A 69,993-nucleotide genomic window follows, 5' to 3' on the forward strand; every position below is an offset into this window, starting at 1 on the left:
TCTGTAGATATAAAGAACGCCGAAATCCGACTTATAACAAAGAAGTTGTCACCTGTCGAAGTTTCGCGACAAAACTGGCACGACGCTGTGTGACGTAAAAAGTGAGTTTACGATAAATTATTTTTTAGACTTAGCGATCTAAACGAAAGTCGTAGTATACATTAAATCGAGAGTGTGCATAAAAAGAACGTCCAAATCGGACTTCGTATAAGGAAGTTATGATTTTTCTAAGATTTAGCCTAGCAGTGCACAGCCCGGAAATCGAATTTTAGATCGATTGATTTTTAGCCGACACAAACTAAACGAGAATCGAATATCTCATTAATAGGTGCTCAACGATCAAAAGACAGACGGAAACGGACGTCGAATGACAATGTTATGAATTTTTAACGGACTTTACATGTCCAGACCTGTTAAAATATAACTTTAAAAAATATAGTCAAAATTAGCCGACAGAGTCTAAACAAAAGTTGTAGAGTACGTCTCCACCTACGCATGGATATAAAGAACGTCAAAAATGGAGCTCGTATGCGAAAGTTACGGAATTTAGAAGTCGGGATGGTCTGTTGCGAGGATGGGTGACGTGGCCAAATCTCGGCCTTTGCTTGCTCCCCACAGCCTCGCTTCGGATCAGTGACACATTTCCCCCCTAGTACGCGTTGCGTACCCTAGTACGTGCAACGTACCTCGTACGCGCAACGTACCACCGAAGGAACGCCCTGCGTAACCGAGGACTTGGTGCCTATATAAAGGATGTGAGGGTTGCCTTCATTCTTCACACCATCATCCTTCTCTCTCTCTATCTCTAACCTCTCTAAACCTCCCCACCTCTAGTAACATCTAAGTGCTAGAGGAAAGCCCCCGTAGTGCCAGAAGGCTCCGAGAAAAAGAGTTTTTCGGCTCGGAAAGTTCTGCCCCCGCAGAGCCCGGTTTCTAGCCAAACCTCCCGGTAAGTGAGTTATGATTACCCTACTTTAAGTATAGCTTAGGTTTAAATTTATTATCGTTATTATGAACTTATAAGCAATATATATATATATATATATATATATATATATAAAGTATTATTATAATATCTTTTAACTACTCGCGGTACGGGGAATCTGGTTTGAAGGGCCACATAGGGTTACTGGATTTCAGAAGTGCTATAATGCCAAATGGTCCTGCCCTCCGGTGTTTCATGTGTGACATCCCCAATTTCACGGCCAGAAAAGACCGATTTCGTTTATGCTTTTTAAAATAAAATCAGAGTAATCCTTTTTAAAAGATGTTACAGAATTTGTTCCCAGAAAAACATGATAAATATGTTATCAAATCATTTCCGAAGAAATGTATTTTATTCATTTACACCATTGGGATGTCATTGTCAATACAAAAACATAAGCATAAACAAAACTTACATTCATTTACACTAGTGATCTACTTCTCTTTTAATCTCTCAGTGTAAAGCAACTTCGTATCGATACCTGTGATACAATTAAACTGAGTGGGTCAGGCTTGCGAGCCTGGTGAGCATATAGGGTTTTCAACCCACAATAAATAATAAACTTATTAAGTTCTCAATCAACAATAAATTTATTAATTTCATCAATCAAAATAACCCTAATTACCCATTCCCATTATCCTCACTTTACGCCCCTAAAACAACTATCACAAGGGACCTAGCCTAAGGATTTTCACAAGGGGTGACAACATTGCTATCCTCAACAATTTATGTCAAACAAGACATCCTAACATAAAACAACCTATAAAGTGACAACATTGCTTCCCTCTGCAATATATGTCAAATAAGACAAACATCGGGGTGACAATATTGCTTTCCTTCAGCAATTTATGTCAAATAGGCACGAAGTCACATCGTCGCCATGTGTTAAGTCCATAGCTCTTATTTATCGACAGTATTTTCCATGGGAGTCCCCACCCCCCCCCCCCCGCAATACATGTCAGTGGGTTTTTCCATATGCTAAGTCCATAGCTCTTATTCATCGACGGTATTTCCCACGGGAGTTCCCCCCCCCCCCCCCCCCCCCCGCAATACATGTCAATGGTTTTTCCATATGCTAAGTCCATAGCTCTTATTTATCGACGGTATTTCCCACGGGAGTTCCCACCCCCCCCCCCCCCCCCCCCGCAATACATGTCAATGGGTTTTTAGAGTACAGCTGATGAACATATAGTTCATCCACTTACAGGTTGCAAGCCTGCTAGTGTTCCACAGACCGTCTAGAATAGTCCATGGTTGTCATCCATACTCTGTTGAATGACGGGGGCCAACGTTTGGGTAAGGGCTTTTCTCATATTGCACCACTCACGCCAACGTTTGGGTATGGCTTTTCTCATATTTTACCACTCACTCTCAACTCATGATCTATATCACTGATCATCTCATCAATCCAATTCACCTTTCATCACACACCCACTATTTGACTCATGATCTATATCACTGACTCATGAAGCTCGTCCGATCACTTCATAAAAGAAACAAAGACTCCAAAGCTGTTCAAAATAAAAGTATAGGGAAAATACTAATAAAGTACTCCCGTACGCTCCCGTACCCCGACACGTAATAGTGTCAAAAGAAGAACTAACGGATGAACACATAGTTCAAAAACACCTAATGAACATATAGTTCGAGAACACCTTATGAACATATAGTTCAAACATACCTACCGATTACAAGTCTGCTAACGTTCCACTGGACTATCTAAAATAGTCTGTGGCCGTTGTCTATACTCTGCTAGATGACTAGATCATCTTAAACATCGATATCTCTCATCACTTTTATTTCATCACACATCATCTAATTTATCTACCCATGTTTTACCCAACATATTTGTAGATAAAAATACATACACAGTTTAAAACTTGTATAAAACATCTATTCAACAGTCACTTTAATTAAACAATTAATATAATTACACATAGCATGTATTTTAAAGAAAATACTTCATATACACTCACTTGATTTAACGATAATCGGGCAGCACTTCGTTCCCTAAAACGATCGTTTCTAATAAAACCGGGAGTTTTATTGAGAAACCGGGCTCTGCGAGGGTCGGGCTTCGAAACCGAAAAAATAAATTTCCCGGACTTCTCGGGCACTCCGGGACGTGTTCCGGGCGTTGGAATCGATCTCGGGGCATCGGGGGATGTGAAAATAGCCAAAATATTGAAAAAGGGGTGAAAAATGCCCATTTTCCAAAAGTAGCTGGAAGATCTCGCAAGTCTTCTATTTATAGGAGGGGAGATCCGGAGTCGGCCGAGAAGAGGCGGTGCCAGCAGGGGTTCGGACGCGACACGCGTCGCACATGCGAAGGCAGCAGGTGGCAGGCTGCGAGGGTCTGCAGGTGTCTCGCATGCGAGGGGCCAGCGAGGCTCGGATGGACACGCGGCTCGTGCGAGAGCTCGCCACCGAAGCTTATACGTGTAGTCAGCGGATTGGACCGCAGCTCGGACTTGGAAGGATTGCGACACGTCTTCGGATGACGCAGCAGATTTCGGACACGTGGCATGATTTAAGCGAGGGTGACGTGCCCGAAGCCACCTATGCGAAATTTCTCGATTTTTGTGCAAAAACTTCAAAAATCCATAACTTCCGCATACGAGCTCCGTTTTTGACATTCTTTATATGCACGCGTAGGTAAAATTACGCTCTACAACTTTCGTTTAGACTTTGTCGGCTAATTTTGACTTTAATTTTTATATTATTATTTTTAACGGACCGGGACAGGAAATCCGTTAAAAATTCATAACTTCTTCATCCGACGTCCGTTTTTGTCTGTCTTTTTACCGTTGTGCTACTATTGACGAGACCTTTGATTCTCGTTTAGGTTGTGTCGGCTAAAAATCACTCGATCCAAAATTCGAGTTTTTAGCTGTCTACTGCTAAGCCGAAACTTAGAAAAATCATAACTTACTCATACGAAGTCAGATTTAGGCGTTCTTTTTATACATACTCTCGGTTATAACTTCTTCGTTATAACTCGGATTTCGGTATTCTTTATATATTCGTAATCCTTGTCACGCCCACTACAAGTTTCTTAATAGATATCGACTTTATCTAATATTTATTTTTGACGCTAATTTTTATTCTTAATTAATTAAACCCTAAGCATAAAACACATAATTTTTCACATAAAATTCACATAATTCCTTTTCATTTCTTCAAAATGAGTTACAAAGGTTAACCTAGACTATAACGTCAATGTTAATGCCTAGCCTAGAAACACGGGCGTTACATCATGCCTGGCCCCTTTCTGTACATAGTGATTGAAAAGTATTGTTTAACAATTATAAAACAAAAAATCGCTCGTAATTAGTCGCGATAAATATTAGACTAAAATCTAGTGGTAATAATAGTAGGTTTCGTCGAAGGAAATTATATTGTTAGAAGCGAAGCGTTGTCCAAGTTGGAATCACCACTTTTTAACAAGTGAGTGCATAGTTACTTTCATCTTACACATAGATATGAAGTATTTAATATAAATTACGTACTATGTGTGCATATTATCTGTGTTCTTGATATCTATGTTGGATGAACGATTTATACATGGTTTAAATGATTTAAACTGTATATGTATTTTATATCTACGAAAATGTTGGGTAAAACATGGGTAGATGAAATAGTTGATGTGTGATAAAATGATGAGAGACCTCGATGTCTACGATGATCCAGTCATCTAGCGAAGTATAGATGATGACCACGGACTATTCTAGGCACTCTAGAGGAACGCTGGCAGGCTTGCAACCTGTAGGTGTTTATTTGAACTATGTGTTCACCAGATGTACTCCATCCCCCTCACGGTTTCCTTATTTGACATAAATTGTTGAAGAATCCCTGAGCAATGTTGTCCACCCCGATGAAAATCCTTAGGCTAGGTCCCTTATAATAGATGCTTTAGGGACGTAAAGTGAGGATAACGGGAACGGGTAATCGGGTTGATTGTTTTGATGAAATTAATAAACTATTTATTGTGGGTTGAAAACCCTATGTGCTCACCAGACTCCCAAGTCTGACCCACTCAGTTTATTGCATTACAGGTGTAACGACATAAATTTTCAAACAAATTTTTCATTTTAAAATCACATAATTCTCATAACACATTTCACAAAAATCCCTTTTATTTAATTGACAAAACTAAACTCCATAATTGTTTGATTAATAATCCAGGATCCTCAAAACATAACTCTTTCTCTGGTGTGTACAATCAAACCGGCGCCTTCCCACGATCCTGAGAAGAACCTGAAACACATATCACATAACACGGTAAGCACGAAGCTTAGTGAGTTCCCCAAAATACCATACATATCTCATTAGTCTCTCATGGCTATACTCAGATAAGACCCTCCGGTCAATGTGTCTCAGTGGGGCCCTCCAGTCCCACAACTCGGGTGGACCCTCCAGTCTGGTATCTCAATGAAGACCCTCTAGTCTCACAATCTTGGTTTGGACCCTCCGGTCATGTCTCAGTGGAAGCCCTCCGGTCCCACAACTTGGGTTGGACCCTCCGGTCCTGTCTAAGTGGAAACCCTCCGGTCCCACAGCTCGGGTTGGACCCTTCGGTCCTGTCTGAGTAAAATACAGAATATAACATATATATCACACAGACAAAATGCATAATATCACATAACTCAAATAAGCACATACGACCCTCCGGTCACACAAAGGTTACCACTCTAGGTAAAGTATAGTGAGAAGACTCACCTCGGATGATGAACAACTCATATAGATGCTGCTGCTGCACACCGGCCTCTAACACTGGACCAAAATCCATAATTACCCAATTAAGATCTAAGTCCAAACCCTCACTCTTTAGATCTAAAGGTAGTCCACTAACTAGCCCATCAATAACCTAAAACTCATTGGGCCCACCAAGGCCCAATAATAAATGGGCTCTCCCGAGGCCCAACTCTCAAGTCCAAGTGACAAAGCCAACTCAACGGCCCAAGGCACATATATATATTCCTCTGGTCCAAAAACTCTAGTGCAACAAGCCCAAACTCCAGGCCCAACACTTAAGGCCCAAAATGAGACTTAGCCCAAAAGTCCACAGTGAGGTTACGCGGGGCGTACCTCCCTTGGTACGCTCAGCGTACGCACAAATCCAGATTGGCCATCGGGGACATTTGGTTAGTACGCGGGGCGTACTGGAATTATGCTCAGCGTACGTCCAATTTTGCTCTTCCTACTCCTTTGGTCTTAACCCGTTAAGACCTTAACTCAAATTTCAGATCTGGACTCCCTAATGGCTCTTACTCCATAAAGCTTGTGACTTTAAGCCTTTGCATGGCTGATAAAGTCACAAACACCCAAAACTCTCACTCTCTTATCTCAAAATGCACATATCTCATGCATGGGTTGATTCAAACGTCCAAGTCTCGATTTTTATGACTCTATACCACTATAGACACTCAAAGAAGCTGATAATAATCTATGGAGCTCAATATCTCATAAAGTCTCCAACTTTGTCACTAAAATACACTAAAATGATGCACAAATACACTAAAACCCTAAAATACACTAAAATGATGCACAAATCAAAAGAGTGAGAAAGCTTTGAGCTTTATACCTCAACATGAAGCTTCCAACTCATAGAAGCTCAGATCCAAAGCCTGGAACCCCACTCCTTCTTCTTCAAGGCTCCTTCTTCACTCCAAAGAAACACAAGATCACTCCTTAGCTCACAAATGGTCACACAAGCTCAATGGACGAGTGTTTAGGGTTTGAGAGGGTTTATTGTCTGAGGATGGAGGCCAGGAATAAGGCCATCTTATTCTTTATATAGGGACACCCCCTCATTTAGGTTTTCATTATGTGCCTAGTACGCCCAGCGTACTAGGTGACTCAGCTTCAAATTCACGCACATGAGTACGTTAAGCGTACATACACGTACGCCCAACGTACTAAGCTGCCACCTTTCTCAAGTAAGGGACCTATCTTGTCAAAACTTCAAACTTCCATAGTTTCCTCGATATATCTCCGTTTCCAATGAACCTCGTATCCACGGAAAGGTGACGAGAAGCCCTACGCTTCTAGCAACTCGTCGCAGCCCCGAGGCTTCCTCACGCCCGGGTTGCATCCCACTAACCCTAAATCACAGACGATCCGGAACAAGATGTTACAACAGGTAGTGGTAAGGGATGTAACGCCCATGTTTCTAGGCTAGGCATTGAAGGTGATGTAATAGTCTTGGCCAACCTTTGTAATTTGTTTTGAAATAATAAGATATATTATTTGAGTATTATGTGTTTTATATTTAATTATTATGATTTAATAAGTTAAGGATAAAAATAAACGTCGAAAATAAATATTACATGAACTCGATATCAATGAAGAAAGTTGTAGTGGTTGAAACAAGGATTCTGGAGATATAAAGAATACCGAAATCCGGGTTATAACAAAGAAGTTATGACATGTCAAAGTTTCACGACAGAACCGGCACGACGCTGTGTGACGTAAAAAGTGAATTTACGATAAAGTGCTTTTTAGCCTTAGCGATCTAAACGAAAGTCGTAGTGTTCGTTAAACCGAGAGCGTGCATAAAAATAATGTCCAAATCTGACTTCGTATGAGGAGGTTGTGATTTTTCTAAGTTTCGGCTTAGCAGTATGCAACCCAAAACTCGAATTTTAAATCGATTGATTTTTAGCCGAAACAACCTAAACGAGAATCGAAGATCTTGTTGATAGTAGTTCAACGGTAAAAAAACAAACGAAAACGGACGTCAGATGAAGAAGTTATAAATTTTTAACGGACTTTTCCCGTCCCGGCCTGTTAAAAATATAACTTTAAAAATTAAGTCAAAACTAGCCGACGGAGTCTAAACGAAAGTTGTAGAGCATAATTTCACCTACGCGTGGATATAAAGAACGTCAAAAACGGTGTTGGGTCAAAATATTGGTTTATGTTTTACTTTTCTAGCAAAATGTATTTTCCAGTCATGTAATAGGTGTTTGCGGTTGTGTTTACGGCCGTGAACTGGTTCACGGTCGTGAATCCTTTCACGGCCCATGTGCCATATAAATAGATGTTAGGTGGGTGAGGAGTGTACGGCTAGAAAAAGAGGAGTTCACGACTAAGAGAGAGAAGAGAGGGAGAAAGGCGCTTAAGTGTGTGTTAGTGTGTGTGAATCTCATGTAAAGGAGCATCATTCTATTCATCAATACATTGGGATTCATATTATTATTCTTCTCCTTCTCCTCTATATTGATATTGCATCATCCACTTGATTGGGATTCCACACCATCAAGCGGATCTGATTGATACACAAGCGAATTCGGGACTTACAGTTGGTATCAGAGCTTGGATTGTATCAATCAATTTTGGCAGATCTGAAGTGTATTTGATCTTATTTTTGAAGGATTTTTGCGTTTTTAGATAGATCTTGGCAAAATAGGGGGGTTTGTTCTTTGCATTTTTGATAAAAACGAGTTTTTGATCGAGTTTTGGAGCAAAAAGGGTGAAAAATGTCGTTTTTTTCTCGTATTTGTTGAAGGGTTCTCGGCCACTGTTGAACGGTTCTCGGCCTCGGAAGAAGCGTTCTCGGCCCCGGATCTGAAGAAGCTTTCACGGCCCAGCAGTGTCGCACGTTCACGGTCCTCGGTGGTTTGCGGTCCGAGGTTTACAGCCAGCTTCACTCGATCACGGTTTCGCTGGTTCATGGTCTTCGGACAGATCACGGTCATCGTGTTCACGGCTCAGCAGCTTCGTGTTCTCAATCTTAGCTTCGTTCTCGGCCGTGCAAAGGATCCTCGCACGCGCATCATCGTATATTAAAAAAAATTTGAGGCTGGCAAGTTTCGAACACAGGTGCCTCACTTCCATAAACTGACGTCTTTCCACTTGATCTACCTTGCCACACGCTACTTTCCTTCCCAATTTAATTCATAAGGCTTCTCTATTTCGACCTAATTTCGCATTCTTAACATTTTCAGCCCAAAATTCATTTTTTTTAATTTTCAAATTTCATTTTCAACCAAAAATTTAGATTTTTAATTTTTGACTTTTATTTTTTACTTTGACTTTTCAAGTTTGACCTTTGACTTTAAACTTTGACTTTTTCGTTTAACTTTCAATTTTTCAAATTTAGCTTTTCGGTTTGACTTTTAAGTTTGACTTTTTAAATTTGACTTTTAAGGTTGACTTTTGAGTTTTTGGTCAAATGGCATTTTTGGTAAACAATGAGTTCTTCAAGCATCCCGGTCAATGAAGTTTCATGCTCTCAATCTTGTGAAACTACTATTAAATTTCTTCTTGAACAAATTGAGTTACTAAAAAGGGAAAATGAGGACCTTAAATATGAAGGATATACCCTTAGAAAAGGCCAAAGATGTCACACCCCCAAACCAGAACGGCGGAAACATTCGGGGGCGGAGGACGTCATGTACAGTATCATAACAATTGAATAGTAAAGAAAGTACACACCACCATAATATAAATATATTTGAAAAGTTTACATGATTGTATGTGTTACATGTTTAAATATCAAATACGATATGGTGATCCAAAATATGTTACTAATGCCAGCGCATTAGTCTTCAAAAAAGTAGTTGCTACCTGACTTAGCGTTTTCCTGAGAATACAAGTTATTTCAAAGAAAAAGTGTCAACAATAAAGTTGGTGAGTTCATAAGTAGTGTTTTGATAAAATGTATGTCATTCGAAAGTTCGTGTAGGTTTTCCAGAAAATCTGATATTTTCTAACAAATGTATGTAATGAGTATGAAAGATCGTTGTATAAACTGTGTGTATTTGTACCGGGAAAATCCTATATTTTCCTAAATGAGATGCAGTCTTAAATGTCCAAGACCGTAACCTGTAAGCAAATATGACATGCTCAAAAGATGATGTATAGTCTTATTATAAAACAAAACTCCAAGAAGATTTGTATTTGAATGTGAAAAGAACTGTATTTGTTACTTTTCCCCATTAAAACGTAATACCATAATAATTGTCTATCCAATGAGTTTTTATAACCGTACTATCATAGTTTGCCTGTAGCGACGTTCTTCAGGCGTCGAAATGAGATGACACTTGTCACCCCGGGGACTGTAGCTAGCAGTCAGGGCGCGGGATCATTAGTCCCGTATAGATCTATACAGACTTGTCACGTTCTCCGGACGGGAGATTCTGGTTATAAACAGGACTTCTAGTGGTACCTTTAAAAGGTATATTGAAGATGAATGCCTCACGAATTCTCAATTAAGTCACGTATTAAAATGTATATGTTTGTTTCTGTAACGATTATCCTTTTTCATAATGATAATAAAGGCATAAAATGATTTGTATGTTCCTGTATGTATAAAGATGTCATAACGAAAGTGGTTACCCTAAATATGATGTAAACGTATAAATAGAGCTTATGATATTTATACTCATATTCCATTCCGTGAGGGTAAAGTAAAGTAAGATGTTTTGTATGTTAGACATGATCCATGTGATAGTTATTAAAAACAGTCTGAAATGTATAACGAAAGATAGATGTTTTCACACAGGATTAACCGTTTGTTTACTTGTATTCTCCCCCGTAAAGTGTTCAAAAGCATTTAAAATCAGTTAAAAGCATAGAAATGGGGGTATGAACTCACTTGATTGAAGTGGTTGTTTTGAAGTAGTCGAGAGAAGAATCGAGCAGAACTTCGACTAGAGAGAGTTGAAATCTCGGGATTCTCGGGGATCTCGGGAGTGTAGAACTTCCTTCGGGACTCGAGTATGAAAAACTGGGGCTTCGGGAAGGCTTCTCGAGGTAATCACGCAGAGTAACGGCACTTAGATGGAAAGAGATGAGCACCAAACCCGGCACCCTTAAGCTTCTATTTATAGGGGCTGATTTGGGGTCTCACGTCGTGAGTTTTGGATTGCTCACGTCGTGAGGCTTAGTCAGTATGATCCTCTTCGATGAGTTGACGTGGCTGACACTCTGGAACCCATCAGTCACGAGCTCACGTCGTGAGCATGGTTCCCTCACGTCGTGAGGCTGAGTCATCCTCGGGTTTTGTGTCCCGAACTTGTAAAATCCGTAACTTTCGCGTACGAGCTCCGATTTTGACATTCCTTATATGCACGCGTAGGTGTGAAAAGGCTCTACAACTCTCGTTTAGACTCCGTCGGCTAATTTTGAATTTATTTTTATTATATTATTTTTAACAGGTCGGGCCTGGAAAAGTCCGTTTAAATTCCATAACTCCTTCATCTGATGTCCATTTTCGTCCGACTTTTTACTGTTGAACTCCTATTGTCGGGGTCTTCAAATTTCGTTTAGGTTGTGTCGGCTAAAGACCGCTCGATCTCTATTTCGAGTTTTTAGCTGTCTACTGTTAGGTCAGAAACTTCAAAAAATCATAACTTCCTCATACGAAGTCAGATTTGGGCGTTCTTTTTATGTATGTTTACGGTTTAATGATATCTACGACTTTCATTTAGATACTTAAGGCTAAAAAGTATTTTATCGGAATTTCGTATTTTACACTTAACAGTGTTTTGTCGGTTTTGTTGCGGATCTTCGATTGGTCATAACTCCTTCGTTATAACTCGGATTTTAATGTTCTTTATGTTTTTGGAAACCTTGTTACGATATCTACCACTTAGTACACTCAAAGTGAGACTTTCGAACATTTCATTTTTTTGATGTTATTTCAATTAATTTAAAAAGGGATTACCACATTTGACTTTTAGTCAATACATTGTCTTGAAATATCGGGTTGTTACAAAAGACCTCTAAAAGAAAAATTCGAAATCAAGACTCATGACTTTAGAAAACTACAGGAAGATTATAGCAATAAGTGTGAGTGCTACAATTTTATCGAGAAACAACTGGCCATTGTGACTGCCGAGCTTGACACATTGAAAAATAAGTTTGAAAATGCAGATTTTAATTTCAGAAAATTTGATGTGTCAAGTGAAGTTGTTGCGTCGATGATGGAAAATAGTTTGAAATTTAAAAATAACCAGCAAAAGGGTCTAGGGTATGATAAAGTTCCTCCTCCTTTTAATCACACTTATCCGTTTAACCCTTTGACCAAAAAAGAAATTGATAGAGAACCATATCTTGTGTATGGCAAACCTGCTGTATATGTGCCGGAAAGTGGTCCTATGGTTGAGAATACTAATGTTTCTACTTCCTATGCAGATCCATCATTAAGTCATTGCAAGCAAGCTGTTGAAGAAAGTGTGTCAAAGTCTGATGACTCAAATTTTTTTGATATGTTTGATGATATCTTTGATAATTCTACCGTGGTTGTGCCAGAAAGTGTTGAGCTGAACGATTTTAATGCTTATACTTCTTGTGCAGGTAAAGTAGCAGAAGATGAGAACAAGGAGAACACTCTTGAACTATCCAATGACTCCTTGAACTCTGAATCGGTTGCTTCCAACTCCGTTACTTCTGACAAACCTGTTGTTGGTAAGTACAGGCCACCAAAGAAAGTGAAACAAACGACATGCTGCAAGTGTGCTTGTGGGAACAATCAGCGACAAGGCAAGGACATGCCACCACGAGCAGGAAGAAACAATTTCCCAGTGAAGAAAAAGACACGTTTTCACTGTGGAACACCTGGACACATTGCCAAACATTGTCCAAATCATGCATACATTCCCTACTACGCACAAGGATGGCAGAATGCACCAAGAGGGAGATTCTACAAACGAAGTCCTTCAAGGTCACAATCGCACAATGGTGACCAGAACGCGCAGAAGGCCAAGAATCCAACTCCGAAGGCCAAGAATCAAAATCTCAAGGACAAGAAGGGAATGTCGGCCAAAAAGCCAAGCTCAAAAGATGCTCCAGTGAAACAAAGACCGGTTAGGTCAAATTCATCTCAGCGGCCGATTTCAAGTTCCAAAGCCAGTGCTAAGGCACCCAACCGAGCGAGCAAGAAATGGGTTAAACCCGACTACAGATGGGTTCCGAAGGTTCACTCTCCCAAATCTTCTAATGACTATAATATTTCTTCATCTTTTGTTTGTAATAAACAGGACATGTCGTGGGAGAGAGTACCATGCGTTGATGACAAAGGTCAACCCAGTTTCAAAATGGACTGGGTTCCAAAGACCAACTGATCCCGCACTTTGTGCTGGAGCAGCTATGGAGGAATATCATCAGACTTCGGTTTGTTGATAGTAGCTGTTCCAAGCACATGGTAGGGGACATCTCTCAACTGTACAACATTCAGAACTTTAAGTGAGAGTATGTGTCCTTTGCGGGAAAGGAAGAAAGGAGAGGATCACAAATGGGGTTTGTGCTTAAAGATGTGAAGAATTTTCGGATCTGTTCCGAGATTGAAACAAAGCTAAGGCTGAATTTGTTGTTGCTTGCATCCTAAATTGCTGACTTTCGGTTTGAATTCTTTCGATGCACCTAAGTTTTTCTTAAAATGATTCATTTTAAAGACAAATTTCTTAAAATCAATATATATATATATATATATATATATATATATATATATAGAAAAATCAAAAATTAAAAAATTTTCATTTTGTATTTTACTTTTGTTTTTGATTAAATTTGTTCATATTTTCTTATATGCACAAATTTATGGGGAAAATTAAAAAAAAAAACAAAACAAAAATTAGAAAATTTCAAAAAATACAAAAATATGTTTCTTTCTGTTTTTATTTCTTAAAAAAATATTGTTTTTGAGCGTATTTTACTTTTATTTTTTCCTTAGTGTGCTAAGTTTACTTTTATTTTTTATGTTTATCTCAAAATTTTCATTTGTCTTGAAAAGTGAATTCAGGAGAAGATGAGACTCAAGGAGTATGTATCGAAATATTCTAAGCAAGAAGAAGAAACCTGAAAATGGGAAAGGAATTGACGGTCACTTCATTTCACACTACTTTCACAAGGAATTGACGGATGATTCAAATGCGAGTGATAGACTCTTCCATATTGAGACATATACCAGTCTTAAAAGGAGTCTTCGCATCAAATGTTAATGATCAAAGGTCATTTTCACCATGACCAATGTGAAACACCCAACCATTCTTCACCCATATCTAAAATTTTCTCCATCAAATCATTTCCACGTACCGGTACCCATTGAGGTTCGAGTATAAAACAACTCGGCTGATGGTTGCCAAAAAGTATGTGTTTATGATCTTAGATGTTGTTGTCACCATGACTCTAAGTGAAACCCAAAATCCAAAACCATTTAATTCTGAATTGACGGTGAACATTTTTAATGTTCTAGATTTCACCCATGAATTAACGGATAATGGCTCATACCTGGTGTAACATTGTACAAAATGCCATTCAGGCAGTTTCTTTTTAAGAACTGTCGTATCTAAGGAATTGAAAGTCTGAAACAGTACAAATTGTCAGATTGGTCTTGTCAGCTTTCTTTACCTAAGAACTGTCACAACACCAGGGTGATTCACCCAACAGGGAAACAGGTATCGCTGAACGTCTCGCCAAGGGCCAAGTTAACTCGTTAACTTGATAACTGTATTGAGATCTATGATCAAGGATATACAGGGGCTAACATCAAAACTAGCCACGAGTAGTTCTCCGATACTCAACAAATCGCAGTGCGTTCCTCCAAGTTCACACAGATACTGCGAGAAGTCTCTTTTTGAGCCAAGGATTCATCCTTGAACAACTGTGGTGAGAAGGGTCTTTATGATTCTTTCTGTGATCCACAAGGATTTTTTAGTCACGGTTACTTCTCAAGACGCATCAGTGATCATTCAAGAACATTCATTCGAAGGAACAAGAAATGAAGATCATTTTTCAACATTCAATCTTTTAACCCCAGAAGCAAGGTGAAGCTGCACTTGAAGATTATGTGACAGATTGCATTGAAGCCTCCTCAATCAATTTGCTGCTATCTATGTACCTGATGAAGTGATCCAGAAGTTTCGTTCTCTTTTCTCTCTGAAGATTCTCAAGCTGAAAGCGCAAATTTTCAAGAATCTCTACATGAATCCTCCTCACCCAACGTTCTTTCAAATTCAAATCTTGAAGAAAAGCCCATCCACTCAAGATGAAGTCACTCACTTAAAAGATTCATATGTTCATCTTGAAGCTGTGAAGATATCGAAGATTAAAGCTGAAGCCAAGCTCCCAGTGAAGATTGACAAGAAAAGCCAGCTACATTTTTAGGGGGAGTTTGTTGGGTCAATTAGAAAAAAAGCTATAAACCAAGGGGGAGATTGTTGGGTCAAAATATTGGTTTATGATTCACTTTTATAGCAAAATGTATTTTTCAGTCATGTAATAGGTGTTTGCGGTTGTGTTTACGGCCGTGAACCCTTTCACGGCCCATGTGCCATATAAATAGATGTTAGGTGGGTGAGGAGTGTACGACTAGAAAAAGAGGAGAGTTCATGGCTAAGAGAGAGAAGAGAGAGAGAAAGGAGCTTAAGTGTGTGTTAGCGTGTGTGAATCTCATGTAAAGGAGCATCATTCTATTCATCAATACATTGGGATTCATATTATTATTCTTCTCCTTCTCCTCTATATTGATCCTGCATCATCTGCTTGATTGGGATTCCGAACCATCAAGCGGATCTGATTGATACACAAGCGAATTCGGGACTTACAAACGGAGTTCGTATGAGAAAGTTACGAATTTATGAAGTTTTGGGCACAAACTTCGAGGCTGGTCCGAAGGAGTACGCTCAACGTACTCGTGTAAGTGATCCGGATTCCGTCACCCCCTACTCCTTCGCATGAGAGACACGTGTCATAGCCTTGACGCGTCCGAGCTGATCCATTTCGTACGCCCAGCGTAGTGGCTCGCAAGGTAGTACGCCCCGCGTACTTGAAGATTACGCCCAGCGTAATGCCAGGCATCAGCCTCCTATAAATAGATTCCGAGACTTTCCGAAAATGGTTTACAATTCTCATTCTCTATCACTCTCTATACCACTTTTAGCCTATCCTAAACCCCCTGAAGCCTCGGGAACGCCCCTAACACTCAAAGAAAGCCCGGAGCCCCGAAGTCTCCAAGAAAAAGAGTTTTTCGAGCCGAAACTCTGCCCGCTTGAAGCCCGGTTTTGAGGAAACATCCCGGTTTCATCGAAAAAGATTGTTTAAGGGACGAAGTGTTGTGCAATCACCGTCTTATCAGGTGAGTGTGTAGTCACTTTCATCTTACACATAGATATGAAATATTTTCTATAAAATACGTGCTATGTGTAATTATATTGTTTGTTTATTTGAGATGGGTGTTGAATAGATGTTTTATACAAGTTTTAAACTGTATATGTATTTTTATCTACAAATATGTTGGGTAAAACATGGGTAGATTAAATAGTTGATGTGTGTTAAAATGATGAGAGGCCTCGATGTTGTTGTTGTTATTGTAGTCATCTAGCGGAGTATAGATGACGACCACAGACCTTTCTAGACAGTCCAGTGGAACGCTAGCAGACTCACAACCTGTAGGTGTTGGTGAACTATATGTTCGCTGGTGTACTCCATCCCCCTCATGGTTGCCTTATTTGACATAAATTGTTGAGGAATCCCTAAAGCAGTGTTGTCACCCCGATGAAAATCCTTAGACTATGTCCCTTATGATAGGTGTTTAGGGACGTAAAGTGAGGATAACGCGAACGGGTAATCAGGGTTATTGTTGGTTGATGAAATTAATAAATTTATTATTGGTTGATGAAATTAATAAATTTATTATTATTTGTGGGTTGAAAACCCTATATGCTTACCAGGCTCCCAAGCCTGACCCACTCAGCTTTTTATATTACTGGTAGTGGACCCCGAGCATAGTTGGATGATGACGAGGGATTTTTGGATTATAGGCCAGTAGACATAAAAAACTGTTGTAAGGCTTATAATGTACTGTTTATGCTTTTGGTTTGTATCGGAACATGACATCCCGAGGTTTTGATATATAATGAAAATACATTTCTTTAAGAGAAGCTTTGATAATTTTTTATCATATTTTGTTTTGGGGACAAATTCTGCAACATCTTTTGAAGGATTACTCTGATTTTATTTTCAAAGCATAAACTAAATCGGTCTTTTCTGTCCGAGAAATTTGGGGATGTCACAGTTGGTATCAGAGCATTAGTTTAAGCGAACTAGGAATTTGTAGGATTTCTAGACTTAAACTTAGAATGCTAAGTGATGATTGTGTGATGAGTGTCTACCTTATTTTTAGACACGAGCACTAGTATATTTTAGGAAAGGTGCCTAAAATGCTTTTATGTGCTGAATGCTATATGTTTGCCATATATGATATTATTTATTCGGATCTATGGTCTGTTGCCGACCAGATCTGGAAACCTTATGTGTTTAGGATTCTAAGCGTACGACTACGATATTAGAACTAGCATGTAAACGTTTCGGAGTGATAAGGAGAATTTAAATATCTATCGTGAATAAAGATCTAAATTAGACTAATTTGGTGTATAGATCAAAATGGCAAGAACCCGAAGTGGAGCTGGAAATGCAAATAGAAATCAGCAACCTCAACCCCAAGTGATGGAACATGTGCCTATAGCAGAAGCTGCACCAGAACCACTTACAATAGATGGAGTACAAGCCATGATTCATACAATGATGGCTGAACAAAGGGAAGAAATGAGACAACTATTGTTGAACAACAGGAATGAACCTTCAATACCTGTTGAACAACCTGAATTAAATGATAGTCAGTCAGAGGAAGGGAACTACAGCAGATCTGTTGGTCAAACTGAACCGCTTGTGGTTAGGAGGAATAACCACGAGGACGGAATGGAGATAAATGGATGCAAGTACAAAGACTTTATGACTTGCAAGCCATCAACTTTCACTGGAAAAAGAAGATCTCGTCGGAGTAATGGATTGGATTTTGGAAATGGAATTGGCCTTCATGACATGTGGTTGCCAAGGCAAGTTACAAACCATATTTGCAGTGTGTCAGTTCAGAGGTGGAGTTGTTCGCTGGTGGAACACTCTAGGAAAGACCCTAAGCCCTAATGAGCCACTGCAACTGACTTGGGCAGAGTTCTTGGTGCAATTCAAGCGTAAGTACTGCTCGGCCCAAAATGTGCTTGAGCTAGAAAACCAATTTCTGACATTAAAGAAGGGAAGCATGTCCATCGATGAATACACCAATAACTTCACAGACAAAATAGAGTTTGCTTTGCGTATTGTCCCAGACGAGCTGACGAAAATCGATAGGTACACAAAGGGACTTCCATGGGAGTATGCGGTGCCAGTGCGTCAGGCACTTACTTTGGAGGTAGCTATCTGGGCTGCCAAGTCTGTTGAAGATATGATTAAGGGGAGAGCCGCCAACAAGGTTGAAGTTGGCGAAAAGAGAAAGTTTGAAGGAACTTCAGGTTCCAACAAGAAGAACAAGTTCTCGAAGTCTGGTTCGAGGAAATTCGGAGGAGGAACCGAAGCGAAGTAGTGTGACAAATGTAAAAAGAAACATGTTGGGAAATGTAGCGACTAGCGAGGAAGTCACTTGTTACAAATGTGGAAAGCCTGAGCATTATGCCAATGAATGCACCTTCAATAAGAAAGTCTGTTATGGGTGCAATGAAGAGGGGCACATTTTGAAGGACTGCCCGAAGAAGAAGGATGCAGCAAGGCCCAATCTCCCACCAAAGCCAAAAGCCAGAGCTTTTCAGATGACATTGGAAGTCGCAAAGGATGCAGCGGATGTCGCTTCAGGTACCTTTCTTGTAAATGGATTGTCTGCCAATTTATTGTTTGATTCCGGAGCGAAGTACTCCTTTATATCACATAAATTTGGTGAAAGACTAGCATTGCCTATAGAAAAACTTGATGATGCCCTAATTGTAGAAGTTGCTAGTGGCAAATTCATACATGTTAGCGATTGTATTAGGAATATTATCATCGACTTAAACGGAAACGAATTCCACGAGGAGCTGTTACCCATTGAGTTGAATGGTTTCGACATCGTTCTAGGGATGGATTGGCTTAGCGCCAATGATGTCGAGATACTGTGCAAGAATAAGACAGTGAGGGTAAACCCGCCTGGAAAAGAGTCCTGTAACACCCGTATTTTCAATAATAATTGACTACGGTTATTTTACTACGTCAGCTATCTATTATTAAAATTAGGTAGGTCGTAAAATAATGTCTATTATATATCGAGTTATAATTCATATATTTCATATATTATATTAATTCGGAATTTTTTTAATAAATATTTCATTACTTACGATTTATATTATATCCAAAGATATATGTATGCATCAATAAAATATTTAATCATATAAGTTAAGTGAATATAATTTTGTAAATGAGACATACATATACATATATATCAAGTTAGTTAATAATAAATAATGTGGATAAGATCGAATTAAATAATGTGGATAAGATCGATTAAATAATATGGATAAGATTGTGGATAAGATCGAATTAAATAATGTGGATAAGATCGAATTAAATAATATGGATAAGATTGTGGATAAGATCGAATTAAATAATATGGATAAGAACGAATTAAATCATATGGATAAGAACGAATTTATTAAGCTTAATGGCTAAGTAAACTTAGTGACTAAGAAATCCTAACACTATAAATAGGGACTCAAGTCTCTTCATTTCCTCACACACTTCTCTCTGAAATCTCTCTGCTACGAGGTCTCAATCATCGTGATTTAAGTTCTCGTTCTTGAGTGTCGTTAGTGACACGTTGAAGCGCTAGAGCGTTGGAGAATCGTTTCTTAGAAAAAGTCTAAGCGTCGATGTTCCGCTCAAAACCTTTGATTTCATTAGTCAAGTTGATACACGTATGTTTTGCATATCCTGTTCAGGTGAGTTATCTCATTATACCATGTATTACAATATATATTCATGTATGTTAGGATAGAGAGCTAGTAGAGTAAAAGTATAGTCTTTATGTGCTTTATGTTATTATACTCGAGTTATTGAGTAGAGTCGAAAGTATAGTCTCTATGTGCTTGTTGTTACTATACTTGAACTAGTATATTAGTGTTGAAAGTGTAATCTCTATGTGTTTAAATGTTATTATAGTTAAGTTATTACAGTTAAGTTAGGGGTTGACGGCGGAACGGCAACAGGTCGGGAGCCTATAGACCCGTGTGTTGACGACGAAATGGCAGGTAGGCCGTAAGTCTAAATACACATATTGTTGGTGGATCGGCGAAAGGTCGTGAGCCAATTGGTGGATCGGCGAAAGGTCATGAGCCATTGTTTGTATGCATGTATATGTATTGCGATATATGGTATCCTGGGAAACTCACTAAGCCTCGGCTTACAGTTGTTGAATAACTATTTTTCAGGTTGTTCTTATAACCATGGAAAGGCTCCAGCGTGACTGTACTCACATCGAAGAAATTAATAATGTTTTTAGACTTCCACTAAAACTCTTTTTTATATTTAATAAATGTATGACAATGATCTTTTAATAAAGATGGGCTTTTGGATTTGTGTTTTATATATATTTAAAAAAATGAAAAATTTTGTGTTGAAAATCGGGACGTAACAAGTCCTTTACGGTATACGGAGACAAGCGCAGAGTAAATTATGGAATCATTTCCCTAATGAAAGCCAAAAAATGTTTGTTTAAAGGATTCACCTCATACTTGGCATTCGTGATCGATGCTAAGAAGGAGAAAAAGGATATGCAAAGTATACCAGTGGTGTGTGACTATCCGAAAGTTTTTCCCGAAAATCTTCTTGGATTGCCCCCTGATAGACAAGTGGAGTTTAGAATAGACTTGTTACCAGGAACAACACCAATAGCAAAAGCACCATATCGATTAGCACCGACGGAGATGAAGGAGCTCATGATGCAACTTCAGGAGTTGTTGGAAAACAGTTTCATTAGACCTAGTTCATCACCCTGGGGAGCTCCGGTGTTATTCGTAAAGAAGAAAGATGGGAGCATGAGAATGTGCATAGATTACAGAGAGCTGAACAAGGCAACAATAAAGAACAAGTACTCGTTGCCAAGAATTGATGACCTGTTCGATCAGCTGCAAGGTTCGAGCTATTTCTCGAAGATCGATCTTAGGTCAGGATATCATCAGTTAAAGGTGAGAGAGCAGGATATTGAGAAAACTACATTCAGAACAAGATATGGATACTATGAGTTCTTGGTTATGTCGTTTGGACTAACCAATGCCCCAGCAGCATTCATGGATTTCATGAACAGGGTTTGTAAGGCATTCCTTGATAAATCCGTGATAGTGTTCATAGATGATATTTTGATTTATTCAAAAAGCAAGCAGGAGCATGACAAGCATCTGCGAGAAGTGTTAGAAGTTCTGAAAAAGGAGAAGTTGTATGCAAAGTTCTCCAAATGTGATTTTTGGATTCAAGAAGTCCAATTTTTGGGTCATGTGGTTAACCAAGAAGGAATAATGGATGACCCAGCAAAGATAGAAGTTGTGATTAAGTGGGAACAACCGAAAAGTCCCACGGAGATCCGAAGCTTTTTGGGATTAGCCGGATATTACCGAAGATTTATCCAAGGCTTTTCTTCGATAGCTGCTCCATTGACAGCTTTGACACACAAATGAGCTACTTATACTTGGAGTGAGAAGCAAAAGGAAGCATTTGAGAAGCTAAAGAAGAAATTGTGTGAAGCACCGATTCTTTCTTTACCTAAAGGAGTTGATGACTACGCAGTTTATAGCGATGCATCTGGAGTTGGGTTAGGTTGTGTTCTGACCCAAAGGGATAGAGTGATAGCATATGCATCGAGACAATTGAAAGAACATGAAAAGAACTACCCCACTCACGATTTAGAGTTGGCAGCGGTAGTATTCGCCCTAAAGATATGGAGGCATTATCTTTATGGCACAAAATGCAAACTTTTCACTGATCATAAGAGTCTTCAGTATCTCTTTAATCAGAAGGAATTGAATATGAGACAACGACGCTGGCTAGAGTTGCTTAAGGATTACGATTGTGATATCCTTTACCACCCTGGTAAAGCAAATGTTGTAGCTGATGCCTTAAGCCGAAAAGTGAGTCTTGAAAAGAAAAGGCCAAGAGCATTAAGAATCTAAGTTGTCTCAACGATTGTAGAAAGTATCAAGAAAGCTCAAGAAGAAGCTTTAGAGAAAAATGACTGAAAGGAAGAACGTTTGGGCAAAACGTTAGTCTTCGATACAAACGGTCAAGGACTGAAGGTATTCCAAGATAGGATTTGGGTACCTAAGACGAGAGGAATAAGAGATCTTCTGATGGAAGAAGCTCACAAGACCATGTACTCAATTCATCTCGGCAGCACGAAAATGTATAAGGATTTGAAACCCTACTACTGGTGGCCGACGATGAAGCTCGATGTTGCAAAGTATGTGGCCGAGTGTGTGACATATGCGAGGGTTAAGGCACAACATCAGAAACTGTATGGGAGTTTAGAACATTTACCTATACCCATGGGTAAATGGGAAGACATCACCATGGATTTTGTGACTAAACTGCCCAGAACGAAAAGCGGTCACGACATGATTTGGGTGGTCGTTGATCGATTTACTAAAAGTGCACACTTCATAGCAGCCAATGAAAAATAGTCTATGGATAAACTTGCTAATGGTTACGTGAAGGAGATAGTAAGACCTCACGGTGTTCTTTTAACGATTGTATCAGATCGTGATAGTCGTTTCACGTCAAGGTTTTGGAGAAGTCTACAAGAGAAAATTGGGTACGAAGTTGTGTCTAAGTACAACCTACCATCCAACCGATGGTCAGAGCGAACGAACAATTCAAACATTGGAGGATATGCTACGAGCATGTACCCTGGAATTTCAAGGTAACTGGGATGAACATTTACCTTTGGTAGAATTTTCCTACAATAATAGTTTCCACCCGAGCATCAAGATGGCCCCTTATCAAGCTTTGTATGGACAAAAGTGTCGAACGCCGTCATGTTGGCTTGAAGCTGGGGAAAAGCAGTTTATGGGACCCGAGATAGTTCATCAAACTGCTAAAAAGCTGAAAGTGATTAGGGAAAGGATGTTAGCAGCTCAGGATCGTCAAAAGAGCTATGCTGACAAGAAAAGACAACTGATAACATTCGAAGTTGGAGATTCGTTTTACTTAAAGTCTCGTCGTGGAAGGGACTTATAAGATTTGGTAAAAGAGGAAAGTTGAGTCCAAGGTTTATTGGACCGTTTAAAGTTCTTCAAAGGATTGGGAACCAAGCTTAGAAGTTGGAGTTTCCAGAAGAACTAGATGGTATTCATAACACTTTCCACGAGTGTTATTTGAGGAAGTTCATGGGAGAAGTTCCCGACATAATTCCAATTTCTAAATTAAGGTTGGATGAAAGCAAGAGATTAATTGAAGAACCTGAGTCAATTGTTGACCGTAAGACTAAGAAGTTGTGACGCAAGATGGTCGATTTAGTGCTTGTGCGATGGAAACATACGAATGGGCCAAATCTCACCTGGGAAACGGAGAGTGACATGATGAGTCGCTATCCGCATTTGTTTGCTGATGTATGATTCCGGGGACGGAATCATCCTAAGGGGGAGAGAATTGTAACGCCCGTGTTTCTAGGCTAGACATTAAAGATGATGTAATAGTCTATGCCAACCTTTGTAATTTGTTTTGAAATAATAAGATGTATTATTTGAGTATTATGTGTTTTATACTTAATTATTATGATTTAATAAGTAAAGGATAAAAACAAGCGTCGAAAATAAATATTAGATGAACCCGATATCTATGAAGAATGTTGTAGTGGTTGAAACAAGGATTCCAGAGATATAAAGAATACCGGAATCTAAGTTATAACAAAGAAGTTATGACATGTCGAAGTTTTGCGACAGAACCGACACGACGTTGTGCGGCGTAAAAAGTGAATTTACGATAAAGTGCTTTTTAGCCTTAGCGATCTAAACGAAAATCGTAGTGTTCATTAAACCGAGAGAGTGCATAAAAATAATGTCCAAATCTGACTTCGTATAAGAAGTTATGATTTTTCTAAGTTTCGGCTTAGCAGTATGCAACCCGAAACTCGAATTTTAGATCGAGTGATTTTTAGCCGAAACAACCTAAACGAGAATTGAAGATCTTGCTGATAGTAGTTCAACGGTAAAAATACAGACGAAAACGGACGTCAGATGAAGAAGTTATAAATTTTTAACGGAGTTTTCCTGTCCCGGCCTGTTAAAAATACAACTTTAAAAATTAAGTCAAAATTAGCCGACGGGGTCTAAACGAAAGTAGTAGAGCATAATTTCACCTACACATGGATATAAAGAACGTCAAAAACGGAGTTCGTATGCGAAAGTTACGAATTTTTGAAGTTTTGGGCACAAACTTCGAGGCTGGTCCGAAGGAGTACGCCCAGCGTACTTGTGTAAGTGATCCGGAGTTCGTCACCCCCTACTCCTTCGCATGAGAGACACATGTCATAGCCTTGACGCGTCCGAGCTGATCCACTTCGTACGCCCAACGTATGAAGTTACGCCCAGCGTAGTGGCTCGCAAGGCAGTACTCCCCGCGTACATGAAGATTACGCCCAACGTAATGCGAGGCATCACCCTCCTATAAATAGGATGCGAGACTTTTCGTAAATGGTTTACAGTTCTCATTCTCTCTCACTCTCTATACCACTTTTAGCCTATCCTAAACCCCCCGAAGCCTCGGGAACGCCCCTAACACCTGAAGAAAGCCCGGAGCCCCGAAGTCTCCAAGAAAAAGAGTTTTTCGAGCCGAAACTCTGCCCGCGTGAAGCCCGGTTTTTGAGGAAACATCCCGGTGTCATCAAAAAAGATTGTTTTACGGGACAAAGTGTTGTCCAATCACCGTCTTATCAGGTGAGTGTGTAGTCACTTTCATCTTACACATAGATATGAAGTATTTTCTATAAAATACGTGTTATGTGTAATTATATTGTTTGTTTATTTGAGATTGGTGGTGAATAGATGTTTTATACAAGTTTTAAACTGTATATGTATTTTTATCTACAAATATGTTGGGTAAAACATGGGTAGATGAAATAGTTGATGTGTGTTAAAATGATGAGAAGCCTCGATGTTGTTGTTGTTGTTGTAGTCATCTAGCGGAGTATAGATGACGACCACAGACCTTTCTAGACAATCCATTGGAACGCTAGCATGCTCGCAACCTGTAGGTGTTGGTGAACTATATGTTCGCTGGTGTACTCCATCCCCCTCATGGTTGCCTTATTTGATGATGACGATGGATTTTTGGATTATAGGCCAGTAGATGTAAATAACTGTTGTAAAGCTTATAATGTACTGTTTATGCTTTTGGTCTGTATCGGAACATGACGTCCCGAGGTTTTGATATATAATGAAAATACATTTCTTTAAGAAATTCTTTGATAAATTTTTATCATATTTTGTTTTGGGGACAAATTCTGCAACATCTTTTGAAAGATTACTCTGATTTTATTTTAAAAGCATAAACTAAATCGGTCTTTTCTGGCCGAGAAATTTGGGGATGTCACAAGGGAGCACACGAGTGATGATCTAATGATCGATTAATGGATTATAGGTCACTAGAATAAATATATGTTGTAAGGCTTATGTTGTTTCTGTTTATGCTTTTGATTAGTATTGAAAATGACATTCTGAGGTTTTTAATATAATGAAAATACATTTCTTCGGAAATGTTTTGATAAATTATTTATCATATTTTTTGGAACAAATTCCGCAACATATTTCTTTAAAAGTATACTCTGATTTTTAAATAAAGCATAAACAAAATCGATCTTTTCTGGCCGTAAAAATAGGGATGTCACAGTTTTGAAACCCTAATCTTGTAATGGTCATATGTGTACAAAATAAAAAACATAAGTGACTAAATATATACAAAAAAACATCAATGACTAAATATGTACAATTAAATATAAATGATTACATATGTACACAATCTAAACTATGTTACACTTCTAATTTATTATCCCTATCTGAAATCATATTATTTTACGTTGGTGGTGTTAGACATAAAAATTCAGGTAAATTACATTAATCGTCTCTCGTGCATCAAAATGCACGTTTAGTCCCTACTTTCAAAAATTAACTCGTACCGTGCCTCGTTTGTTTAAAACTTGCACGCTTAGTGCCTCGTTGCTTTAAATTTGCACACTTAATCCTTTACCGTATTTAAAATGACTAAACTATCTTTACTATTTTATTTATTTATTTATTTAGAATTCATTTTATATTAAAAAAATTATAATCATATACTATCTTCCCAATTTCCCTCTTTTCCTCTCAAATCAGTTGAAAGCATAAAACATCTTCACCGTCACCATCGATCCACCACCGCCATCGACCACCATTGTTAGTGACCACCGCCTCAACTCTTAAGTAGATGTCACTGCTTCACCTCCGACTACTTACTCTGTTTCTCCTTTCTCTCAGAACACAATCAACTACCGCCACCGATATAAGGTTCCTTGATAGAATATAGTTTCTGGCTAGGGTTTCTTGTCGGAGTGCAGATCTACAACCTTCTATTGTAGTTCCATCAACGATGGTCTCTCCATCTCTCTTGCACCAAAAAAGATTGGAAGAGGAAATCGATATGAGGTTCCTCGACATCAGCGGGATGAGCACCAAACCAAACCAATATAAAAAAACAGAATTGGTTCCAGAAATCGAAATCGAAAATGGTTCCAAAAGTTGAAGTCGAAATCGAAATCATACAGATGGTGGTGATGGTCGTTCTACTACCTCTTCGTCGGATATGGACTCAGGTTTGGAGAACGTTGAGTGCTCAACTAGTTTCAGAACATGGGCGTCGATTGGAGTGTAACACCGTAATTTTTCAAACCAATTTTTCATTTTAAAATCGCATACTTTTCATAACATATTGTATAGAAATCTCGTTTATTCAAATTACAAAACACAACTTCATTAATAATCCAAGATCCTCAAAACATAACTCTTTCTCTGGTGTGTACAATCAAGTCGGTGCCGTCCAACGATCCTGAGGAAACCTGAAACACATAACACATAACACGGTAAGCACGAAGCTTAGTGAGTTCCCCAAAATACCACATACAACACATAAGCCACTCGAGGCTATGACTCGGTATGACCCTCCGGTCAATGTGTCTCAGCGGGACCCTCCAGTCCGGTCTAGCTCGTTGGACCCTCCGGTCCGGTCTACTCGAGGACCCTCTGGCCTCGTAAGTCGTTGGACCCTCCGGTCCGGTCTATATAACACATATCATACATATATCACAATGCACATAATCTCAAACATACACATAACACATAAGACCCTCCGGTCTGCACATAGATACCACTCTAGGTAATGTATGGTGAGAAGACTCACCTGACAAGCAGCAAGTAAAGACCTCGCTCCCGAATCTTGAACTAGCCTCCGCCTAACACAAGGAATGAATATCTCTAAGTGATACTATAATCACAACTCTAATGACCGAAGGCTATTCTTCCCCTCTTTAACTCTTTAAAGTGGATAAAAGACCATTTTACCCCTCCATGGTCTCTACCACTCATGTTGACCAAAGCCCCAAAGTCAACAGAAGTCAAACTTGAGTCAACAGTCCATGTTTGACCCGACCCGCCGAGTGCACCCTTACGACTCGTCGAGTCCACTTATTTTCCTCAGAAGTATCGTGACAGTCCAGTTCAGCTCGTCGAGTTGGCCCCCAACTCGTCGAGCTATCGCATGATTCAGTTCTTCGGGACAAACCCTAACCAACTCGTCGAGTCGGCTCATTGACTAGGCGAGTTCATTCAGGTCAAATGTTCATTCAGACGATTTCAATCAGATCTATCACTCCAAACACTAGATCTAACATCCCAAGGCTCAATAATCACGTAAAGCTTCGATCTTTACGTTCATACATGAGATTATTGCTCCAAAATGCTAATACATGCCTTTCATGAAGGATTTAGCTCATCAACCCTCATTTGAACGACTAAAGCTGGGACATCTAGACTCTAAGGACCTTAGGAGGTCCATATCTGAGGTTTCCAACCACAACCCTGTCTCATTCAACTCATAGATTCAAAAGGATGGAAGCAAAGCCCTAAAACTCCCAAAATGAGATCTAGTACAAGGAATGAACAAGATGAGGACTTTGTACCTTCTCTTAGCAGCTGAAACACTCAATACCACAGATCCACTGCCTTCCTTTGTTCCCCATCATGAAGCTCTTCATCCTTCTTCATAGAAATGCACCAACAACCACAAATGAGCTTCTCTCTCACTCTCTAGCTCCAATAACAATTAGGGTTTGCTCTCAGGGGAAGGTAGCCGCAAATGAGGCTATAAATGCCTTTAAATAGGTCCCAAACCCGGGAAATTAGGGTTTCTCTGCCCAGCACCTACTCGGCGAGTCCCTCCTCTGACTCGTCGAGTCCATTCATTAAATCCATGCGGCAATCTCGACTCGACTCGGCGAGTTGGACCCTTAACTCGTCGAGTCTCTTCTTCAACCTCAAGGTTAACATATACAATAATATCCCTGAAAATCCGGATGTTACATGGAGAGTCCATATCGAAAATGTTTGTTGGTTTGAGATGGAAGGCTCGCCAGTGAGAAGCCATTGTAGCCGGAGATTTAGAGGGAGATGTATTGATTTCTTTGCTTAACGTCTTGAAGAGGGTTTGGACTTTGGAGTTGGTGGATCTTATTTCACCTACTTGAAGAGGGTTTGGACTTTGGTCTCAACAGAGAAAGGAGGAGCGGCGAAGAAAGTATGAGGAGGAGTGTTGCTGTATGGTTACAGGCAGTGAGTGTGAATGAGGGAGACGGAGAAGAAAATTGAGGGAAGGGGGAAGGGTGGGATATTTTAACTTTTTTTTTAATCTAAAAACTAATAAATAAGTAATATAAAAATTAAAAAAAATAAAAAAAATAAAAAATTGTTAAGGCCAACGTAGTCTTTTTATAGCTTAAGGGATTAAGCATGCAAGAAAAAACAAACCCAATGACGATCTAACTTTTGAAAATAAGGACTAAACGTACGTTTTGATACATACACGATGGACGAATGATATAATTTACCTTAAAAATTACAACAGATTTAACATAAAATTATACTTACAGAATTTTCCATTACATATGTTTGACACTTCACAACAGTATATCTACTCACAAGTCCAAAATTATAAACTAAATAAAAAGGTTCCTTTTATTGAAGAATCAAATTCCTTTCTAGCAATTTCCACATTATCCTAATATCCTTTATGCTTGAGCTAAACACCAAAAAAGGTTCGCTCATAGTTGAAGCTAGAAACGATGTACAACTTTAAATAACTTTTATAAAAGCACACAATTTACAAGTTTTACCTCCCTATGATCACATATAACCATTTAAAATGTTTTTTTATCTGAATGATAGATGTCAAAGATCCTCCTTTCTATACTCTTAGATTATTTATTATTATTTTTCTACATATGTTACCTTAGTACACAAGTTTTGTGTAGCAGGTAAACTTGTGAACCAACACATTATATGTATAAGAATAACTATGTTAGCGATATAGATTTTTAATTTTAGATTTTTTTATTATTTTAAGTGTTTAATGTATATGATTTTCTAAATCATGCGGGTTAAGATTAATATTTATCCTAAACCATTTCAGTTTTAGTTTTATTTTGTGAATTGTTTTTAACCATTATAACTATTTTTTTTTTTAAACGGCAAACTATCTATAAACCTACTCCTAAATACCACATATGTCTCTTAAGAGACTTGAACCCATGACCTCTCATTTTAGAGGATCACTCATTACCGTTAGGCCAAAGACCTTTTGGTAACCATTATAACTAAGGTTGTGTTTGTTTTTTTTAAAAAAGCTCTTCTAACCTCTTAGTGCTGCGTGACGCAGCACACGCGCAACACTTTTAAGTTCGCAGCAGTTTGTTTTTCTGCAGACTTCGGGCTCAAAAACCTCTTCCCGTCATCTTCCCCACACAGCATTGGGCTTGGCTCTTCTAACCACTTCTAACCTCATCTAAAAAAAACACCCAACGCCCTAAACAAAAAAAACGCCGCTCCAGCACTTCTTCTTCGTTCGTTCTCCTTCTTCTTCTCGGCACCCTTCTCATTGATCCTGTTGAAGACCGACTCCAGCCGCCGCTGCCCCTCCCTCGCCAGTCGCCGGTCGCGGTTCCCCCTCCCTCGCCAGTCGTCGCTGCTGCTGCCATCGTCTTCAACAGCACGTGCGATCTTTGCTGCCATCGTCTTCAACATCAGGTAAGTTTTTTTTTTCTGATTTCTTATGCATTTGAGTACAGATTCTATGCATTTAAGTACCAATTTTTTGATTTGAGTACCGATTTTGTTGCTGAGATGTGAAGAATCTTTGCTAAAATCTTTGTTGAATGTTGATTTATGATATAATTGTTCTTTAAACAGATTTTCTGCTCAAATTTATATTTAGGTTTATGAATTTTTGTGCTGAATTGTTATGAATGTTGGGTAAAATCATAATCCTTGCTGAAATCATATACTTATATGCTGAAATCATAAACTTATATGCAAGTTTATATGCTGAAATCATAAATCTCAAAAGCTGAAATCATAAATCTTTGTTGAATATGTTAAAGTCTTTGCTGAAATGGTTTTTTTTAACTTAATTACCGAATTGTTATCACTTGTATTTCTTGAATGGATATCAAAGTTTATGCTTATATGCAAGTTTGTGCTTAAATCGTTGAATATGCTAAACTTATTTGTTGATTGTGTTGTATAATCTTTGCTTATATGGTATTTTTTATTCATTCATGATGTATTGTTGTTGAATATGCTAAACTTATTTGTTGATTATGTTGAAATATGATTAATCTTTGTAGCTAAAGTATGTATTCTATATTTTTTTTTGTTATTAGCAATGGGAGATAAACATACATGGACCAATGAGCAAACAAAATGCTTATTGCAAACTTGTATTGAAGAAGTACAAACTGTGGGTAGAAAAGGTTTGAGTTTGCACAAACAATCATGACACAAGTTAGGAACAACCATTAAGGAAAAGTATGGCGTGAATTTGAATCAACGACAATTAAAAAATGCCTATGATAACCTTAAAGCCAAATACACAGGATGGTTATACTTAAAAAACAAAACTGAAAACTTTTACAATCCACAAACAAATACTTTTAACTTAACAAATGAGGAGTGGGAGGACTATATATATATATATATATATATATATATATATATATATATATATATATATATATATATACACACACATATTTATATGTATTTTGTTTATATAGTTGTCATTTATTCTTATATTACTTTTGTTACATTGATTGCGTTTAGGGACATTCGAAAGCCGCTTCTTTGAAAACCGTCACATTATTGTTTTCAGAGCTTTGTGCAGAACTCTTTGAAAAATAAATGAGTTTTTTTTTGTTTTTTTGTACAGATAAATATTATCTTTGTGATGCCGTCTATGCAAACATTCGAGGTTTTATGACACCGTACCGTAATGTGAGGTATTGGCTTGGAGATTTCCGTCGAAGACGTGCATTAACGAATAAAGAAAAATTTAACCATGCACACGCAAAACTTCGGAATGTCATTGAGCGTGCTTTTGGTGTCTTGAAAGCACGATTCCCTATATTGAAGAGGATGACATCATTCTCGTTGGTTATACAACGAAACATTACCCTAGCATGTTTTGCGCTTCATAATTTTATAAGAAGAGAGGGACTACGTGATGAGTATTTTGCACGATATGATGAACCAAATGTCTCGGTTCGGAATAACAATGTAGTCGTTGATAATGATGAAGATGAGATTCCAACACATGGTACTGCAACGGACCGTGAATATGTGACCCAGTTACGGGATGAAATTGCCGAACAATTGATGCAAAATATGAAATGAGAATTATTAAAGTTTGATTGTATGAATTTTATTTAAAAATGTTATTGTAAGACTAATTTGGTTGTTTGAATTTTATTTCAATGTTTTAAGACTACAATTATTAAAATTTTGGTATTAAAAAACTATTTTCGGTTTATTAAATTACTTTATTTTAAATTTTTTAATATCTGCAGCAGCCTGCAGACGTTAAAAAAAACAAACATGCTTCTCATTACAGTCTGCAGCACTTTGGTCTGCAGAGGACTGCAGAGGTGGTCCGCAGACTTCAGACAGTTTCACTTCGAAAAAACAAACAGCACCTAATACATCTCTTCAATTTATGCTCTAGTAGAAGTCTTTTTATAACATGCTTCAAGATAATAATAATGTTTAATACCAAATTTTCAATTTAGTGTAAAAATTTATTATTTTATATTTGATAGTATTTTTTTAATAATTACAATACAAAATTTCAATTATTATTATGCAAAAACTAAATGTTAGAGGTTTACAACGTTACAACCCACAACACCATTATTACAGTATCAAAATAACAAATTTAACGAGTAGTTGACTTTAGATTTATTTTTAATCGAAGATTTATTCTTAATCCAATGAAAGAAAAGGAAATACACCTCCATAACAAGTATTTCATAGTTCTTCTCGTTGCAGTTGAAAATTAGTTGATTTTCTTACCTCAAAGGGCCTAACTTTTGTTATTCTTTAACCACATTTATTTATTTATTTATATTTATATTTTAACTAAGTTTATCTATTTTATCTATATTTCAACTATAATATTCTAGTTTGCACTTTACACGACACGACACGCATACATTTGCCTGAAATATATATATATATATATATATATATATATATATATATATATATATATATATAATCTATTTACAGGTTTTACCTCCGTCCCATCGTCGTGCTGATAGCTATTGTTGCCAGCATACACATTATCTCAAATACGTTTGAAGAATGATTTGTCTCGGTTTTATAAATAAATGTTAAATTTACCAAACTGATTGTTTTTTTCCCATCAATAGTTTTAAGGTCTCGGCCCCTTTTATTATATATTATATATTATTACCATATATGATACTTTATTTGATAAAAATGAGTAGCACTAGCAACAGTTTATGTTTTTCCGCTTTAACCTCAAGTCCTCAACCAAATCTACACCTTCATTATTAATATTTTATATCCAAATTCACAGCGAAAACTCAGCTGCAAAATCCCAAGAAAAAAATAATACGAATATACTGATTCTCCATTTCTTGATTACCGTGCCCCCGAAACACAGAGACATATTGTTGGTGTAAAATTTCTTGGTATCGTGTTGTTGTCTTCTTGCTATACCTCTGCGGAAAAACCCAGAATTGGGTCCATATTTGATGGATCTCTGTTGATCCAATCATTTGGGTATTAGTGCTTTTCGTAGTGTGTGCTTTTCTTTTCTTCAAGTCTTTCTCCTAAGTCGTCTCCATACCTTGTCGAGTTACAGAGGCGATAAGTTATCTCTTCTTTTTCAGGTGTGGGTAACTAGGTCACAGGGTTCGAATTGGGTGCTATTTTACTTGATTGTGCCTAGTGGTGTGGTTTTTGCAAAAAGGTCCTCGTTAAATCAGGAATATGTAAAGAAAGCTTGAAAATGGTGGCAACTGAGGAAGGTTTTTGCATTCAGATGTACACGAGACAAGTGGCTCTCTTTCTCTCTTCGCAGAGACAGCAGTCGATATTTACTCCATTCTCTCTCTACGGCTCTCACTAAACTCGATACACACTTGACAGCTCAACCATCACCTTTTTCTGTATTTCACCGCTAACCATTTCCTCCTAATTTTGGCAAAAATCCAACTCAAGATCTCAATTTCCTTTTTTTTCTGGCTTTTCTCAATTTCAACCATGGGTAGCTATCTTTCTCCTAAATTCGTATAAAAATCTCGACTTTCTTTTTTAATTGTTTTAGCTCTCTATCTCAAGTGCAAATCAATGGCGGCAATCCTTCGGTTTCGAAAGTTGTGTTTCATTGAGCCAACATTGAAAAACTGTGGATCATCTGAAACCCCAAAAGACGAGAAACAAGAAGAAAGTCAAACAATTACAAAACAAGAGTGCGATAAGAACAAGAAGAAGAATAAGAAGATGCAGCAAAAAGGAAGAGGGTGGAAGTGTATAGATTCTTGTTGTTGGTTCATCGGGTGCATGTGTACTACTTGGTGGCTACTCTTGTTTCTGTACCATTGTCTACCTGCTCATTTGTCTGGGTTCAAATCCCCTGAATCACCTGGTGTAAGGCTCAAGAACCAAGGGTTAACCCCACTCCACCCTGTCGTTTTGATCCCTGGAATCGTCACCGGTGGCCTTGAGCTTTGGGAAGGTCGACCTTGTTCTCATGGCCTTTTTCGCAAACGCCTTTGGGGTGGTAGCTTTGCCCAGATCTTACAGAGGTTTTTTTTTTTTTTTTTTTTTTTTATAACTTTAATTAACCACCTTCAATCTTGATTTTCTAGTACCAAAAAAGTTGAATATTGATACGACTTATTTGTTTAAAATTTAGGCCATTGTGTTGGTTGGAGCATTTGTCACTCGACAATGAAACAGGACTCGACCCGCCAGGCATTCGGGTCAGACCGGTTCCGGGTCTTGTTGCTGCAGATTACTTTGCTCCTGGGTATTTCGTTTGGGCTGTTCTTATCGAGAATTTGGCTAAAATTGGGTACGAAGGGAAGAATATGTATATGGCTGCTTACGACTGGAGACTTTCATTTCAAAACACTGAGGTAAGGGATCAAGCGCTAAGCAGATTGAAGATCAACATCGAGCTAATGTATGTAACCAATGGTAACAAAAAAGTGGTGGTGGTGCCCCATTCCATGGGTGTCATCTACTTCCTCCACTTCCTCAAATGGGTGGAAGCCCCACCTCCGATGGGTGGTGGCGGTGGTCCAGGGTGGTGTGACAAGCATATCAAAGCAATCATGAACATAGGACCGGCGTTTCTTGGTGTTCCCAAGGCGGTTAGCGGGATGCTATCAGCTGAAGGCAAAGACGTTGCTTTCTTCAGAGCCATGGCTCCTGGTGTGTTAGATTCAGAGATTCTAGGGCTTCAAACTTTAGAACACATGATGCGTGTAGGTCGAACATGGGACTCTGTGATTTCATTGCTTCCTAAAGGGGGAGACACCATTTGGGGTGACTTAGATTCCTCCCCAGAAGATATCCAAACAGTAAGTAGTTATCAGAGACAAAACAACACGAAACATCAAATCGAAATGAAACAAGAAACGAAATACGGAAGAATCATTTCATTTGGGAAAACAGCTTCCGAGCAACATTCTTCAAATCTCACAACTCATGACCTTGTAAAAGATGAGTTATTGGATTCGGGTGGAAACTGTGGTGAGGTTTGGACTGAATATGGTAAGATCAGCCGTGAAAACATCATGAAACTTGCGGATAACAAAGCGTATACAGCTGGAACATTGATCGATCTACTACGGTTTGTGGCTCCAAAGACTATGAAACGGGCGGAGGCCCATTTCTCACATGGCATAGCATCGGATCTTGATGACCCGAAATATTCCCATTACAAATACTGGTCAAACCCATTAGAGACAAAATTACCACATGCTCCAGACATGGAGATTTACTGTTTATACGGGGTGGGACTTCCAACAGAAAGATCATATGTGTATAAAGTCTCACAGTCTGACAAATGCAATACAATTCCGTTTCAGATTGACAGCTCAGCAGAGGGGAAGTGGTTACGTGGCGGAGTTTACTTTGTTGATGGGGATGAGAGTGTACCGGTTTTAAGTGCGGGGTTTATGTGTGCGAAAGGGTGGAGAGGGAAAACCAGGTTTAATCCGTCTGGGAGTAGGACGCATATACGGGAGTATAGACATAAAGCTCCGGGGAGTTTGCTGGAGGGGAGGGGTTTGGAAAGTGGGGCTCATGTTGATATAATGGGGAATGTGGCGTTGATTGAGGATGTTTTGAGGGTGGCTGCCGGAGCTTCTGGGGAGGAGATAGGTGGTGATCGGATATATTCTGATATATTGAAGATGGCGGAGAGAGTAAATATCAAACTGTAGGTGTAAGTTTTGAGCAGCCTTATCTGCAATCTTCAACTAAGGGATGAGTGGTATGATCAACGGCAGTGATGGTTGGTTTAGGGTCTCGTTGATGACTATCATTGCGGAAAAAGAAGAAAACATATCATGAGAGAGAGAGAGAGAGAGAGAGAGAGGAGTCCAATCTCATCGTAGTTTGTCTTTTATGTACGCCTGAACTTTAGTTGTTCAAATAAAGTGCTCGAGTGAGCCGGAGCCGTGTTAATCGTGTGCTTGTGAATACAATCTTTTAAGGGGTTATGAAAATGGACACATGGACAATTTTGATACCTTGGAGGCTTGGATAGTTTAACTATGCTTTATTTCCAAAGAATCAAATAGATAAATAACAAATTAATTTAAAAAAAAAAACAAAAAAACAAACAAATCATATAGTCAAAAGTTGTTCAAAATGTATTTAAAACTTTGGAGAAAATTGTGCGGCACAGTAGAGTAGTTTTTCAACGCAAAATAGCAACCAATTTACACTATTCATTGACATGTCAAAATTTAAAAGTTCCAGTCAACATTTTTTTTTTTTTTTTTTTTTGCTATAATTGGTAGAAAACAAAACAGTAACTTGGTATTTTGCATAAAAAGTACATTGCTACTAAATACTAATGAAACCCAGCTATTTCGTGCAAAAACAATTAGTGCCATATCAGTATTTTCACATTTCTGCATTTTGCCACATCTGAAATATTAAAATCGATGTTAAAATTAAAAACTAAAAAAAAAAAAAAAAAAAAAAAAAAAAAAAGTTCGACACAAATTCAAAACAACCATAGAAGCATCTTTTCATTGAAGTTATTAAGGGAAAAAAAAGGGATAAACAAATTCCCTATGCCTACACCATTACAGATCAACAACAATGTATTACTTACAAGTTTTTCATGGAAGCATCTTCTCTGATGAACCTTTCACATCTTGCATCACCAAACTTGATACAGAATCACTACCAGTTCATTAAAAGGTGAAGAAATCAGTATCAATTCAATTATTTTTACATATTTAATCACTAAACTTGGGATCTTATTTGTCACATACAAGAAAGTTAAAAGTAATGAAGCAACTAGAGAAATTGCCTTACTTGCTATATTTACAACAGCAGTCCTTTAATCTATCAAGATCACGTTCATTCACCCCAAAAATTTTAGGGTTAACCCGATCCTTTAATGCTAACCATTGACTTACAATACAATCAATCCTTTTCAGCTGTAAGAAAAAAAATGATCAAGGGATATACAAAGTTTTGAGAAAATCTTCAAATCAAGTAACAAAAAGTCAAATTCTATAAATGAAAGGATACATACTGCTGTAGTTCTTATGGAAGCGGTTGAAGTTTCTTGATCATTATTTGTAGCAGCTAACTGGTGATCAAGGAGCTCTTCTTCTATCAAATCTGATTTGCTTGATAGAATCGATACGTATTGTTGGAGATTTAAAGGGCTTATTTCCCCTTCTTGAATTTGACCCAATAATCTTGAAATGATATCCCAAACTGCATTTCTAGCTTCTAAATCATCCGAAGCAAAAGGGAATATATCCACAAGACCCTGTAAGAAAGGCAGATCTGGATGTATCTAAAATGTCATTATTCATTACTGTGAGGGTAAATTCGTCATTACGCCTTTTCCAATAATCAATATAACAGAATTTACCTTGATTTATCTCTAAAATCAGATCATCGGAGTCACTCAAAAGATTGGCAATCAGAACAGCAGCTGTCACACATGAGGTGGCAACCTCAATTTTATCACCAAGTTTAATCAGAGTGGCAAGAAGATGAACAAGTTTTTTACTGGAACAAAGTTCTTGTGAACAGCTGTCTATTACAGTTACTGCTTCAATAGCCCGAAGAATGATATCAAGAACTGGGTACCTGATAGTGATGCAATACAACCATTCATATTATACAAAATAAAATTAACAAAATGTTATGGATGACAAGTCAGCAATTAGATAATAAGACAAAAAAACATGTACCTTTCAGGTATTCGTTCATCTCCCACAACTTTGCTAATCTCAAATGCCAAGAGGTTAATTAGAATTACTGGAAGACCTAATTTCACCAAGTTTGGGAGAAGAATAGCTTTTACTTCATCTTGACTTTCTGATATAGTCAACAGAAAACCTACACTCTTTAAAAAGATGCAGTTGGTATCGGAAATCTTGAAAATATTTATAATCAAAATACCATAATCAAAATACCTTTTCTATAAGTTGTGGATTTAATGTATTTTCTACAACCCATAATACACGGGATAAAACATTCTCAGGCTGCAGGGCTTTAGCCCAAGTCATACTTTCATTACCTTGAAGACACAAAGTTAATAACCTGTGGGAAAATAGAGAAAAAGGGGTATTAGATTAATGTTTGAAAATCAATTTTTCAAGCAGGAAGTTACCTAAATTCTTCACACAAGCATGGAGTGTCATCTACAAATAACTGTTCCACAATTAATTCAACCAATCCTTTTACAGAGGCGATTTGTTTGCGTGATACTTCATGGCAAGCAAGGTTCCCAATAATTCCAAGACTAATCTCCTGCAAAAAAAAAATATAATAATAATTAAATTGAGAATGAGAAACTTGAGTCTATATATTTATGCAAAACAAAAGGGAATGTAACCTACTGTGACACGAGGTGACTGGGAAACAGTTAGAGTTGCCAAGATAACTTCAAGAACCAGATTTTGAACCTACATGTGAGATTTGAACGAATCAATGATGTGATAAAAACAAGAGAATGGAAGACTTTATCAGAAAATCCATGTACCATGAGTTCAGCATGTGTTCTGCTTGTTGCAAGATCCCATAAGATGCATCCATGCTCTTCCCAAGATTCGTCTCCAACTAAGGGATCCACATGCTTTTCTTGATCATTAGAACTACCATCTTTTCCTTCCTGCGTGTTTGAGGTGTTGATCTGATCAATGATGTCCATGGTCTCATGTTTGTTTTCCGTTAAATTATCTTCAGCTTGTGATACCAAGCTTCCATTTGTTCCTTCAGTAGCAGAAACACAGCCAGTAACCATGTCAGAAGTAGCAGTGGCATTCATAGTCGGTGGTAGAAGTTTCCTTATCAATGATATAACATAACTAGGATCAACCGTGGTTGAGATGTCAAATAACTGCACAAAGTTGCAACAAAAAAATTTCAATCTGTAACACTTGTAATGTTTAATGTAGTTATCACAGAAATCTAAAAAGAAAAGCGTAGAATCCACTATAACTCTGTACTTTCATAGTGAATAATGATTTTACAGTTCTCAAACGTAGAGATTGATACAAATTTATTGCGATTTAACACAGAAGGCTCTTCTATGGTGGATGCTTGCTACAAACTTAATACGATTATCAAGTATTTACTCGACGGCATAATATTCATGTCAACTTTTACAAGAACGAAAGGGTTCATTGTTCAATTCGTGCATTATATAAAACTTTTGAATCAATATTTTTTTGTTACAGTGCCCAAAACTCATAGTTAACCCAAGCAATCATCACTGACACAATAAGAACCAAATTATGGACTTTTTATTTTGTTTTTTTTAAAAAAAACCTTTTGCATCAAATGCAATAGAGTTCATATACGTAATAGTATGCATTTTATGCAGAAATAAGGATGCTACCTCGTCGGCAGGAGCAGGTGGGTGGTGCGCTGGCTGTTCGATTCCTATTTCTTCTTCTTCTTCAGTCACTGACTGCGATTCTATCGACATTTTTAGGCTTCAGCCTGTGGGGTTTTGAAAAGGGCTCGCTGTTGTTTATAACTTGTTTCCCCTTTCTATTTCCCAGCGTCTTAAGATACACTTATTTATTTATTAAAAAAAAATCTTATAAGTTTACAGAGATGGTCCATGTTGTTGGCACAAGTACAAGTTTTGAAAGTTTGGCACCACATGCGTCATAGTTCCATTTTTTGGCATAATTTGGTCCGTAAATCGTTAAATCTAACTGTTTAACACTTTAACTGTTAGATTTTCATATATGACCATATTCCTTCGAACCAAATTTGTAGAAACTATAAACTATAAGGCCAAACTATAAGGCCAAAATTGCAAAAATGGTCCCTGTGGTTTGTCACTTTTTGTAGGTAAGGTCCAAAAAAAAGTTTATAAGCAAAAAATGTCCTTATTTGGTTGTTTTGTTGTGGTTTTGGTCCCTATCTCGTTAAGTTTAACAGCATGGTTGTTAACTTTTAGCAAATGACAGATTTACCCCTAGGACCATATCTGCAGTTTTATCTTTTTACCAAACTACAATGACCAATTATGCAATTTTTCTTTTTCATTTTATTGAATTATTGTATATTAATTCTTTTAATTACTTTTTTTATAACTTTTTTCTTATTGTATTATTTTTTTATTGGAGTATTATATATTAATAAATATTATTTTTAATATATTATATTTATATATTAATAAATATTATTTTATTTGATTATTAATTTTTTTTAATACTTTTTTTTGAATTTCTTCTTTGTTGCATTAATTCTTTTTTATTGGATTATTATATATTAATAAATATTATTTTTAACATATAATATGTATCTATTAGTAAGTGTTACTTTATTGGATTATTAATTTCATTTAATTAATTTTTCTAATTTTTTTATTGCGTTAATTCTTTTTATTGGGTTACTAATTTAAATTTATTATTTCTCTTTATAATAATTAATATTTTTAATTGTTTTTATTTTCTTTTAGTTTCTTTCTTTATTGTTTAAATAAAAATACCAAAAAATCTCACCCACCCCACCTATCCTAATTTATTTAAAATATTTGGAAGATAACATATTTTGGACAACACCACCACCATCACTCAATCACAGCAAACAACTATCGGACCGTCTCCAATAGATAAATATTATATGTATATAATTTCAGTAATTATTCACGAAGTGAGATCATTGTGTGTATTTTAGTTTTTGCGTATTCACATATATCTAAATTTGTTATATATTTCAACAAACTTATGATTTTAACTTATGATTTTGACATATATAATTTCCCTAAAAATATTTCTACATTAATTACAAAATCCGAGTATTCGCTACTCGGCGGTCGGCCGAACGAGTACCAAATAACGAGTTCTACAACCTTGCCACCCCATGTAGTGGCTATGGTGGTTTGAAAACCCTCGATCTAACATTGTCGTCTGTAACGCCCGTGTTTCTAGGCTAAGCATTAATGATGATGTAATAGTCTGGGTCAACCATTGTAACTCGTTTTGAAGTAATAAAGATGAATTACTTGAATATTATGTGAATTATGTGTTTTTTTGTGATTATTACTTGTTTATAATAATATAATAAATAAAAGATAAAAATAAGCGTAAAAAATAAAATGTTAAATAAGCCCGATATCGATAAAGAAAGTTGTAGTGGTCGTGACAAGGATTTCGGAAATATGAAGAACGCCGAAATCTGTGTTTTAACGAAGAAGTTATGACCTGTAGAAGTTTCGCGACAGAACCGGCACGACACTGCGTGACGTAAATAGTGAATTTACGATAGAGTACTTTTTAGCCTTGGTGATCTACACGAAAGTCTTAGTATTTGTTAAACCGAGAGCGTGCATAAAAAGAACGCCCAAATCTAACTTCGTATGAGGAAGTTATGATTTTTCTAAGTTTCGGATCGGCAGTGCACAACCCGAAGTTCGAATATTAGATCGAGCGGTTTTTAGCCGACACAACCTAAACGAGAATCGAAGATCTCGTTGATAGTAGCGTAACGATAAAAAGACAGACGAAAACGGACGTCGGATGAAGAAGTTATGGATTTTTAACGGATTTTCCTGTCCCGGACTGTTAAAAATATAACTTTAAAAATAATATTTATTAATATATAATAATCCAATAAAAAAATTAATGCAATAAAGAAGAAATTCAAAAAAATAATTAATTAAAAAATTAATAATCATATAAAATAATATTTATTAATATATAAATATAATATATTAAAAATAATATTTATCAATATATAATAATCCAATAAAAAATAATACAATAAGAAAAAAGCTATAAAAAATTAATTAAAATAATTAATATACAATAATTCAATAAAATGAAAAAGAAAAATTACATAATTGGTCCTTGTAGTTTGGTAAAAAGATAAAACTGCAGAAATGGTCCCAGGGGTAAATCTGTCATTTGCCAAAAGTTAACAGCCATGCTGTTAAACTTAACGAGGTAGGGACCAAACCCAGAACAAAACCACCAAATAGGGACCTTTTTTGCTAATAAACTTTTTTTTGGACCTTACCCACAGAAATTGACAAACCACAGGGACCATTTTTGCAATTTTGTCTATTTCTATATATATAACCTTTTTCTTTAAATGAACCCCAATATCTTACATCCATCCCCTAACCCTCTCCATATCAAGAGCACTTAACCCTTCAAAATGAGCAATTTATATGGATTATATCATTTGAATGGACATAAGGTACTAAGATCCTTGTAACACTTTTATAACATCAATTAGTTAATGAATTTTAGTTGGGAAGAACTAAAATAATGTTTCTCCATTGATGAAGGTCAAAACTCAAATAAGTTTCAATTTCACTAAATTCACCAATTGATGTGGTTTTCTAATTAGCATAAGGTAACATCAATTTTACCATTTAAAATGAAGATGATTTTTAAAACCCAAAATAGAGTTATCAATTGGTTCACACCCCAAAAAAGTTAATCAATGAAAATAGCTTCAAACTCTTCTTCTCCGATCCTTAGACTTGATTGCTTAAAGATAAAGTAAACACTAAGTGTGTGTATGTTTCTTTAACCAAGAAGGCCTTTTATAGGCTAAACCTAATGTCTAACTTGCACACCAAGCAACTATCTAAAATGACATATTTATCTATACTTAAATACATAATTTTCTAGTCATAAGTCAAATATAACTAACTGCAAATTAGGTCACTCTCTTTTATAGTTCTCACTATTTATAGATTGTACTTTGTTTACAGTCCAATAGGCTTATTTAACGTCAGCAAACACCCCAGTAGGCTTATATAATGTCAACAACTTGTTGTGTTAGTGGGAATATCTACAACAAATCGATGTCACATATCATCTTCTTGTAGAAATAACATTGTCACCTTAATATTTAAAAATCGTTTACATTAAAACTCTTTAAATTAAATTTAAAAAGTACTTATAAGTAGTTTAATTACTAACATGACTTCACAATTAACTAAATGACATCATATGTTGCAAGTGGTGTACGCATAATATATCTTCATTCATAATTTATAGTGTATATGAGTTAAATACCATATTTGAAGAGTACGCTAACTTTTCATGCCTTCTTTTGCTTATAGCTCTAATATTCAACCTTGTGGACTCTGGTTAGAGCTGGATGGGAATGTTAGGTGTGGCTATTGTAGCAGTTCTAAAATGTGAGTTATCTAAAAATTAGATGTAAGTGTTAAAACTGTTGATGTCCATGAGTCGAAAATTATGAACACTTCTACCATAGTTACTCAAAGTATTCTCAATTGTCGAAGTCTATAAAGTCAAAAACTAGAGCTAGGAATATAAGAAGGGATGGAGAGTTGGTGTGTTCTTCAAATTGGATACTCTAAAGTAATGAACTCACAAACACTAAAAGTTGTTAATTAGGATATGTTAGATGCACAATACTTGCCACATATGATGTGATCTAGGAAAATAAGAATCAATGTTAATTTTAAATTGTAAAAATACCAAAATATAATGGTTAAACTGTAAAAATACCAATATATAATGATTTTTACTTTTATTGTCCTATATATATTATTTTCAACATGAGAACAAATAAATTTAGGGGTATTCATAATCGGATATCTAATGTTTTTTATAGAAACCATTCAATCCAAGCATCCACCTAGATATTAGATATCCTCAACCAATCCAAATCCAATTAACATTAGTCAATTGAACCGAACCGATCCAATTACACATTGAATTGGGTCGTTTATCCATTGGATATTTACTTTGATTATCTGGTATATCTAATTGGATCCATCCAATGGATATCCAACTTTTATCTAATTTTACATCCAATTACAACCGATCAAAATATCATAGATATTTTCAAAAAGAACATCCATTTCACATATAAATTTTAAAGATTCAATAAAAACCAAAATATGATAACGATCAATACAACTGATCTATATATTACAACCGATCAAATATGATAACGGTCGTTATCCAATGGATATCCAACTTTTATCTAATTTTACATCCAATTACAACCGATCAAAATATCATAGATATTTTCAAAAAGAACATCCATTTCACATATAAATTTTAAAGATTCAATAAAAACCAAAATATGATAAAGATCAATAATATTAAAAAAAAAATCAAAAGTGCAAATTCAACCAAAATGCAACAATCCATAGTTGCATAATAGTTGGATGATAATTGGGTATATATATTAATAATTGAATAAAAATCGGGTGATAATTGGATATAATCGATGATAATCAGATATATTCAATTAAATGATAATTGGATATCCAATTGAATCGGATCTTGAATCGGTTCAATTTAGGATCGGATCCGGATGTTCATTCAAAAACCGACTGATCGAGTTTGGATGTTGAAATTTCAAATCGATGTCATCGAATTGTTATTGGATAACAATGTTTGAATTTGATTCGTCTTGCACGCATATAAAAACAATTCCGTATCGGGAAAAAAAAGTTTTTGGCGAAAGATAACGGGATACGGTCCATAAAACCGACGTGGACACAACATAACCACCAGAACAGCAACTGTCGTCTTCTTCACTAGCTAGCTCATAATCACCACAACCACACCAATATATTCATACGAATTTCCAAGGAATTCGAATTCCAAACCTTTTGTATTATCCTCTACAAACAAAACCAAACAAAGTAAAGTTCGCCGATGACATACTTCAGTTGCAAGAACTAAAATGGCGTTAACAACTCCGATTTCTTCACCATCACAGTTAATTCATTTACCAGTGGGTCATCGGCCATCTCCGTCGTTGTACGTTCCATTTAGGGGATACACTTTGATCCGGTCAAAATTCCAAGTGATCGCTCTGCGGAACACTGGGAATTCGTCGTTTCCGGTTCCACCGAAATTCTCGTCGACTGTTAGGTTTAGGTGTTATGGCAAATCGACGGAGGAGAGAGAGGCCGACACGTTAACAAGTGACAACGATGACGATTCCCGTGAAAACACTCATCAGAGTCCCAATAATGTGGAGAAGGCGGAGGACGGTGGTTCTCGGAGGAATGTATCGTCTTTGTCTGATGCTCTAAACCTTGGGATTCGTGAACCGGTTTATGAGGTCTGTTACGAAATTATCCAATTCCATTTTTGCTTCAATTGCAGTTTAGGCAGGGGAGATTGATATACCTAAAATCACTATATCCTAATTCTTAAGTGGCAGTTTAGTTTAGCTTATTTCATCATGAACTTCATCGACTATTCTAATAGAGTTGTATGTTTATTCCTCTAAAGGTTGTGGAAGTGAGTTCAAGTGGAATGGTGTCGACCAGAAAAATCAATAGACGGGATCTACTAAAGTCAAGTGGTGTGTGGAATGTTCTAATAACATAACTTTTGCTATTCCAGTGAACAAAATTGTAGCTGTTACTTGCCATTCTCTGTTCAATCTATATAGCACTTTTCAAAAATCTATGATGTTCAAGCTTCTTCATATGCACATACAAGCTATTCCTAATTGCATTTCACCTTATTAATACTTGTGATTAATAATACCACAACATCTGAGTTGAGATTGACTGAGATTACTTTCTCTGCATCTTCACTAAAATGAGGTTTTGGTTGCAGGTCTCCGCCCTCGAGACATTCGCAGTGTTGATCCTTCACTATGGTTGACCAACACAATGCCTTCATTACTGGTATGGCTTCAACTCAAATTATCATCTATGGTGTTTTAGTTCATGCCTAAGAAAGTCAAAATCCTGTAGCCTCTTTCTTCATCTCCATTATGAGATACTCCATCTATCCATTTGCTGCCATCAGCCATAATTGAATGCTTTTAGGGCACCTACCTAGTATACCTAAGGTGAAATGAAATTGTCATGCTGAATATCTCTTCTTATTTGAAGAAGATTTGAAACTGCAAGATAGATCATGGGAATAATCGACTCGTGAATGACTTATAATTGCATTTAGGCTCTCAAGTTATGATCCATTAGTAGTTCTTTTTAGTTTTTTTTACCACTTATATGACGTGTGTGGTTGATGTGTAGAAGAATTTTGGGTGTTTTGCAGGTTCGCGAGAATGCCATACTATTAAATTTGGGGCCATTGCGGGCAATTGCAATGCAAGAAAGTGTGTTTATATTTAATTACAACAGGTAAGCATTGTTTTCTTCCATATCTTGCGAAATCAAAGCTTAAAGAGGTGATTAACAGTGGTATTTTGTGGTTTATTTATGTTAGGAGAGCAGGGAAAGCTTTTATAGATGCATTATTACCTCGATTAAATCCTAAAAGCAATAATGGAGGCCCTGTAATGCCCTTTGAACTTGAGGTTGGTGTTTGACTGATTGACTGATTTCTCTCCATGTCTAGAAAGAATACTGGAGTTTTACAACAAGTCTCAACTTGATATTTCAGATAGTTGAAGCTGCCCTGCATTCGCGAATACAACGGTTTGAGGATAAACTGATGGAGTTAGACCCACGTGTGAGTATGGAAACATAGTGAGTATATGTAATTATCTTTCAGTTTATAGCAAGATCATATTTATAACTTTTGGGGTTGATGAGAAGTTTTTTCTTTCTGTATGTATGTGTGTATTGTTCAGGTTCAAGCTTTACTTGAGGTTTTGCCAAACAAGTTAACTGCTGACATATTGGAGCAACTTCGTATTAGCAAGCAAACCTTGGTATATATATATATATATATATATATATATATATATATATATATATATATATATATATATATAATTGGAGTTTTTTTTATGGCATTGAAGGTTGAATTGGGATCGAAAGCAGGGGCACTGAAACAAATGTTGTTTGATATACTTGAGGATTCTCATGAAATACGTCGCCTTTGTATAGTGGGAAGAAACTGCATCCTCGGTAGAAACAATGATTTGGAGTGCTCTGTCCCACAAGAAAAGCAGATAGCCGAGGGTACTTACTTGTCACATATTTTCAAACTAGATGCCCATTCCCCATTATTATTGACTGTTGAATATGCTAATTGTTGGAGTGATTCTCATTTCTCACATGCAGAAGAAGAGGAAGAAATTGAGATGCTACTGGAAAACTATCTTCAAAGGTAGCTAATTCTGAACCACTTCCACTTGAAGCCCAGAATTGTGATCTACTTATTATTTATGTATGTGTGTCTGTGTGGTTGCATTTGCAGATGTGAATCATGTCATAATCAAGCAGAAAGGCTTCTTGAGTCGGCAAGAGAAATGGAAGACTCCATATCTGTTAACTTAAGGTTTTGTGATCTTCTGCTACTTTTGTCTGTCTGTGTTGTTGAGGTATTTTTAATATTATTATTAATTACTAAATTTTGTTATCAGCTCTCGGAGGCTTGAGGTGAGCAGATTTGAGTTGCTTCTTCAGGTAGGGACCTTTTGTGTTGCGGTTGGTGCTCTTGTTGCAGGTTAAAATTCTCCATCCTCTATTCTATAAGTTTTTTCTTTTCAATAATAAAAACACACTCACTTTATGTTTGTTTTTTTGTTGTATTTGTTATTTGTATTATTGTAGGTATATTTGGCATGAATCTAAAATCCTACCTTGAAGAACATGTGGTATACTATTTTTTACTTTTCTTTATTCTAATCATATGGTTAATGGAAAAATCAAATCATATGTCTTATTTCTACCATATATATGCAGTTTGCATTTTGGCTTACAACAGGAGGAATCATCTTTGGTGCTGTGGTGGCGTTTTTCGTCATGTACACGTACCTCAGAACAAGGAGAATACTTTAGGCTTAGTTTGCAAAGAATGTACTAAGTTACAACCGTTTCATCACATAAACTCAGATATTATCATTTCAGACTTGCAACAAGGAATTACCATTTTTAGCCTCACCTGTCCAAATCAAGACATGATGCAAGATGACAAAACTCTCAAGTCTAGTACTGTACTTCCCCGAGAAGATATTGCTGATTTGGATCTTTCATATTCTTGTGGATATAATTTATTTATTTATTATGTGAGGAGGCGATACTGTATCTATCATTGTTAAAATGTTAATGCTTGAGTGTGAAATACTTCAATTACTGTTGAATCATATTTTATACATAAATAGAATTGGGGACAAAAAATAAAAGCAAAATCATCAAAACAAATAGACAAGACATAAGAGTATCCAGGGTGGGCATTGATCAAGATGAGGATATCAGAAATAACACAAAATGAGGGCCCAAAATTGCTGTCAAATGGGACCAAAGAGATTTCAACAGATTGGCAAATAAAAGTAATATTAAAAAAATAATAATAATCCAGATTAAGACATGCGCATATGCATTAATGCATATTCTCATTTGTTTGGTAGCAAAAGAAAAAGAAAAAGAAAAAGAAAAAGAAAATCACGGACCCAGTCCAATAAGATGTACAATTGGTTTGGGATCATCATAAATCATACCAATCCAAGCAAATCCCCCTAATACATAAATTGTACAAAGAATATGCATACAGCCTTAAGAAAATTGGCAATGTTTTCCAATAACCTGATGCACAAAATCCCCATGCCACGGTCAAAAATATCAACTGCTAAGCCCAGACAACTGAAATGTAAAAAAACAAAACAAATAAATGTATAAGATAACTTTTAAATCAAAACCTAAAATGATAAAATAGTTACCTCAAGAAGCTTGTTTTGATGGTGTCTTTGAAACTCCACCAATAGCTATGTTCCCAACTCCAGCCTCCATAGCTTCCCTCTCATGTTTCTCTTTACTTTTCTCACAGCTCTTGTTATCATCATCAACAACATCAGCCTTGGGAGTAAGGACCCGAGGTCCACCAGTGAACCATGAATGACTAAGGCATTGAGCAGCTGTAGGCCTTTTCTCAGGGACAAAATCAAGAATAGGAACAAGAAAATCAGCCAAATCAGTCGCCTCTTGTTCACTAAACTCATATTTCTCCTTAAGCACCTTATGCAAAGGCCAAAAACGCAATCGCCTTATATGCCTCAAATCCCCATGTCTGTTAAAAAACTCACGTGAGTATCTCCCACCTAAAGCTATCTGCAAAATCAAGCTTTTTCATGTTATAAACCTTAAATATAAATCATCAAATATCCATACCCACCCAAACCCAACTCACCTTTCGAGGCATCATTCCAAGAAGTTCCATCATTAGAGCCAAATGATCCTGTAAAAAGTACATACCGTGTCAATATGTCATAACTCATTATATACTCACAAGTCACAACAAAAGTAAAATATTAAAAAACTTACCTCATCTCTGTCATAATTGTCACCACTATGAGGATCAAAGAGGACATCACCAGTTGCAAGCTCGAAGCAAATGCAAGCAAAAGACCATAGATCAGCAGAGGTTGAATATTTGGATCCCAGTAGAACCTCTGGACACCTGTATTGCCTAGTTTGTATATCTCCAGTAAATTGTTTATAAGTCCAACATGCGTTACCAAAATCAACCAACTTGCATTTAACATCAACATCAGCCAATAGCTTTTGTCTTGTTGATCGACTCCCTCTTCCGCGAAGTTGATTCCTTTCCCTTACATCAGGATGATTCTTGGAGTCATCTTTCACAACTGAAGAAGAAGCATGGTCTTCAATGGAGTCCACCCCATTTGGTTTTTCATTAGAGCAAGAATCAGGATTGATTGAATCATTGTCTGGTTCAACTTCATCCAGATCTTCCCTTCCAGCACCATTTTGGGCTGCCTTCTTAGCCTTTTTCTTGATTTTCTTTTTCTGGTTCTTGGTGAGATCACCGTTTGAATTCTTAACTTCTTTAGAAGGCCCGGAGTCAGCTAAAAGATCTTTACTTGTTGAGAGGATGAGGGGTGTGCCTGATTTTGTTCGATCTCTTTCTGGATCAATCATGGATAGAAGTAAAATGTTTTCTGGTTTAAGATCAGTGTGTATAATGGAAAGCTGGCGATGTAAGTAATCCAATCCCCCTAAAATGTGGAAGCAGATTTCTTTAACCTTGTGGAGAGGGACTCCTCGGTAATCTGAATACTTGATTAATGTCAGGAGGTTATCACCCAAATACTCAAAAACCATACAAACATGCTGTCCATTTGGTCCTGAGTGTTTGAAATGATCCAAAAGCTTCACAACAGACTTTTGATCATCTGGATCCCCCTCAGCTATCTGCTTCAATATAGTGATTTCATCCATTGCTGCCTCGGTGTAGTGTTGAGCACTTTTTTGAACTTTTAAAGCTACATATCTCTACAAACCAAATCCAGGTTTTAATTCGTCAATTAGAAAACATCAAGCGATCATAAACAACATAACAGGTAATTTCAGAGCTCAAATTATCAAAACCAATCCTCAAACAGCTAATTTCAGAGCTCAAATTAAACTAATTAGCTTTAAAAGTTTATTCTCTCTGTACTAATATATCTCGAATGAAAAGCTTGAGAATCTTTGTAATGCAAACAAGCAAGTTATCTAAAGTAGAGTTTGGTATAGTTGAGAGAAGGAGGAAGTAGTATTAGAATAGAAAACAATTTTGTCCAGAATCAACGAAACCATTGATACTGACTAACGGAAACTCAGGTACAACGCAAGAAGTAGAAGACATACCGATTTCTGCGTGTCCCAAGCGAGCCAAACGGTGGAAAAATGACCCCAACCGAGCTTGCTCTGAACAATATATCTCGAATGCTTAAATTTATCACCAATACGAACAGCATGATAACCTCCGCGCCTGTAATCCTCCGTCCCTTCGTCCTCAGATGAGTAATCACTCGTCTCGCTCCGATCGTCTCCAGTGCCGCCGTTTCTTCTATTATTATCTTCCGCCATCGAACAGAACACAGCTGTACGAGTAGAAGCTCCAAAAACGGACGAAATCAAAGCTTCCAGACAACCCGATTGCGATCGATCTGATATTGGAACCCTAAAAATGAAGAGAGTGTCTCGAACCTTGAAAGTTGAAACTAGGGTTTCTACTTGCCCCCTGGTCTTTGTGTTCTAGTTTCTTCTTTTTGTTCTCGTGTAGATAGAAGATTAGTTTCGTTTATAATTTCTTTACAAAATAATCATTTTGACAAACATTCGACAAAATAATAAATCATGATTATTTTTTTGTGCGAGTGTATCAATTTTTATTAAATATCTTCTAATCAAAGATTTTATTTTAATAATTAAAATAAACATAATAATGTTCAGTTCTATGTAATTTGGGATACTGAAAACATGACCGTTTACCCAATTTTTTTCCATTAGTTTCTATTGAATGATTGTGGATCTTGCTCAAACCTTTAAAAGAAATTTAAATGATTTAAATAGAATGATTTTAAAACTTGATTATTAATTGGCGATCAAGTAATTCCAAATCTTTATATTATTAAAATTAAAATAAAAACTGAATAATTGAGCCTCTTAAATATCTACATATAATCTTTAATGTTTTTTTTTCTAAAATTTTATTGAAATAGTATAATATTAATCCATGGTTGTAATCAATTTGCACATTCTTTCCTTTTCATTTTATCCGTAGGTCTTGAAAATTAGGTAAAAAGATGCATAAGTATCATTTATGTTCGTTGGTACTCGATTAGTTTAAAACGTGAAGAGTAGAATTAACGTAAGAGAACAACCTCTTTATCAATTTCATAACATTTGTTCATTTAACATTAGATTTGTTTTTAGTTATTTTATTTGAGCTTATTTTTTAATTAAATTATATTTATAAATATATGAATTATAAATGAAACATCTTGATTTTGGATATTTTTTATATAACAAATCATTAAGTGAAATCATATTTTATATGATGAAAATATTGTATAGTTTATCATCATATATCGATACAGATGATATCGGACAAAAAAATGGATTGTGAATTTTTTGTGATAACTCTCAACTCATTAATCCATTTTATCAACTAAAACAACACAATCAAGAGGAATCAAATTACTTGGTGTCTTTTCTTCAAACATGCATTCACAAACTCATGTACGTATGGTTCTTCTTGAAGTATATCATCCATTTCTTGTGTTTCCAACTCAGCTTCCACGGAAGATCTAGAGACAACGTCTTGTTTCTTGCTCTTCCATGAAATTAGGGACTCTCCAAGAAACACGCAAAATCCGGTGGTGGATTTACGATCATGAAGATCACCCTCTCAATCAACATCACTGTAGGCACTAGGCACGTAACTCAATAGATGAAGTCGAGGGAAACAATAGGGTCTGGAACTGAGTGTCACAAAGATATCTCATAATACGGAGTACAGCCCCCCAATGAATAGAGGTAGGAGCGGTAACAAACCGACTGACAACATGAACAGCACGAGCAATATCCGGACGATTAACTGTGAGATAAACCAAACTTCCCACAACAGTCCAGTTAAGATTCGAATCGGACAAAGGAACACCATCAATAGGAGAGTACTGTGCATTGGTTTCAAGAGGATTATCTACAGTCCGATTTTCAGAGAGGCATGCTCGTGTAAATAAGTCAGATATATATTTAGTATGAGAAAGGAGATACCCTTTCTTAGACTGAGCTACCTCAATACCCAAGAAATAACGCAACAAGCCTGAATCCTTCGTAGAAAATCGATGAGCTAGATCATTTTTCAAAGACTCAATACCACCATGGTCATCACCAGTAATAATTATGTCATCCACATATAAGGACAAAAGAATCCGTCATGCACTCGTGCATTTAATAAACAGAGTCGAATCATGATTACTCTGGACAAATCCAAGATAGGTAATCACTTAGGAAAATTTCTCAAACCAAGCATGAGGTGCTTGCTTGAGACCATAAAAAGCTTTACGAAGCCGAAAAACCTCACCCGGCTGGTGTTGAATTCCTCGAGGGAGAGATATATAGTGTAACGTCCGCAGATCCGGGCTGGTCAATTTAGAGACAATAAGCATCAAAAATTAGTTTTTGATGGAAGATTATTTATAAGGATTAATCTTTTCCAAGTGGTAGTATATGTTACAAGGGTTCCGTACATATAAAGAACGCCGAAATCCGACTTATAACGAAGAAGTTATGACATGTCGAAGTTTTTCGGCAAAACCGACATGACACCGGGAGACGTAAATAGCGAATTTACGATGGAGGACTTTTTAGCCTTAGAAATCTAAACAAAATTTGTAGTATACGTTAAACCGAGAACATACAAAAAAAGAACGCCCAAATCTGACTTCGTATGAGGAAGTTATGAATTTTCTAAGATTTGGCATAGCAGTGCACGACCCGAAACTTGAATTTTAGATTGAGTGGTTTTTGGCATACGCGGCCTAAATGAGAGTTGAAGATCTCATTAATAGGAACTCAACGATAAAAAGACAGACGAAAACGGAGACCGTATGTAGAAGTTATGAATTTTACGCGGACATTTAACAATATAATCTCCTCGTACTGTTAAATTTAAGATCAGTCGAGAAATAGCCGACGGAGTCAAAATAAAACTTGTATATCTTATTTTTACCTACGCGTGGATATAAAGAACGTCAAAAACGGAGCTCGTATGCGAAAGTTATGAATTTTTGAAAATCGGCTAATTTCCACCCTGTGTGCGATGCCACGTGTCAGCACCAGGCTGTGTCTGGTTGTCTCCAGCTGGCTCACGACGTGAGCATCAAGAAACTCACAACGTGAGTGACCCTCCATCCCCCTATAAATAAGAGGTGAAGCCTCTATTCTTCCTCACACCTCCCATAACTTCCCTCTCTCTCTAGAACCTCTCTCTAGCCCCGAAACCCCCCGAAAAGCCTAGGGAACCTCCCTAGCACGAGGCGGAAGCCCCGGAGCGCCCGACGGCTCCGAGAAGAAGAGCTTTTCGGCTCGGAAACGCTGCTCCAGCGAAGCTCGGTTTTGAGAAAAACCTGTTGTAAGTGAGCTACGCCTAACCTATCTTTAGTATAGCTTATGTTTTAATATAGTAATGTTATTAGGACCTTATAATAAATATTTGGGCTATTATTATGATTTATATAAGTGTCGTTATAATGTCTTTTTAACCACTCGCGGTACGGGGAATCTGGTTTGGAGGGCCGCTTGGGTTGCTGGATTCAGAAGTGTTATATGCCAAAATGATCCTGCCCTCCGGTGTTCCATGTCTGGCCCCTGTCTGTACATAGTGGGTGAAGAGTATTATTTAACGCTTATATAATAGTAATAATAGTTAGACTATTAATTAGTCTCGATGAATATTAGACTAAACTCTAGTGGTAATGATACTAGGTTTCGTCGAAGGAAATCATATTGTTAAGAAGTGAAGCGCTGCTCGAATATCGAGTCGTCACTTTAACAAGTGAGTGCATAGTTACTTTCATCTTACACATAGATATGAAGTATTTTAATATAAATTACGTGTTATGTGTGCATATTGTCTGAATACTTGCTGTCTATGCTGTGTAACACCGTAAATTTTCAAATAAATTTTTCATTTAAAAACACAATAAAACACATGCCACATTTTCTCAAAAATCACAAGTATCAATTTATCAACATATTTCAAAAGTTGTTTATCACACATCCAGGATCCTCCGATAATATATCTCTACTCAGATGTGTGTACAATCGAGCCGGCGCCTTCCCGCGATCCTGATAAGAACCTGGAACACATAACACATACACGGTAAGCACGAAGCTTAGTGAGTTCCCCAAAATACCACATACAACAATTTGCCACTCGAGGGTATACTCTGTAAAACCCTCTGGTCTACGTGTCTCAGCGGGACCCTCCGGTCTCGTAGCTCGTTGGACCCTCTGGTCCGGTCTAGCTCGTTGGACCCTCCGGTCCGGTCTGATTGAGAACCCTCTGGCCTCATAGTTCGTTGGACCCTTCGGTCTGGTCTAAGCAACAAACAATATAGCATACAATACATATCACACAATCATGCATAACTCAAGCAAACACATAAGACCCTCTGGTCACACATAATTACCACTCTAGGTAAAGTATAGTGAGAAGACTCACCTGACAAGCAGGAAGTAAATAACCTCGCACCCGAATCTCGAACTAGCCTCCGCCTAACACAAGGGATGAATATCACTAATTAATACTCTTTTCACAATTCAAACAACCGAAGGCTATTCTTTCTCTTTCTAACTCTTTGAAGTGGATAAAAGACCATTTTACCCCTCCATGGTCCTTATTACTCATGTTGACCAGAACCCCCAGGGTCAACAGAAGTCAACACTCGAGTCAACAGTCCAAGTTTGACCCGACTCGTCGAGTGCACTCTTGCGACTCGTCGAGTCCCCCGTATCCTAAGAAGTCTCAAAAGTCTAGCTCAACTCGTCGAGTTGACCACCAACTCGTCGAGTTATCACTCTATCAAACCCATCGGGACAAACTCTCACCGACTCGTCGAGTCAGGCCATGGACTCGGCGAGTCCCTTCGATCAGATTCCTCATTCAAACGATTTAAGGCAGATCCATCACCCCAAACACTAGATCTACCATCCTAAGGGTCGATTGTCATGTAAAGTTGCAAGCTTTACGTTTAAACATGGCATATAAGGCTCATAATGCCAATATAACTCTAACAAGGATGATTAACCACAATAACTCTTCTATGGTTAATAAAGCTATAATCTTTGGACTCTCTGGACCTCACAAGGTCCAGATCTGAAGTCTAGGCCTCAAGAGAGACCTTATGCATACAAAGTCCCAACAATGGTGGAAGTAATCCTAATCTTCCATATTTACAAGATTTAAGCAAAATAACAAGAAAGGTGCAAGCTTTTACCTCTTACTCAAGCCCTTGCACGAAGTTACACCAGATCCACTGATTCTCTAGCTCCCTTGATGGGTGATCTCCTCTTCTCCTCAAGAGATGCACTAGTCTACTCCAAGTTTTAGCTTCTAAGACTCTCATGGCTCTCTATACACGTTTAGGGTTTGCTCTCAAGGAAGGGTAGCCGCAAATGAGGCTATAAGTTCATTTAAATAGGTCCTAAACCCGAGAAATTAGGGTTTCTCTGCCCAGCACCTACTCGTTGAGTCAGCTCTCTGACTCGTCGAGTCCAATCATTAATCCCACGTGGACACTCGACTCTACTCGACGATTTGGACTCACAACTCGTCGAGTCACTCCATAAATCTCAATAATAATCACACAATAATATACCTGAAAGTCCGGATGTTACATGCTGAATGAAAGATTTTATACTTGTTTTAAATGATTTAAATTGTATATTTATTTTATATCTACAAAATATGTTGGGTAAAACATGATATAGATCCGGTAAGAAAATTTTTTTGGTAGGAAGGTAAGAAGTTTTTTATCTACATATTTTTTTGACAAACAAAATAAATGAATCACTAGATGATTCATTTGTAAGATGATTCACACGAAAAAATTCCCAAAAAAACATCTTTATGATTCATTTTTAAGTAAATTAAGAAAAAATTCATTTTTATGACAATTTTAGTGAATAACAACAAAATCATTGTATAAATGAATCATCGAGATGTTTTTTTGAGAATTTTTTCTTGTGAATCATCTTACAAATGAATCATCTAATGATTCATTTTGTTTGTTCGCGAAAAAAATATGTAGAAAAAAAACTTCTTACCTTCCTACCAAAAATTTCCTTCTTATTTGATCTTGACTCGGGTAAAACATGGGTAGATAAAATATGAATTGAATGTTGAGATAAGAGGTGATATAGACCATGAGATAAGGGTGAGAGGTGAACAATGAGAGAAGTCTTTTACCCAAGCGTGGTCCCGTCATCTAGCAGAGTATGGATGACAACCACATACTATTCTAGACAGTCCAGTGGAACACTAGCAGGCTCGTAACCTGTAGGTGTTGTGAACGATGTGTTCACCCGATGTACTCTAAACCCGGGCGACTATGCAGACTTAGTGCCCGAATCTTGGCGATCATGCAAACTTGGTGCCTAAACCCTGGCGACTATGCGACTTAGTGCATGTTGTGTAAACCCTGGTGACTATGCAGACTTAGTGACTAAACCCTGGCGACTATGCGACTTAGTGCCTGTTGTGTAAACCCTGGCGACCATGCAGACTTGGTGCCTAAACCCTGGTGACTATGTGACTTAGTGCCTGTTGAGTAAACCCTGACAACAATGGATTTCATGCCGATTCCTTAGGATGATCCTTAGGAATGAATGAACGAGGAATAGCTAATTCTTAGGGTAGATCCTTAAGAGTAAAGAAGATATTGGGGATGGGTAATTGGGTTGATTGTTTGATGTTTAAACATAATAATTATATTATTGTGGGTTGAAAACCCTATGTACTCACCATGTTTCCCAACCTGACCCACTCCAGCTTATTTGTATCACAGGTGTCGATATGAAGTTACATTACACTGAGAGATTAATGAGATGTAAATCACTAGTGATAATGAATGTAAGTTCTGTTTATGCTTATGTTTCTGTATTGACAATGACATCCCAAATGTTTTAAAATGAATAAAAATACATTTCTTCGGAAATGATTTGATAACGTATTTATCATGTTTTACTAGGAACAAATTCTAAAACACTTTTATTTAAAATGTTACTCTGATTTTCAAACAAAGCATAAACAAAATCGGTCTTTTCTGGCCGCGAAAATGGGGATGTCACATATAGACCTCCTCATGGATGTCACCATTCAAAAAAGCATTCTTGACATCCATTTAAAAGATCTTCCATTGTCGAACGGATGCAACCACAATCATAGTACAGACTGTCATCAACTTTGCCATTGGGGAAAAGGTCTCCTGATAGTCAAAACCATACTGTTAGGATTACCCTTTTGCTACAAGTCTGGCCTTGTACCGCTCAACAGACCCATCAAATTTTGTTTTTATCTTGTACACCCACTGACAACCAATCATATGTTTCCCAGAAGGAACAGAAACCTAATCCCATGTTTGAGTATGATAAAGAGCGGGGAGTTATTCAGCCATAACATTATGCCAAAGAGGATATAAACAACCTCTCTATACGATTCAGGTTTAGACAAATGATGGATGTTGGCTATAAATGAAGAAAATGATCCTGAGTATGTAGAGTAAACAAAATTTGGAAGCATGGTGGACTTCATAGCACGAGTAGACCTCCTGAGGGGTGGTGGAGGTGGGTATTCAATCTCAACAGTCGAACGGGAAGACTCAGGAACAGGAGGAGTCGAGTAACTCTCTGAAGAAGTGGGTGTGTCATGAATTGGAGGATCATGCAGCATAGATGAATCTCGAGTCCTTATATCCATATCAAAAGGATCAATATGCAAAAGATTTGACTTTGTTACATTATGGGCTATAACAGGAATCGAGTAGAAAGGAATATGTTCCAAAAGACATCTTGGAAAACATATAACTTCTGACTCACGGGATCATAGCAATGTTATCCTCTCTCTCCAACACCGTACCCTAAAAACACACAAATAGCAGATTTCGGCCCCAACTTGTTCCTTTCAACATGAGGACGAAGAACAAAATAAGTACATCCAAAGACTCATAGAGCAGAGTAGTCTGGTAGGTGACCATGTAGCTTCTCAAAATGAAACATTCCTGAATTCAATGCAGTATAAATACGATTAATCACGTAAACAATAGTTAAGACTAATTCTCCCCAAAAGACACTAGGTACCCGTACAGACAAGAGCAATGAGCGGGCTGTATCAACAATCTAACGGTGTTTCCATTATGCCACACCGTTTTACTAAGGAGTATCAGTACACGATGACTGATGTATGGTACCATCAAAAGCAAGTAATTGAGTAAAATAATTAGAGGTATATTCACCACCTAAGTCACACTTGAAGTACTATATCACAACTGAATGTTGAGTTTTAACAAGCGCTCTAAAATTTATGTCAAGGAAATCATATATGAGTTTCATAAGATAAACCTAGGTATAGCGAGTATAATTATCTATAAAAGATACATAATAGGTCGACCCACCCTTTATTGATACTAGTGTAGGACCCTACACATCATAATGAATAATATCAAAAGGAAAAATAGAACAATACATACTTTTACTGAAAGGTAAAGCAGAGTATTTTCCAAGTTTACAACCACTATAATCAGAAATATCACAAGTGTTCAAATGACCCAAAACTGTAACACCCGGTCCTTGTAGATATATTTCTTTTCCTCATTTTAAAGTTAAGTGTCGGGAAGCTTGGTCCTACACGGGGCGTAGGGTAGTCTCCTACGTAACGTGTACTTGGACATAGGGCTTAAATGATCTACGCAAGTCATAAATGGAGCTACACGGGGCGTATGAGCCCATAACTAAAACCCTAATCTTGGGGTTTTGAGCCCTATTTAAAGGTTCTAACCCCTTGAGGCTCTTCCATTCTCAGCCTCTACTCCCCTTGAGCAACCACCTCGAAACCATAACCAACGTGTGTGAGTTTTGGTGACCTTTGAGTGTTTTGTGTGCATCTTTAAAGGAAGAACTCCATTAGCAAGCACTTTGGAAGCTCCAATCTTTGTGGATATGGAACTTGCATGTAACATCCCAATCTTCAGGTACGAAATTTAAGCTTTATATATTTATATTTATGGGCAACTCGATGAGTTGGAAGGCTCCAACTCGTCGTGTAGAGTTTTAATGGTCGCACATCTTTCAGGGTCTACTCGACGAGTTGGAAGGCCCCAACTCGACGAGTTGAAGGCTGAACATGAAAACCCTAATTTTTAGGGTTTGCACCATATTTAAAGGCCTTACCTCTCATTGTTAGCCTCCTTTATCCCCCCCACGTTTGTCCAGAGAAACCCTAGTTCGTGTTTCATCTCTCATTTTGTGTGTGTGTGTGTGTGAGCTTGGAATGTATTTTTGGCGCTATTTTGGAAGGAACTTGAAGCTTGAAGAGTGTTGATTGAGAGAATGTTTGTAGATCCGGTATCTACTCTGTTTGGGAAACCATTTTGAGGTATAAATTCGATACCTTGGCTTTTTATTGCTTAGATCTTCTCCTATGGAAGTATATGGTCATTTTTAGCTTATTTTGGGGTCATTATTGGATTTGAGCATGTCATGAAGCTATGACTTCAGATCTGGAAGTCTCATGGCCTCCTTAGACTTAAAGTTGCCAACTTTATCAAGTCTTGGCCCTCCTTCATGCCCTAAATCCCTTAATGAGCTATGTTTGAGTGTTTTATCCCCTTTAATGCCATGCATGGACGTAAAGTTAGCAACTTTACGTGGTATCTTCACCCTAGGGGATCAGAACTATAGTTTGGGGCTTTGGACTCGCTGGAAAAGTGGCTGAATGTGTTAAGACTAGGAGAACTCGACGAGTTGCCCTGTCAACTCAGCTAGTTGACTCGGGTTTCCCCGATCTTCTGGACATTGTGCGAACTCGACGAGTTGTCGTGTCGACTCGGTGAGTTGACTAGGGTTTTCCCGGTTTTCTGAGTTCTGAAGAAACTCGACGAGTCAGGAAGATGCACTCGACGAGTTGGGTCAACATGGACTGTTGACCTTGACTGTTGACTCTGACTTTGACCATGGTTGACTAAGTTTGACTTAAAGGGTATTTTTGGTATTCGGGATTTTTAATGAAGATAGTTATATGATGGTTGTAGGCAGTTGAGTTCGGAGCTGTGAGTTGGGATTTGATCTTACCAGTTCAGCACTACTTGTGAGGTGAGTTCTCCTCACTATACTGACAGGGTCGAAGGCACCAATGCCGACCCTTTGGATTGTATCATGGTTTATCGTATGATACTATGTGTAGTGATCAGGTAGATTTGTATCCTAGTGTGTAGGATGATGCTATGATTGATGATCTGTTAGGCCTATATGATAATTGTATGTGCTAGCTAGCGTTTGATATTATGTGATATTATGTGATGGCGGGTGGGTTGAGGCAGTCTTACTTTGTGCTTAAGGTCAACAGACCCAGGGCGGCCTGGATAGACTGAAGGTCCAAAGGGGTGTACCAGTCAGGCCGAAGGCCCGGAGAACGATCCAGACAGGCTGAAGGCCCGGTGAGGCGGTCCAGACATGCTGAAGGTACTGAGAGTGGGCCAGATAGGCTGTAGGCCCGGTGAAACATCCATAAAATATGGTCCAAAATTTTCATTTTTATTTATTAATTCAAACCATAGTTATTAAAACATTTCATCAAAACATCCAATCATGTTCATAAATCAAAGTATCCATATCAAAATATCATAGTAAAACATTCCAGGCTAAACATCATAGTGTGTGCACTGCAGTCATCCTGGGCTCTTCCCTTTGCTACCAGAAGTACCTGAAACCAAAACTGAAAACTGTAAGCACGAAGCTCAATGAGTCTCCCCAAACTACCACATACCATACACATAAGCACATAATCACATATAAACATATCGTGGACCCCGCCCGACATCGGATAGTGTCCGGCATCGGGCCTCGCCCGACATCGGACATAGTCCAGCATCGGGACCTACCCAGCGTCGAGCAAAGCTCGGTATACATAATAACATATCAACAATACACATAATGTATTCACATAGCATAAACATAAACATATAAACATTCCTCGGGGCCCCGCCCGACATCAGACCGAAATCCGAAAACATACTAACATTCCTCGGGCATTGCCCGACATCGGACCATAATCCGAAAACATACAAATACTGACACATGCAAGAATCACGAAGACATCAGGCATACAAACAATCCTCGGGCATCGCTCAGCATCGGATTGTAGTCCAGAAAGCATATAAAGATTCATCGGGCACCGCCCGACATCGGATAAAATCTGGAACATATAATCATACATACGGGCCGGCATTGGTGCCTTAGAACCGTTCATACAGGAGAAAACTCACCTCAAATGTCGGATGATAGCTAAAACGTCTTTGTTCCGGAATCATCTCTACTCACTCCCCGAATCAAAACAATCCCTTAGTGTAACGCCCGCAGATCCGGGCTAGTCAATTTAGAGATAATAGGGGTCGAAAACGACTTTTCGACAAAAGATTATTTAGAATAAATAATCTTAACCAAGTTGTAGAATGTGTCTCAAGGGTTCCGCACATATAAAGAACGCCGAAATCCGAGTTATAACAAAGAAGTTATGGCCCGTCGAAGTTTCGCGACGGAACCAGCACGGCACCAGGAAACGTAAATAGTGAATTTACGATAGAGCGATATTCAGCTTTAGCGATATAAACGAAAGTCGTAGAATACTTTAAACCGAGAGCGTCCATAAAAAGAACGCCCAAATCTGACTTCGTATGAGGAAGTTAAGATTTTTCGAAGTTTCGGCTTAGCAGTGTACAGCCTGAAATTCGAATATTAGATCGAGAGGTTTTTAGCCGACACAACCTAAACGAGAATCGAACATCTCTTTAATAGTAACGTATCGGTAAAAAGACAGACGAAAACGGACGTCGGATGAAGAAGTTATGAAATTTTAACGGACCAATCGTGTCCCGGCCTGTTAAGAATATAACTTTTAAAATAGAGTCAAAATTAGCCGACGGAGTCTAAACTAAAGTTGTAGAGTATGTTCCCGCCTTCGCGTGGATATAAAGAACGTCAAAAACGGAGCTCGTATGCAAAAGTTATGATTTTTAGAAGTCGGAGTAGAAAATCACGAAATCTGATGCGAGATAGATGACGTGGCTCGATCTGAGCCGTCCGATGAAGGCCAGCCTCGCATCCGATGAACGCCACGTCGCTTCGCACTACGCCCCGCGTACGAGGTCCGGTACACCCCGCGTACCTTCGGTCTTATCCGGGTCCTGTCCAAGTGCGAGCCAGCTGGAACACACCTGGCAACCCTATCCGAGACTACGCCCAGCGTAGCTGCTGGACGCGCAGCGTAGTCCGAGGCTGCTGGAGGCTATAAATAACATGCAAGCCTTTCCGAAATTTTCACACCTTTCTTCATTTCTTCTCACATTACTTTCTCTCTCTAGGGTTTTGAACCCTCCCTAAAGTCTAGGTGAATCCCTAGCACCCGAAGGAAGCCCCGAGACTCCCGGAGTCCCGAGAAAAAGGGTCTTTCGGTTTCGGAAACGCTGCTCCGAGCAAAGCTCGGTTTTCTTTAAAATCCGCTGTAAGTGAGCTACGCCTACGCAATTTTTAATATAACTTTTAAATAATTATAGTAATGTTATTAGGTCCTTAAAATAATTATTTGGGCTATTATTATGAGTTATATTGAGTGTTATTTAACGCTTACATAATAATAATAATAGCTAGACTATTAATTAGTCACGGTTAACGTTAAAACTAAACTCTAGTGGTATTGATACTAGGTTTTGGTCAAGGAAAAATTGTTTTGAGATAACGAAGTGTTGTTCAAGTACCGAGTCACCACCTAATCAGGTGAGTGCATAGTCTCTTTCACCTTACACATAGGTATGAAGTATTTAATATAAATTACGTGCTATGTGTGCATATTGTCTGTATACTTGCCGTCTGTGCTGGGTGAAAGATTTTTATACATGTTTTAAATGATTTAAACTGTATATGTATTTTATATCTACAAAATGTGTTGGGTAAAACATGGGTAGATGAAATAGTTGCTGTGTGACAAAAATAAAATGATGAGAAGTGATATAGACCATGAGATAAGGGTGAGAGGTAAACCATGAGAGAAGCCTTTTACCCATGTGTTGGCCCCGTCATTCAGCAGAGTATGGATGACAACCACAGACTATTCTAGACAGTCCAGTGGACACTAGTAGGCTCGCAACCTGTAGGTGTTTTGAACTGTGTATTCACCAGGCGTACTCTAAAAACCCATTGGCATGTATTGCGAGTGGATTCTCGGAAACGATATTGTCGATAAACAAACCCTGGCGACTATGAGACTTGGTTCATGTTGTATAAACCCTGGCGACTATGCAACTTAGTGCCTGTTGTATAAACCCATGGTGACTATGAGACTTAGTGCCTAAAACCTGACGACTATGAGACTTAGTGCCTAAAACCTGACGACTATGCGACGTAGTGCCAATTGAGTAGACTCTGGAAACGATGGATTTCGTGCCGATTCCTTAGGATAATCCTTAGGAATAAATGAACGAGGAATAGTAGATTCTTAGGGTAGAATAAAGAAGATAATGGGGATGGGTAATTGGGTTGATTGTTTAATTGTTTAAACATAATAATTATATTATTGTGGGTTGAAAACCCTATGTACTCACCAGGTTTCCCAACCTGACCCACTCAGTTTATTTGAATCACAGGTGTCGATATGAAGTTACCTTACACTGAGAGATTAAGGAGATGTAGATCACTAGCGATAATGAATGTAAGTTCGGTTTATGCTTATGTTTCTGTATTGACGATGACATCCCAAATGTTTTAAAATTGATAAAAATACATTTCTTCGGAAATGCTTTGATAACGTATTTATCATGTTTTCTGGGAACAAATTCCGCAACATTTTTATTAAAAGAGGTACTCTGATATTTATAAAGCATAAACAAAATCGGTCTTTTCTGGCCGTGAAAATGGGGATGTCACAGTTGGTATCAGAGCATTAGTTTAAGCGAACTAGGAATTTGTAGGATTTCTAGACTTAAACTTAGAATGCTAAGCAATGATTGTGAGGTGTGAGCAGTAGCTTATTTTAGGAATTGTGCCTAAATGCTTTTATGTGCTAAACGATTTGTGCCTGATATGCTGTTATTTGTTCAGATCTATGGTCTGTTGCCGACCGGATCTGGAAACCTTATGTGTTTAGGATTCTAAACGTACGACTACGATATTAGAACTAACATGTAGACGTTTCGGAGTGATAAGGACGATTTAAACGACTATCCTAAATGAAGATCCAGATTCACCTTATTCGGTGTATAGATCAAAATGGAAAGAACCTGCAGTGGAGCCGGGAATGCTAATGGGAACAGAAACCAACCCCCAGTGATTGAGCAAATACCGGTTATGGTAGCCGCTGCTGAGCCAATAACGATGATCGGAGTGCAAGCGATGATCCAGGCGATGTTAGATCGTCAAATGGAGGAAACCAGACGTTTGCTCCAACAGAATCGAGAGGAAGCTACCATATAGATCGAACATCCCGAGTTGAACGAAGGGCAGTCTGAAGAGGGGAACTACAGTGGGACCATTGGTCAAGCCAACCCACCAATAGTTCGACAAAACAACCAAGATGACGAAGTCGAGAGGAATGGATGCAAGTACAAGGATTTTCTGACTTGCAAGCCATCGACTTTCACTGGAAAGGAAGATCCGATCGGGGTCATGGATTGGATCTCGGAGATGGAGTTAGCTTTCATGACGTGTGGTTGCAGAGAAAAACTACAGACCACGTTTGCAGTGCGTCAGTTCCGAGGAGGCGCTGTGCGTTGGTGGAACACCCTGGGGAAGACTTTGAGCCCCAATGAGCCCCTGCAACTAACATGAGCATAATTTTTGGTGCAGTTCAAACGCAAGTACTGCTCAGCCTAAAATCTGCTCGAGCTAGAGAACCAGTTCCTGACCCTGAATAAGGGAAGCATGTCGATTGATGAGTACACCAACAGCTTCACAGAAAAGATGAAGTTTGCCTTGCGTCTTGTGTCGGATGAATTAACGAAAATCGACAAGTATGCCAAGGGACTCCCATGGGAGTATACGGTGCCGGTACGTCAGGCACACACTCTGGAGGCAGCTATCTGGGCTGCTAAGTCTGTAGAAGAGATGATCAAGAGTAGAGCCGCCAACAAGGTCGAAGTTGGCGAGAAAAGGAAGCATGAGGGATCTTCAAAGACCACACAAAGGAAGCAAAATCTCAAAATTTGGAGGAGAAGGTGAAGCTAAGTGGTGTGAGAAGTGTAAGAAGAAACACTTCGGAAACTGTAGCGAGGGGATGACTTGCTACAAATGTGGAAAGACAGGGCATTACGCCAACAACTGCACGTCCAACAAGAAGGTGTGCTACGGATGTAACAAAGAAGGGCATATTTCTAAAGATTGCCCAAAGAAAAATGAAGCAACAAGGCCAGAAGCACCGCCGAAACCAAGGGCATTCCACCTGATCCTCGATGAAGCAGACAACAACGCGAGGAATCAAGGATGAGGATTTCTCATCCAAAGATTGGATTATACAGTAGCCGCAGTTTCATATGATGTAGCCTATTAGAGGCATAGTCTAGGGTGAACTTGAACACCTATGTAATAGTTTCAAGAAATAATAAAGCCATCGTTTTGTTATCTGGTGTGTTAAACTGTTGTGTGATTTATGTATGGTGACTTGGAAAAACTGCGAGACAATACTTAGGATGAGTATGAGTAGGTGTGAAAGGTAGTAGATGCATATACTACCGGAAGCACAGGACTCACACTTGGATCAGGGAAAGTCACAAGGTTACCAAGAAGCTAGTAATTGATTCCGTTTTACTCAAGCATGTCGTTACCATCGATTCGGTGATAACTAATAAGATTGTTGTTATTCCGACCCTGGTGGTCATATCGAATTGAGTCCGACTATGGTGAGTATGATACGTGGTTCAGAGAACCAAGTCCAATGTAGCATCTGACTTAAGCTAGAAGCTTGAAGTGAAAGACAATCAAAGCGATCAGTAGAGGTATCGCGATAGTTGCTTGTAGCTAGGAATGCTACCTTTGAAGATGTGATTATATCCCATTAGAACATGAAGGAAGGTATAGTCTGTTCTAGAATTTGACTCTAAGATACCTGAGTCTAAACGTGCATCACATGATGATAGGTCATAATTTGGAGTCTAACCTGAGATAGAGAGCAGGTGCACGATCGAGTACTGCTTGCAGTCAATAAGTCTAAGAGATAGACTCGAAGGAATATAGAAGTTATAATTATTATCTAGGATGAAGATATGACGTATGGAGTCATTATATGAGCCCTGTTTCGTTGATGATTCCGGGGCGTAATCATCCTAAGGGGGAGATAATTGTAACGCCCGCAGATCCGGGCTAGTCAATTTAGAGATAATAGGGGTCGAAAACGACTTTCCGACAAAAGATTATTTAGAATAAATAATCTTAACCAAGTTGTAGAATGTGTCTCATGGGTTCCGTACATATAAAGAGAACGCTGAAATCCGAGTTATAACAAAGAAGTTATGGCACGTCGAAGTTTTGCGACGGAACCGACACGACACCAGGAAATGTAAATAGTGAATTTATGATAGAGCGATATTCAGCTTTAGCGATCTAAATGAAAGTCGTAGAATACGTTAAACCGAGAGCGTCCATAAAAAGAACGCCCAAATCTGACTTCGTATGAGGAAGTTAAGATTTTTCGAAGTTTCGGCTTAGCAGTGTACAGCCCGAAATTCGAATATTAGATCGAGCGGTTTTTAGCCGACACAACCTAAACGAGAATCGAACATCTCATTAATAGTAGCGTATCGGTCAAAAGACAGACGAAAATGGACTTCGGATGAAGAAGTTATGAAATTTTAACGGACCAATCGTGTCCCGGCCTGTTAAGAATATAACTTTTAAAATAGAGTCAAAATTAGCCGACGGAGTCTAAACTAAAGTTGTAGAGTATGTTCCTGTCTTCGCGTGGATATAAAGAACGTCAAAAACGGAGCTCGTATGCAAAAGTTATGATTTTTAGAAGTCGGAGCTCGATCTGAGCCGTCCGATGAAGGCCAGCCTCGCATCCGATGAACGCCACGTCGCTTCGCACTACGCCCCGCGTACCTTCGGTCTTATCCGGGTCCTGTCCGAGTGCGAGCCAGCTGGAACACGCCTGACAACCCTATCCGAGACTACGGCCAGCGTAGCTGCTGGACGCGCAGCGTAGTCCGAGGCTGCTGGAGGCTATAAATAGCATGCGAGCCTTTCCGAAAATTTCACACCTTTCTTCATTTCTTCTCACACTACTTTCTCTCTCTAGGGTTTTGAACCCTCCCTAAAGTCTAGGTGAATCCCTAGCACCCGGAGGAAGCCCCGAGACTCCCGGAGTCCCGAGAAAAAGGGTCTTTCGGTTTCGAAAACGCTACTCCGAGCAAAGCCCGGTTTTCTTTAAAATCCGCTGTAAGTGAGCTACGCCTACGTAATTTTTAATATAACTTTTAAATAATTATAGTAATGTTATTAGGTCCTTAAAATAATTATTTGGGCTATTATTATGAGTTATATTGAGTGTTATTTAACGCTTATATAATAATAATAATAATAGCTAGACTATTAATTAGTCACAGTTAACGTTAAAACTAAACTCTAGTGGTATTGATACTAGGTTTTGGTCAAGGAAAAATTGTTTTGAGATAACGAAGTGCTGTTCAAGTACCGAGTCACCACCTAATCAGGTGAGTGCATAGTCTCTTTCACCTTACACATAGGTATGAAGTATTTAATATAAATTACGTGCTATGTGTGCATATTGTCTGTATACTTGCCGTCTGTGCTGGGTGAAAGATTTTTATACATGTTTTAAATGATTTAAACTGTATATGTATTTTATATCTACAAAATGTGTTGGGTAAAACATGGGTAGATGAAATAGTTGCTGTGTGACAAAAATAAAATGATGAGAAGTGATATAGACCATGAGATAAGGGTGAGAGGTAAACCATGAGAGAAGCCTTTTACCCATGTGTTGGCCCCGTCATTCAGCAGAGTATGGATGACAACCACAGACTATTCTAGACAGTCCAGTGGACACTAGTAGGCTCGCAACCTGTAGGTGTTTTGAACTGTGTATTCACCAGGCGTACTCTAAAAACCCATTGGCATGTATTGCGAGTGGATTCTCGGAAACGATATTGTCGATAAACAAACCCTGGCGACTATGAGACTTGGTTCATGTTGTATAAACCCTGGCGACTATGCAACTTAGTGCCTGTTGTATAAACCCATGGTGACTATGAGACTTAGTGCCTAAAACCTGACGACTATGAGACTTAGTGCCTAAAACCTGACGACTATGCGACGTAGTGCCAATTGAGTAGACTCTGGAAACGATAGATTTCGTGCCGATTCCTTAGGATAATCCTTAGGAATAAATGAACGAGGAATAGTAGATTCTTAGGGTAGAATAAAGAAGATAATGGGGATGGGTAATTGGGTTGATTGTTTAATTGTTTAAACATAATAATTATATTATTGTGGGTTGAAAACCCTATGTACTCACCAGGTTTCCCAACCTGACCCACTCAGTTTATTTGAATCACAGGTGTCGATATGAAGTTACCTTACACTGAGAGATTAAGGAGATGTAGATCACTAGCGATAATGAATGTAAGTTCGGTTTATGCTTATGTTTCTGTATTGACGATGACATCCCAAATGTTTTAAAATTGATAAAAATACATTTCTTCGGAAATGCTTTGATAACGTATTTATCATGTTTTCTGGGAACAAATTCCGCAACATTTTTATTAAAAGAGGTACTCTGATTTTTATAAAGTATAAATAAAATCGGTCTTTTCTGTCCGTGAAAATGGGGATGTCACACTTAGCTTCCATTTCATACTCATAACTCTTAGGTTCAACCATGGTCAAAGTCAAGTCTAAGTCAAAGTGAAAGTCAAAGTCAATGCTCCGAGTTGACTCAACTCGTCGAGTTTACCCTTTAACTCGCCGAGTTCCTAAAATCATAAAACTGTGAAATCGCGATCCAACTCGTCGAGTTTTCCTTCAACTCGTCGAGTTCCTCCCTTTAACAAAATCAGGATTCCTCGACCGAACTCGTCAAGTTCCTCTATGAACTCGTCGAGTTCTTCAGTCTGTTAGCCTTTCTTAATGCATTAAGCCCTTTTTCTTTAGATCTACACTCTATACTCCGAATCTAGACTGGAAATGCTTCTAGAAGGGTAAAGTTTCCAACTTTACCCACTAATACCTTTCCTAAATGAATTAAGCTCAAACCCTAACCCAAAAAGGCCAAGGTCTTAATCCAAACATCACCAAAACTACAAGATAGTCCATGGGGTCATAGATCTGGACTCTAGGGACAAGAAGATCACGTAAAGCTTCAAGCTTTATCCACATGCATGGCTATTTGGAGCTAGAAAGGCCAAAATATAAGTTTAGAGGTTGCATGGGACTTCCATGGC

The 69,993-nt window shown here is 37.9% G+C and overlaps 5 protein-coding genes across 5 annotated transcripts; 3 read left to right on the plus strand and 2 right to left on the minus strand.

Moving 5' to 3' along the window:
- Window positions 1-30,742: 30,742 nt before the first annotated feature.
- LOC145158379 (uncharacterized) lies at window positions 30,743-31,749 on the plus strand. The gene is made up of 2 exons (XM_079077287.1): window positions 30,743-30,830; window positions 31,286-31,749. Exons 1-2 carry the CDS (start codon window positions 30,743-30,745, stop codon window positions 31,747-31,749), a joined length of 552 nt encoding a protein of 183 aa, XP_078933413.1.
- Window positions 31,750-32,882: 1,133 nt separating this feature from the next.
- LOC145160696 (putative phospholipid:diacylglycerol acyltransferase 2) lies at window positions 32,883-36,142 on the plus strand. The gene is made up of 3 exons (XM_079079982.1): window positions 32,883-33,159; window positions 33,270-34,187; window positions 34,298-36,142. The coding sequence occupies exons 2-3, from the start codon at window positions 33,730-33,732 to the stop codon at window positions 35,832-35,834; spliced, it is 1,995 nt and encodes a 664-aa protein (XP_078936108.1). The 5' UTR covers window positions 32,883-33,159; window positions 33,270-33,729; the 3' UTR covers window positions 35,835-36,142.
- Window positions 36,143-36,438: 296 nt separating this feature from the next.
- Window positions 36,439-39,667, minus strand: LOC145160697 (ARM repeat superfamily protein). The gene is made up of 11 exons (XM_079079983.1): window positions 39,491-39,667; window positions 38,633-38,989; window positions 38,490-38,555; window positions 38,261-38,400; window positions 38,064-38,190; window positions 37,839-37,993; window positions 37,514-37,734; window positions 37,166-37,425; window positions 36,943-37,067; window positions 36,737-36,807; window positions 36,439-36,546 (listed from the first exon to the last, which is right to left on the minus strand). Exons 1-10 carry the CDS (start codon window positions 39,578-39,580, stop codon window positions 36,744-36,746), a joined length of 1,605 nt encoding a protein of 534 aa, XP_078936109.1. The 5' UTR covers window positions 39,581-39,667; the 3' UTR covers window positions 36,439-36,546; window positions 36,737-36,743.
- Window positions 39,668-44,558: 4,891 nt separating this feature from the next.
- Window positions 44,559-48,126, plus strand: MGT10 (magnesium (Mg) transporter 10). Its single transcript, XM_079079985.1, has 13 exons — window positions 44,559-45,177; window positions 45,351-45,423; window positions 45,684-45,754; window positions 46,131-46,216; window positions 46,302-46,392; window positions 46,479-46,547; window positions 46,669-46,749; window positions 46,840-47,002; window positions 47,105-47,150; window positions 47,241-47,321; window positions 47,407-47,489; window positions 47,597-47,640; window positions 47,729-48,126. The coding sequence occupies exons 1-13, from the start codon at window positions 44,794-44,796 to the stop codon at window positions 47,822-47,824; spliced, it is 1,368 nt and encodes a 455-aa protein (XP_078936111.1). The 5' UTR covers window positions 44,559-44,793; the 3' UTR covers window positions 47,825-48,126.
- A 176-nt stretch (window positions 48,127-48,302) lies between these two features.
- On the minus strand, window positions 48,303-51,073 carry LOC145160698 (uncharacterized). Its single transcript, XM_079079984.1, has 5 exons — window positions 50,633-51,073; window positions 49,304-50,275; window positions 49,170-49,217; window positions 48,703-49,090; window positions 48,303-48,625 (listed from the first exon to the last, which is right to left on the minus strand). The coding sequence occupies exons 1-4, from the start codon at window positions 50,852-50,854 to the stop codon at window positions 48,704-48,706; spliced, it is 1,629 nt and encodes a 542-aa protein (XP_078936110.1). The 5' UTR covers window positions 50,855-51,073; the 3' UTR covers window positions 48,303-48,625; window position 48,703.
- Window positions 51,074-69,993: the final 18,920 nt, after the last annotated feature.

This window comes from Lactuca virosa, chromosome 2 (genome assembly GCF_052849685.1).
Source record: "Lactuca virosa cultivar CGN04683 chromosome 2, Lactuca_virosa_CGN04683_v6, whole genome shotgun sequence".
Classification (NCBI taxonomy): domain Eukaryota; kingdom Viridiplantae; phylum Streptophyta; class Magnoliopsida; order Asterales; family Asteraceae; genus Lactuca; species Lactuca virosa.

Coding starts and splice junctions, on each gene's coding strand:
- LOC145158379 (XM_079077287.1), top strand. CDS start 30,743: ATGGGAGATAAACATACATGGACCAATGAGCAAACAAAATGCTTATTG. Junction 30,831..31,285: donor ACAAACTGTGGGTAGAAAAG/GTTTGAGTTTGC, acceptor TTTTTTGTACAG/ATAAATATTATCTTTGTGAT.
- LOC145160696 (XM_079079982.1), top strand. CDS start 33,730: ATGGCGGCAATCCTTCGGTTTCGAAAGTTGTGTTTCATTGAGCCAACA. Junction 34,188..34,297: donor TTTGCCCAGATCTTACAGAG/GTTTTTTTTTTT, acceptor TTTAAAATTTAG/GCCATTGTGTTGGTTGGAGC.
- LOC145160697 (XM_079079983.1), bottom strand. CDS start 39,580: ATGTCGATAGAATCGCAGTCAGTGACTGAAGAAGAAGAAGAAATAGGA. Junction 37,735..37,838: donor GATGAACGAATACCTGAAAG/GTACATGTTTTT, acceptor CATCACTATCAG/GTACCCAGTTCTTGATATCA. Junction 37,068..37,165: donor CTTCCATAAGAACTACAGCA/GTATGTATCCTT, acceptor TTTTTCTTACAG/CTGAAAAGGATTGATTGTAT.
- LOC145160698 (XM_079079984.1), bottom strand. CDS start 50,854: ATGGCGGAAGATAATAATAGAAGAAACGGCGGCACTGGAGACGATCGG. Junction 50,276..50,632: donor CTTGGGACACGCAGAAATCG/GTATGTCTTCTA, acceptor TTTGGTTTGTAG/AGATATGTAGCTTTAAAAGT. Junction 49,091..49,169: donor TTGGAATGATGCCTCGAAAG/GTGAGTTGGGTT, acceptor TTGATTTTGCAG/ATAGCTTTAGGTGGGAGATA.
- MGT10 (XM_079079985.1), top strand. CDS start 44,794: ATGGCGTTAACAACTCCGATTTCTTCACCATCACAGTTAATTCATTTA. Junction 46,217..46,301: donor TTTATATTTAATTACAACAG/GTAAGCATTGTT, acceptor TATTTATGTTAG/GAGAGCAGGGAAAGCTTTTA. Junction 47,322..47,406: donor TCCATATCTGTTAACTTAAG/GTTTTGTGATCT, acceptor TTTTGTTATCAG/CTCTCGGAGGCTTGAGGTGA.